The sequence below is a fragment of the Astyanax mexicanus genome, chromosome 1 (assembly GCF_023375975.1).
Source record: "Astyanax mexicanus isolate ESR-SI-001 chromosome 1, AstMex3_surface, whole genome shotgun sequence".
Lineage (NCBI taxonomy): Eukaryota > Metazoa > Chordata > Actinopteri > Characiformes > Acestrorhamphidae > Astyanax > Astyanax mexicanus.
Genome location: NC_064408.1, coordinates 89,715,863 through 89,783,082, shown reverse-complemented (window position 1 = coordinate 89,783,082; position 67,220 = coordinate 89,715,863). Strand labels below are relative to the sequence as shown.

The 67,220-nt window shown below is 38.5% G+C and overlaps 2 protein-coding genes across 3 annotated transcripts; one reads left to right on the top strand and one right to left on the bottom strand.

Annotated features, from left to right (window-relative positions):
• Positions 1-29,468: 29,468 nt before the first annotated feature.
• Positions 29,469-38,901, bottom strand: xkr9 (XK, Kell blood group complex subunit-related family, member 9). 2 transcript variants are annotated; one of them, XM_049485449.1, is made up of 5 exons: positions 38,758-38,901; positions 36,161-36,251; positions 35,554-35,963; positions 33,767-33,966; positions 29,469-32,094 (listed from the first exon to the last, which is right to left on the bottom strand). In XM_049485449.1, exons 3-5 carry the CDS (start codon positions 35,847-35,849, stop codon positions 31,451-31,453), a joined length of 1,140 nt encoding a protein of 379 aa, XP_049341406.1. In that variant the 5' UTR covers positions 35,850-35,963; positions 36,161-36,251; positions 38,758-38,901; the 3' UTR covers positions 29,469-31,450. The 2 variants fall into 2 exon arrangements, with proteins under 2 accessions (XP_049341406.1, XP_007260172.3); XM_007260110.4 differs by lacking the exon at positions 36,161-36,251.
• Positions 38,902-52,355: 13,454 nt separating this feature from the next.
• tram1 (translocation associated membrane protein 1) lies at positions 52,356-65,101 on the top strand. Its single transcript, XM_049485448.1, has 11 exons — positions 52,356-52,607; positions 54,778-54,841; positions 56,364-56,485; positions 56,712-56,828; positions 56,916-56,974; positions 58,380-58,464; positions 58,728-58,798; positions 59,774-59,878; positions 60,740-60,883; positions 62,491-62,636; positions 63,992-65,101. The coding sequence occupies exons 1-11, from the start codon at positions 52,485-52,487 to the stop codon at positions 64,063-64,065; spliced, it is 1,110 nt and encodes a 369-aa protein (XP_049341405.1). The 5' UTR covers positions 52,356-52,484; the 3' UTR covers positions 64,066-65,101.
• Positions 65,102-67,220: the final 2,119 nt, after the last annotated feature.

Here is a 67,220-nt window from a genome sequence, read left to right as displayed (position 1 = left end):
TGCCCCGCCCACCATTGCAACCTCAGACCAATCAAAACTACTGCTAAGTGTCAAGTTGTGTTGTGTTGTAGCAACAATGCAAGACCACTTATTGTGATTGGCTGTAAAAATTTTACGAGCTATGACCCTAAAGTTTTATGTGGCCCGTTTTAGCTTACTCCACCCTGTGTTGAAATCTGAAATCTAGTGCTATGTACAATGTAGACACTGTCATTTTATAATATGTAGTTCACTAAGGGAGAAAGGAGGTGTTTGAGATTCTGACAGAAACATGCATGTGCTGTTATGTGAACGTTTTTATAAAACTCAGCATTAACAAGACAGTTTTACAGGTTTTTTTAGCACTTCCACAAAGCTTCATTTTCAGTTACCAAAAACATTTTTTGTGTGGAGGCCAATACCTAGACATAAGTCCTGTGGGCCAGTTAATATTAAAGCATTTCATTACATTTAAAATAAAAAAAAGTTCCATCTAAATGTAATTACCTTTTTCATCTAATCTGATTGCTGATTTTAAAAAAGTCCAGATTTCACACTTTCATTCCAGATGCCTGTAAGTAGAATACATGTTAAGATGATCTCAATTAGGTTATGGATGTTGTGGGTACAGTTAGTGTAAGAAAAATCCCGTTTCAAAAACACAGTACCAAGTACACAGACCTAGTTTCTATGATCTTAATTTAGTTTTACATCAAGAAAAACACAAAACATTTGAAGTGCAGACCTGAGCTTGTCCATGTAAACATACGGAAATAAAATAATTTAGTTATAATGTAAAATCAAAACACAGTCAAAGTCAAATCTAACACCATAACACCATTCCCAACTGTAAAGGAATCTAGGTGTCTAAGGGTAAATAGAGATAGCTCAGGGCTCAGAGGGAAAGCACAGCAGACAACACAATTAGCAGAGATATGCTCTCTGGTTGGGAGCAGGAGCGGAGGGGACGGTCCGCTGGGTAAATCGGTAAATCACTTGTAGAAAGGTGAAACGTGGCCAGCACGAGTGCGAATAATCCGCTCCAGACGCATGTGTAACGCCAAAGAAGCAGGTGCAAACAATTGAAACAGCTGTCAGTAAGCTACAGTGATCTCTTTTGATATTTTAATTGGTGGACGATCCAGGCACAGTTTTGGCAACATTGTTGCAGGCCCAGGTCATCCTGCCTCCATCTGTCGGAGGGGAGATGATGGGTTTTTCTCTTTTTCTTTTTTTCTCTTCACTCCCTGAAGGCAAAGTACAGCTCTGGGATGTGTGTCCAGCTCTGCGTTCTCTCCTGATTGCTGCCACTCTTGTCTCTTTACTCTACATTTGGAAATCCTCAAAAGACATCAAACGCTGCTCATGTTCACACACTTTCAGTCTGTTTCACTCTCTGTTTCAATTTTTTCCTTTTTCTTTCTGTATCACCTTCCTCAGTTTCTTTACCACTCTGTCTGTCTCCACTGGTCTATATTTCTGTCTCATTAACCCTTTAAACTGCAGGTTTATTATGCAGAATTATTGGTCTGTTTCTACTGTTAATTACTCGGTATCCACTATGAATTATTTAGGCTCTAATATGATCAACTTCCATACTGACTTTTTCATGCATCTACTGTAAATTATTCAGTATCTCCTCTGATTTATTTAATAGACACATTATTGTATTTAGCTTCTACAATTTATTATTTAGCATCTACTATGATTTAATCAATATCCATTTAAATGTATTCCACATCTACTATAAATTATTCAATATTCACTATACATTACTCAGCATGATGTTTTCAGCATCTACTATGAATTATTCAGTTTTATTTAACATTCATGTTATATGATTCATCTACTTTAAATTACTCTACTACTACTACAACTTATTCAGCTTTTACTGTGATTTATTAAACATGCACATTCATTTAATTAGCATCTACTATGAATTATTCAGCTTTTATTATGATTCATTTATTCAGCATCCACTGTAAATGATTCAACAACCACTATGAATTACTCAGCATCTACTATGAATTATTCAGCTTTTACTACAAATTATTTCGTTTTTTACCATAATTTATTCAACACCCATCATGAATTCTTTAGCATCTATTGTAATTTATCCGGCATTAACTTTCAAAATTATTTAGCATCAACTATGAGTTATTTAACATCTGAATGAATGAATTATTATGCATTTACTGTAAATTATTTAGCATCCACAACGAAATATTACCAACTTATCTACTATGAATAGTTTAGTTTTGCTTGTGAAACATTCTTTACCTGCTATGATTTATTTAGTATGTATTCTGAATAAATTAAAGCTATTATAAAACATAGTTAGTGTACTAAGAGTGTGGATTTGAGGTGTTGCCCGACATTCAGACTCTTTTAGTTTAAGATGTTACATTAGCAGCATATTTTCCATAAATTAGGCCACTCCTAATCTCTGTACACATTCAAAGCTTGTAGTTGCATTAGGAGGTCCCAAAGTGCTTGACCAACACGAAAACAGCCACTGGAACATCATTATTCAGCAGTGGAGACAGTGACAACTCTAATAATGGAGTTTCTATATGAAGCCGAGGTGTCGCCCGTGCCTCCTGCTAACCTTTTGTTGATTTATGTGGGCCAGTGAGCCGGGGCTATTTGAGGGCCGGGTGAGGAATGAAAGTGTTAACGCTGAGGGCCGGCGAGGGGAGAGTTATGAGTTTTCTCAGCTGAGAGTGGTGCTTGGGTTTCTGGCTGTTGTTTTGATCTGGCAGCACAGAGCTAGAGGCTGCAGGCCCGCGGGTTTGAACCCACAGCTGAACCACTGACCTCAGCCATCCATCAGGAACTGGACGCCCTGACAGGGGAGCCAGTCACAGACAGTCAGGGGTGGGGCTTGGGTTTTGAGTGACAGATAAGGGCCTTTAAGTGCCTAGTCTGAGAGGTTTGCACCAAACTGTCTATCTATTATAAAAGCTAGTGCTGCATGGCTATCGGTTTCAGCAGCGTTCACTTAGGAGCTTGAATTTTGTTAATAGATTACAGAGAGCCATACAGTGTTAGAAACCACATGAGCAGGTCTTTTTAAGGATTGAGGATAGTCGGCTAAAGTTAGCTTCTTTTTTGCATCCTATTTTTTCAATTTTTCTATTGCAGTTTAAACAGGGCAGTAGTTATGCTGTGTGATGGGTTGAACTCAAAATTGTTTAAAAAAAAAAGTCTGAATTTTTGAGTTACAAGTATGAAAATTTAACTGGAACCCCCCTGCAAGCCGGATTGCATGCTCTGAATGTCAGAAGAGCATCAGAACCCAAGATGGCTGCTTTAAACATCAACAGTTGTAAAATAAGACATGCTATAATACAGTTTATTTTTGTTTTTCTATCAATTTATCTATAATTAAATTAGCTATACACAAAGTAATTTCCAGCTTTCGTCTGTGAACGTGATTTTTGGATGCACATGTTGAACATGATGTTTGGATGCACAAAATAATGATTTATATGTTATTAACTGGCATTACTAACAATGCTAACCTGGGGCAGTGCTAACAATGGTAAACTGGTGCATTGCAAAGTTTTTTGTTTAGTTTTGTTTAGTTTCATCATAAAACCATAAAATAAATAACTGTCAAATGAATTGTGAACTCCAACATATTTAACTGTGTTTTTGGAAATGTTTTGAAATAATGCACAATTATCTGAATAATAATCTAAACTGTCTATTTGGGTGTGATGTGGATCCAAAATCCAACTTCTAAATTAAATGGAATATAGTCTTACATTCTGGGATTTAAGTAAGGAACGTGCCTGCTGCACCAATTAAGGTGGACCGGATATTTTGAATAAGCGCAAAGCTAGCACAATGCTAGCACAATGCTAACTCAGTAGATATAGTTTTAATTCCCTGTTGCTAGGTTAGTATTTTATCTTGCCTGTAAAAATAAATGAACATGAATGGAGCATATGTTGGCACTTACATTTGGGGATAAGCGATATCTTGTGTGCCTTTTTTTAACCAAATGCTTCCTTTCAGCATTCTTTTGAGTAAAAAAAAAATGCAGCGTGCCCGCGCTTTATCCGGAGTTAGCTTAGCTTAGGGAATAAATGAATGGTATTTAATGCCATACATTAGCGTCCCTTAATAGCTGAACTCCTCAGCTGTTCCATAGGCCTCAATGTCAGATGGAACAGGCGCTGAGACGCCGGCTGAATTCCCCTTCGCTATCGCCACAAAGCAAACGTGGCACTCGGCCAGTGAGAGTTATCTGGGGCTTCGCTAGCTCATGCTCCGCTGAACCCCGACGCTCGAAAGCGAATCGGACAAACAAATATTCTTTTGTACGCTCACAATCTGGTGCAGCCTGGAATTCCATTAGCTGGACAGGAGGAGTTTTTTTCTTGAAGGTAGGAGGACAGTGTGCTACAGAAACGATTATAGGGGTGACCGTGTTCGTCTGTTTGACACCCCAGAAAAGAGGGGTCACAACTCCACACGGTGGGGAGACGTGAAGTTCCAGAAGTGCTTTAATAAGGCACGGCAGAACAGGCCGAGAGAGAGAAGCAGAGGGAGAGAGAGAGGCAAATCCATGAGCAAGCGAAACCACTGTTTTTAAATAGCAGGTATCTGGTGTCGGCCTGCCGAGGCCCGCTGCATCGATATGTTACTTTGCCCTTGTCTGCTCCTGATATCTTTATCTTGTCAGGACCTCTCCTGCATTTTCCACCTCAGTAGTTTCCGTCTGGGTCCAGTTGGTGCGGTTGGTGTGCAGAAACGCGCGGCGAGGCGCACCGCATGATGCTAAAGCTATGGGGCTGGTTTATACTCAGTATAATGTAATGATACAAAAATGCACAGATAAAAATGGCCTCCATTTTTTTATTATTATAAAAAAATTTGTTGAAATGTGCTGACTGGGACTGCAAAAATGAATCGATTCAATCTATTAAAATCAATTATTTAATAGTTGGCTACTAATTAAAAATCGATTAGTCGGGTCTAAATTCTTATACACATGAGTACAGTTGCTACCCCATAATGTGTGGCAGTAACCCAACCAAAGCCATTACAGTAAAGCACTGTGGCACAGCAGCACAACATTACTAAATGAACACCTGGAGAGCAAGCATGCTGGAGCCACGGGTGAAAGAGATTCACTGTAAGTTTGCAGTAAGTAATTCTATTTTTCTCTCACTCAGTGTTACTAGAGCCTGCTAGAGTAGTTGAACAAGATGCATCTCATGTTTAGTAAATTTATATCTCACTCACGTTTAGCGAACAAGTCAGACCTAAAATGTCTTCCTTAAATGTGGCAGCTCGACCAGAAGTTTCAAAACAAGACATTAGTGACAAGTTCTTCAACTTTTTTACGGTATTTTCAAGTTGCATAATTCAGAATCACAACCAAGTGTATATTTACATTACATACAATGTTGACGTGTTATAATGATAATATAATGAGTGTAAATAATGATAATAATAAAATTCATGTACCTGATGGGTTAAATCCTTATGCAAACACTAATCATTTTAAAAATGGTAGGTAGTGTGTCCCTTAAACAATTACAACATTAGTTCTCTAAAATCCTTCATACCTAAACAATATCTGGTTAAATATATGTTTATGTTTATTGCATTCCTTTTTTCTCAGCAAATGGCAGCATTACCCAATATCAATTTATTTATTTAATTTGGCATTGTCTGAAGTTTAGATCAGTAGTTATTAACTTAAAAAAAAGGATACTACACTTTCACTTACACCTCATATAAAAACAGCCTAGTGTTGGTGACTGTGTTGAGAAGATCTGCACACCACAGCAAGCATCTGTTCTCACTGATGGTATCCAGAATATGCTGGTAACAGACATGAAAACCTTGTGTATAATGACCTGTTGATTTATTAATGTTTATTTATAAAATGGTAGAAATCATCAGATTAATTGATTATTTAAATAATCATTAGTTGCAGCCCTAGTAAACATATTATTTAAAAAAGCACTAAAACACACTAAAATCATAAAAGAGGTTCCTTCGACAGTACTGCAGCAAGGCCACTAATCTTGACTAAAAAAATATATGAATTCCCAATTAGCATTATTATACACCTTTTTTAACTGAATGGTGATTTCCAAATTGTGTTAAACATTCAGAGATTTCCCTTGATTTCACATCAGTGTTTGTTTCTATAGTCTGCAAACCATCAGTGTGCACATTTTAATAGCTTAAAACACATTTGTCCTGTCCTCACTGCCACAATTACTCTACATGTATCTGCATTTACATCAACCACTGGTCCAACTGCTTCTCACCACAGCATAATAAATGTTTAAACTCAATGTCCTATCATGCAAAAAATATATATATATGGCCTTAACATGATTCTGTGTCTGGTTAAATTGTACTTTGTGTACTTTGTATACAATGAAAACATATTACATTATATTATTTTATTAGCAATAATTTAATCAGCACATTTTTAAAACTAATTTTATATAATCAAAAAAACATTTAGTTTTTAGAAAATCTGTTTTGTTTTGAGGGTTTGGGTATGAATTTTAATTATTCTGTTTATGTAGTTATTTAAGGGTTCTAATATAAAGGCAGTGATACTATATTAAACCATACAGATAGAGACATCTCACTGAACCAACTGAATGCTTCTGTGATTCTGTGTAAATAACGGCTAAATTGTTCAAAAGTAAGACTTCTTGGCAGTCTTTTGCATAAAATAATAATATTATGAAGTGTTGTGATTACACAGCAGTATATTGTTAAAATAATATAATATTCAGCCCCTCTGTAACACACACTCATCAATGCCCACTTCTTCTCAGAGAGTCATTACATCATTACACGCACTTCAGGCCAAAGTGTCATTTAGTGCAGTTTCTGTTTTAGTAGAACATGTTTTTGTAAGACTTTCTCTCTATGTGTTTTCTGACTCACCTAACTCACCTACCATGCCTCCTCCCACACTCCACACTCACTGCAAAACATACAGCCTCATTAAGCTACTTTACACTTCGTTTTCCTACACAGGCAAATTACGTGCATGTGTGTGGCCATTGTTGTTTTTGATGATGACTGAATAAAAACTGAAAGAAACGTAACACCTAAAACGATGTTTAGTCAGTATTATGGTAAAGTTTATGGAGTAAACGTTGGAGAGATGAAGTAGTTTGTGCAGCTTCAGACTGGAGGATGCACAGTACACACAATTTCACACACAAACAAAACACACACACTTATATACTATACAATAAATACTACATACTACAATAATACTACATAAAACTCAGCAATACTGTGTGTTCATTGGTCTCTTTGAGCTGTTCTTTTTCTACTGCAGAATGAGTTACCATATAGATCTTTCTCAGACAAAAAAAAAAATATATATGTATATATATATATATATATATATATATATATATATATATATATATATATATATATATATATATATATATATATATATTGCGTGCACACGTTTTACAATGATTAATGCCTCTTTAATATGCTTAACCTTGACTGGACGCTTTTGGTAGCCATCAATAAATATTTGATCACTCTTCATAGCATAATTGCTAGTTCAATGAAATTAAATTACTTTTGAGTGTAGTCCACATATTTTAGATAAGTTTGAGGTCAGGACTTTGAGAAGGTGATTTTAAAAGCTAAATGTTAGCCTGCTTTATCCATGCATTCAATTTTAATTTTTAAGAGTTCTCACACTCTGTTTTTAAGAGGAATTTCTACACAGGCACCTAAAATACTATATTAGGAATATTACAATATACACTTAACAGTTTGAACAGAGACTGTCACAAAGCATTTTATAACTTGATCCTACAGCTAATGCTAAACATATCTAAAGCTCATTCTAAGCTTAACCTGCTACAACTAAATCTAAACTTTATATAGCCTGAGATTAACCAATGTTAGCCTGCTTTATTCATGCATCTACCTTTTATTCTTTGGTTCTTTGGTTCTGGCAGTCTGTTATCAGGAGGAATTTCTAAACATGCACCTAAAATACTATTTCAGCATGAATACAATGTGAACTAAGTAAGGGACGACCCTCGTGCATATTCACAAATGATTTACACAATCCAAAAAAGCCAAACAGTTTGAATTGAGAATGTCACAAAGCAACCAGAGTTGTTTTATTATTTGAACTTACACCTAATCCTCATTATAACTAAACCCTCAACCTAAACCTAAACTTAACCTAATACACCTAAACCTAAACTTTACAGTACCTTAACATAAACCTAAACATAACCCACACCTCAACCTAACTGTAACATGCCTTCCCTGGCTTCCTGTAGCTGCTCCCGCATTAGATTCAAAACCCTGATGCTGGCCGACAAAGCCTAGAATGAACCAGCCCCTTTATACTTGATGGCAATGGTCAATGCCAGATCTCTACCAAGACTTATCTCAGTCAAATGCAGATTAAAGATCTATTTATTCACAATCTACTGAATTAGCACTTTTTTCTAGGTATCCATACAGACTTTTATTTAGCCTGTAAACTTTTCAGCCTGTACAAGCTAGCTAAGTATATATGAACATCAAAGCACTTATGTAAGTCCCTCTGGATAAGCAGGTCTGCTAAATACCTTTTTATTGAGTTTTAAATTATTTGGCATTTTAAGGACAAAGTACTGAAAAGGCAAGCAAGCAAAAAATTAAAGAATAAAATTTGTCAACTAAACCAAAAACAAGTGCCAAATATCTACACCTCCCAATAACTTCTAATCTTATAATCTTCCCATTGGTGTAGGAACCAGGGGGGGGGCATAAATAGGTACCCTATTTGCACTATAAGGCACACTTAAAAACCTTCAATTTTCCATAAAATGGTCAGTGTGCCTTATAATCCAGTGCGCCTTATATATGAATTTTACCAGTCAGTTTGTAAGGAGCAGTAAAGTAACTCTGCTAAAGTACAGCATTATACAGGAGTTTCAGTTTAGTTCTCCAGCACCTAGGCTGGAGCAGTATTAGCAGTAATAGCAGTATTAGCGCTCACAGCGCTAAGCACTAGCTCTTTCGCCATTCAGAGGTGAGTATTATTGGTCAACAGCCTGCTGCTAACCCCGGCTAGCACTGCTGGTGCAGCATTAGCATTAGCTGCTAACAGCGCTAAGCACTAGCTCTTTTGCCGTTCAGAGGTCAGTATTAGGTCTGTGCATTTACCGTGTTAAAACAAGCTACGCATCTTTAGTGGAAATCAGGAAATCTATGCTTACTGTAAATAAACGGAAGCACTTTACTATGAGTAATGAGTAAAGGAGAAAAGTTTGTGTAGATTAACATCCAGTGCTCAATTGACTTTAAAATGTTAAGATGTATATTAAGAACAAAACCCAAATTATTTTTAAATGTACGTTAAGAATCTTTATCACTCTGGAATTGCAGGGGTGTGCTTAATACCCTGAATGTAAATTTAACCTGCACCTCAATTAGGTTTGTGTAGTATCCACTTTTTAAGATTTAAGACCTTGCCACAGCTTCGCAGGAAGTGCAGACTGACGCCTCTTCATCATTTAGACAGTATTAATTTATACTGAGAAATTGCTGTTGGACAGACAGAATAGTATTTTGTTCTGTGGTGTTGGGTTATGTAGCTTGGGTTATGTAGCTCACCCACTAAGCCAACTTTGCTTAGCTAGCTAGCTATCTCAGTTAACATAGCTAAGCTAGTTAGCTAACTAGCTCTCCTACACATCCGCCTAACTGACTGACTTCTGCCACGTTTTAACTCTGGCCAACTTGGCTTAGAAAATATAGCGTTAGCTAGCTAGCTACCTAGGTTAGCTACTTTAAAGTAGCTGAGAGAATAAACACCACACCATAAGGCTGTATTCCTGATAACTAAGGCTAAAATTACTCTTGTTCAGAAGATAAAGATTCCTACCTGAGAGAACACAATGGAGTGAATGGTTTTAGGAGTTAGTTTTGAGTAATTTTGAGGCTGCTACACTCAAGTTTAGTGATTTCCTGCCTTTTACATTAAATTAGCATGTTGCTAAAGTCACCACTACCTGGTTCTCAGTTTTTTCCCAGCTGTTTTCAGAGTGTGACATCACTAATCAGTGAGTTCCCACAGCGCCACCACCCTGTGGCCATTGTAAATACACTCAAATGAATGCGCTATTTTGTTTGTGTTCTAGATACTAGATAGACCCAGAACAGAAATGTAATGCAGAAGACAGGTTGTGATTTTTGAAATATGGGCTATACCTAAAATACTGTGCTCTCTGCCCTTATTAACCCTCCTATTATCTTTGGGGTCAATTCGACCCCATTCAGTGTTTAAAGTCTCTGAAAAAATGGTTGACATTAGTTTTTCATTTTATATTTATTGTCTTTTCTTAATTTGATAAAGACAATACATAAAAAAAAATGTTTTAAATGTTTCAGTTTCAATTATCTGTTTTATTAGGGCTGTTTTATATGCATAATAATATTTTACACATATTTGTGTGGTAATAATATTGAGGTCACTATAACATTCAGTTGTATATTTTTTCTCTAAATGTCCCTTCACTTTAGGCCCTAACCTGACAACACAATACTTATACTTCTTAAATAATAGTAATATAACATTATAATACTGCCAAAGCCGCTTATAATACATCAAATAAGCATAAAGCAACTGGTGAATAAACTTGGCTAATATGTTTATTTAAATTTAATTATAACAATTAAATCGCTGTGATTAAATTGATCCAGAGAATAAAGGGTGTTAGTAAATTTGAGGATAGTAGGAGAGTTAAAAATATAATAAATAATAAATAAATAATCCTAATGTTTCTATTTTCCCAGCTTAATCACTTAATTTCTTCCTTTTTATTTGACAAGCTGCGTGACAGGGTGGACAGTAACAGGGAAAATTGGCTTTTGATTAAAACCTGGTTGATCTAGAGTTGCAAATATTTTGTATTGTTCATGGTGACATTGTTCTGTTTCATAGATACATTTAGATATTCTAAAATGATTGTAATCACTGAAATTTAACCTTAACAGTGTTGACTGCTTAAGATTTACGTACATTGGTTTGTTTGAAATGTTCTTTTTCTGCTGCAGAATGAATTACAGCATTGATCTTTCATAGACAAAAAACAAGAGTTTTGTGCACTGGTGTAATTTTTTTTTCTGAAATTAACACAGAGTCAAAAACTATATAAACAGGGTTGGAAATGTACATATTGCACATACTTTGGTAAATTACTCTTTAGCAAGTTGAATGCTTTAGGAAGCCAGCAATAAGGATATGACCTCTCTTTATGGCAGAATTATCATTAATGAATTTATAGGGTCAATGTTCCAATAAAAATATCAATAATGCATGTCATCAAACATATTTTTATTAAAATGTAAGCCCTCTAACTTGTGATAATGTGATGATTTATGCAAACTAAAATTCTCTCATGTTTTACACTTACATTAATATTTTGTCCTACTCCTAATCTAAACCAGTTTTCTCTCAGCTGTGGGTGACAGTTTGGATCTTCTTGCAGTTCTTGGAAAAGTGGATACACCTCCCAATAACCTGTAGCTTTGCTGCATAGGTATGGTATCAATTTGATAGGAGATTTTCAGTGTAAATTTATCTGCTCTCATATGTAGGTCTCATACCTCATACCAAAATTAAGCATATCCATTCAGTAATCCCTGACTGGGGTTATTACTGGTAATGTTACTCTTCATTTACTATTTATATTTTAAATATTAAAGTGATTTTATTATCTAGAGCTGATTTATTCTCTACTCTATGTATTTACTATTCTCCTTTTGATTTGTGGTTCCTCTAAAAGTGTCTTATTTTCAGTCAGAGAAGATTTTTTTCCCAATGTCACTTCTGAAGAGGCTCTGACTCCAGTCTCTACAGCTGCTATACAAATATATGTGAATGAAACCGAACTAAATTAAATTCACAGCACCTATTTTTTTTACACATTTAAAAATAACTTTTTTGCCAATTCTTCAAAAAATCTTCTGATTTAAGTTGTTTATCATATAAATTAAAAACCTGCTGTAGGCTTTTTATAGAAACTTTACTTAATAAGTAAAGTATATTATTGTATAGAAATCTTACTAAAGAGTGTGTACAGTAAAACATTATTTACATTATTACAGCTGTTCTTTACATTGTGTCTTCACATTCATTTAATATTGAACGGTTTTAAAATGATTTGGAATAAAATCTTTTAACACTGCCATTTACTAAAAGTTTAAAACGTTTTTTTTTTTTATCCTTCTCTAAAGTTGCTATTTCGGAGAAACAAGCTTGTGTTCTGTTAATGGCTAATATTTCTATGCACAATGAAGTTATTTACAAAAAAACTGGGTACATATTATAGCTTGTAATTTATGTTAAAGTCAGTAAATAAAAAATATATATTTAAAATGTATAAAAATTATTATGCATTTTATTTTTTATGGTCATCTTACATGCATAGATGCATCTCCGAGTGCTTCACAGATGTATAAAACACAAAAGAAAATAAATAAGCTCACAAAATTACAAAAAGTACTAGATCACTAGAAACTCATTATTACTCATTATAGGCAATATATGTTTTCATTTAATATATATATATATGCAGACAATAATTGTTCATTTAAATACAGACATATAAATTGAGCTTATAATAAAATATAATAGAATGCAGTACAATTACCACCATCAATAACTGCACTCTTGGTAAAATTCAATCTGCTGTATGACAAATATTTTAAAATATGATTTATACATGACTTGAATTTCAGATTATTTCAAATCATATTTGATGTTATTATTTGTTAATTATTCAGACCTTTACATTTCATATTCATTTAAAGGAGCTCAGTATTAAAGTATTTAGTCTGACGAAGTTCATAGGAGGATGTTTAGGTGTGTTTGTGTGTGTGTGTGTGTGTGTCTGTGATAAAGCTGCAGTGAGTGAAACCCGGTGTGGTGGTTAAACACTGACACCTGCAGGCAGAATCCTACCATTACAAACAATAAGCTAAACAGATATAAACACACCATATAGCAGTGGAGATATTATACCATATATAAATAAATTGAAGTGGTTCAAAAGTAAGACATTACATAGCTGTTGATTAAATACATTAAAGAAATCTTACAAATATACTTTTAAAAAATATATTTTAATGATTAAGTTATTAGTTAACAATCTCCAGCTAGTCTGTATAAATGAAAATCAATACAAGCTATTTATAATTTACAAACCCTTCTTTTGGAATATAAGCTTTGTTGGCCCAGTGTTACTGCAGTATTTACACAGTAATGCATGTCTGCATTGCTTTCATAATGACTAGAAAAAGACATTTAACAAAGAAAATCATCATCTAAACTCTAGAGAAAATACAAATACAGCCAGAGTGTGGTTAATACAGTTCCTACTCTGTCAACAGACTTATGGAAACTGTTGAAAACTGAAGAGGTCTGCTATAAGACAAGGCCTGACAGACTCAAATCCACAGTCAGAAAATGAGTCTCTGGAAGTTAATAGCTTGTGTGATAGGCGGCTCACGTGACAAAACTTTGTAGCTTAGCAGGTGTAGTGGAAGTGGGCTGTGCGGTACTGTCAGTGGCTACTGAAAAAAGGCAGAGGCGTTCTAAGACTTTTGACCAATAGTGTGTGTAAATATATATTCAAGTGTATTCAAAAACATCTTGGCTGATTGACCAAATCTGGGTTCAGTGATCAATCATGTTCATAAGATTTTTCCATTAACTAATGTGAACTGAAACAATGATTCAATTTCACTTTATATTTTATTTTATTTATTTATTTATTTATTTTTTTTACAAACGGGATCATATAGAGTCCTAATGTATATCAAAGTGATTAATCAGGGTCAGAATCGGGAGCATGCTGGGTCTCCAGCACTGTAAACTGTTTAGTCATGTGTTTGTGCTGCTGTCTTATTTATTTAAACATTTATTAAACACATACTGGTTTTTATAATGTTTGCAGCACATGGCCTGTGAGCTGAAGCACTGAAGCCCAAAGGTGCTGCACATAAAAAGCTGAAGTCAGCGCTGTGCGCTGTATAAACACCTGTAAAGACTGTAGGGTTTGTATACAGGTGCTGTGGGACAGCAGTAGTGACCCTGCAGGCTGGAACCAGTCCAGGTTCTGCAGGCCCTGGGGTGTGAATATGTGTGTGATATGCGGGAACAGGGCCTCCGTCAGGCTGTGAGGAGACCCAGGGGGTATTAGTGATGATGCAGATTCACAGAGAGTATATAAATGATAAATTATCACCATTAGTGCCACACAGCTCACAGTGAGAGAATACAGATCCTTAGAGAAAAGCTCAGAGCTCTGTAACACAAGCAGTAGTAGTGACAAGAGTAATGTGCTAAATGTGTTAACTGCTAACAGAAAAGTGTCTGATAAAGGATTGTTTTCTCAGTGATATCTGTATAGATACAGAAAAAAACAACTTTTCCATTGTTTGGGACTTTACTGGTAGAACTAAAGGCCAAACATATTAGATGAACCACCAATGCAATTAGGGTTGCAACGGTATGAGATTTTCACGGTATGATAACCGTCTCGGAAAATACCGCGGTATCACGGTTATCACGGTATCACAGTTTGTTACATATATTATTAAACTGACCCTTAAAGAAATTACAACAAAGGTTTTTTTGTTCAATTAACTATTTATTGTAGAAACCTGGAACAACTATATAGATAATGTCTCCTTAAAAAAAATAAACTGTACACCATCAGGTGAAGGAAACCAGGTTTTTCCACTACTCTTAAGGTCATTAAGGGTGTATATAATTATATATATATATATATATATATATATATATATATATATATATATATATATATATATATATACACACACACACACGTGTCACACATTACATGTCCTCTAAGAAGTAAAGATCCTGTGTTTAAACTATTCAGTACAATTATTTAAGTTTAAATTATTTAATATCTGATAAACTGAGCCTGGGTCAGTGTCTGATCAACAACTGTTGTAAATGTCCGTTTTACTGCCAAGTTGGTATATAACCAGATAGAGGGGATTTATTTCTGAGTCTGGTTTTAACACATGAAAAACAGGCACGTCAGAATTTGAATATGAACGCATGTAAATGAATGGCGTCTTTCACATCCAGTCCGGCCAGTACCTTTACACGGACACGTGAATCCGTCGTAGCACGCACTTCACGCCTGTACCTGCGTGCCCAAATTTCAGATAACTCAGCGCTTTTGCGGGCGCTTACCGCATGGGTTGTGCACGACTACAAAGAGATTTTATTTATGTTCAGATTAAAATTATAAACTAAACACATACTTTGCGCTGCACGGCGGGGTGGTGTTCTTGGAGATGGGAGACGGGTTTGACGTATGTCCACCTTTAGCTGTGACTTTACGGCCACATTGATTACAAATCGGATAACCATCCTCGGGTGCGTTCGGCGGGTCTCTGAAATAGTCCCACACTGCTGATTTTAGTTTAGCCTTTTTTTAGGCGGACGGAGATTTGTTTAGTCTGATGCACTTTCTGCCGTTCTCACCGCTGTGTGCTGAGCAGCTGAAGCGGAGCAGAGTTGCGCACGCGCGGGTGAGTTTCTCCGCTGGCTTGCGTTTTACCGGTAATAAGCAAACACACACGGTATGATAACCGTGCATTTTAATACCACGGTATACCGTGAAACCGGTTACCGCTGCAACCCTAAATGCAATTAGTAATGATTTAAAGAACCAATAATGTACTGTTTCAGTTTGCAATGTTAACAGTGGTTGGGACCATAGTCCTTATAGGCAAGTCTGTTCACTCCACAGAAGTGTTTGCCACGTCTCCACTCTCTATAAATGGGGAGAAACCATATTTCAACCAGTGGCTGGTCTCCTCATTAATAACATCTCTGATGGGACTGACAAAATACCGCTCTAGTGTTTCTGAAGGTTTTAAATAGGTTACGAGTGTGAGCAGATTTTATTCAGTTGTTCTAAATGGAGAACAGCAGTGGCAGCTGTGCAGAATATGAGGTAAAATACATGTAAATGTCTGTTACAAGCTTCAGATCAAGCTTTGACTGTTTTGTTTTACTAAAGCATAGCCAAAACATGGTAAAATGCATTGCTGTTAACTTAGCACTAACATACTGCTAGAATCCCATAAGACGGATAGTGGAAATAAACGTTATTTTCCTCTTTTTTAGAAGAAGTTTTGATAATTGTGACAAGAATTAAAAGTCCAGGCTCTAATAATTTATTTATCTATCTATCTATCTGTCTCTCTGTCTGTCTGTCTGTCCGTTACAGATTTCTTTACTTTTTGCTTGGTGTAATTGATGGAATCATAAATTCTGCTATCAGAAAATCCTGAAGGAGAATGTTTGTGACCTCAATCATCCATTCATCTATCCATCTATCCATCCAGTCCAGCCCCTCTCTCTCTCTGTTATTTAGTTTGGCGGTGGACGATGTCCTGTTCTGCTGCTGGACAGAAAACATGTTATTATTCAGATCGCCCACATCGAATCACACGCTAATTAGGAGCTATGAGGGTTTCTGAGGTTCTGATGATGTCATGCTGTGAGTCAGTATCACAATCACATGAAATCCTATATATAATGGATGAAAACTTTTTTTTTTCATGCACAGTTAACAATCCTGATTTAAGAAGAAAACTGCATTTTTTACTTTAGTCCATGTCTGTAGATAACAGAGTTTTATACAGTGTCCAAAAACCTAACAGCAAGCTGGTTTCAGGATATGTAAAACGATAGCTCCAGTGCTAATTGGTTGCGTATAAGATTCCATTATCTACATTACCTACATTAGTCTTGTAGCTTAAATCTAACTAAGCACAGAATCAAACTATATTTTAGTAAAGGAGGAGGATCTGGGTAAATTCATGTGTTGTTGATGTAGCTGTGTAAAGCTGAATGTTGTTGGATGAGAATTTTTGAGGCTCCACATCTTGAATGCGTTATATTTCTGAGTGGCATTGCCTCACATACATCCCCGAGAGGCCGGTGCCCAGCCTTCAGAAACATATCGGCCGTCACACATCATAATAAGTCCCATATTAGCCTCAGCAGTAATCTGAGATCGCCTCTAAAAGAAAAATCACACAGTGCTCCGACACTCTGTCACACTGTCCTATAAACCATGCCAAACTCTCAGATTCAGATGGATGTGGAATGTAATTGGAAATGTAATTATTAATTATGTAATTTTGTAAGTATAAAATATTCTGTATCAACTACAGAAGTGTCTAATATGAATTATTCAAGATTTACTATGAATAATTTATTATCTACTATGAATTATTTATTATCAACTATGAATTATGTATTATCTACTGTAAATTATTCAGTATCTACTATGAATTATTTATCATCTACTATTAATGATTTATTATCTACTGTAAATTATTCCGTATCTACTATGGATTATTTATTATCTACTATGCATTTTTTACTATCCCTTATGAATTATTTAGTATCTTCTATGAATTATTTGTTATCTACTATTTATTTATTATCTACTATGCATTTGTAATTATCCCAAATGAATGATTCAGTATCTTCTATGAATTATTCAGTATCTACTATAAATTATTTATTATCTACTATGCATTTATTTTCATTATCCCTTGTGAATTATTCAGTATCTTCTAATAGTTATTCAGTATCTGCTATGAGTTATTCATAATGTATTATTAATTATTTACTACCTACTATGAATTACTAATAAATAATCTAACTGTTTAGGACCCTTATTGAGTTATTTTACCTGCATATTTTAACTTTACCTGCATGTTTAGCTGCTATAGTTGAAGGACATTGTGATGAGCACTGTGACGTTGTTGTAGTTGCCAGTGTTTCTTTTGGCTCATGTTAAAGTTTATATTGGCTCAAAAATAAAATGCACAAGTCCACAAAACCCACTTTGAGAACCATGACTGAAGGAGATCGATGTGTGTTTAAGGTGAAATTCTGAGGGTTCTGTCACAGATCGACACCACTGTCATTCACAGTGTGAGATGTACCACAGTACAGTAACACACACACACACACTGCGTCCAGCTCGGCCGTCTAAAGGCCGTGTTCTGTCTCTCTCGCCTGTGCAGATGGGCTAATATGTGATCAAAGCAGCTTTAATGTTTTACTGCGTGTCTTGGGTTTCGGCTGCAGGATCGAGTTTAAAACTGCTGCTGGTTTTTACAGTTTGTACAGTAGGCCGGACGGATCATAGTCCATAATCAGATTAGCGCTGGTTTAATGTAGAACAAATTTCACACGAGCCAGCATCAAAGCCCTGTCACACACACACAGCTTTATCATTACTCAGTGTTTACGCTCATTCTAGACCATCAGAGACACACTCGCTGAACTATAAAGCTAATGTAGCTCAGACGTAACTGAAGCTCTTAGTCACCAATTAGCATGGTGCTAACTGCATGCCTAAGTCATCACACACTCCTCTCAATCTGTCTGAAGTTGTTGGGTAATCTCTAATAGACTGGTTTATGTGCTTTATGTCCATTTATGCCTCATTGGTGTCTATAAACATGGGCTGAACTTCAGATACAACTCATGCCTCCAGATGCAGCTACTGTCCTCAGCTATGGGACTTACTCCACTTCTTTACTAGCTTATACTTTTAGTTTTACACTTTGATACTTTAATTATTTAGTAGCTATTAAAGTTTAGTACCATTTATTACTTTTTATGTTTTTTTTTATTTGTGCTAGTAATTAACATTTCATTTGCATCAAAGATAAATACTTTGATAAATACTATTCCTTTAGTAATAAACATTTGTACTTTTGTATTTTATTTCATAAATTTTAATGCTTCTTAATACTTTAAGAACTTAACTACTACTTTATTTCTTTATTGATTTTAATCTTTTTAATTATTACTATTTCACATTTCACCTAAAGTTCACAGTTTTAGCTTTTAACTACAGTACTTTCTGTCCCAAGAAAAATGTTATATTGTTTATATTGTTTTCCATTCTAGCTTAAGTGGTCCTTTTAATCTTTGAGTACTGAAGTTTACTATTTTAGTTTTAGAAATAAATATTGTTAATAATTTCTGTTCTAGCTTAAATGTTTCTTTTTATTTGTCAGTACCAAAGTTAAACTCTTTATTGCTTGTACCACCAATAATACTTTATTTCATAGTACTGAATATATTTGCATTTTATTACATGTATTTTAATATTTTATTCCAATTATTATTCCAAACTTATTTACAATTTCCATTCCACCGAAAATACTTTTTGTTGATTTTGTTGTTTAGTACTTTACAATGTTCACAAACATTTTGTCCTGTGTAGCTAAGTAGAAAAAGAACTAAAGTAGTGTTTTATGTTAAAGTTTAAATGTTCCTTTTAGTTGCTGTAATACAGCATTTAATATTTTATTTTTCAGTACCAAATATCAGTACTTTATTTGTTTAATATTAAACTTTAGTACTATTTTCCATCCAACCTTCGTTCCAAATGGAACTAAAGTTTATTATTTTATGCCATTAAAATTAAACATTAGTTTAATTAATTAAACTTTTTGCCTAAATGTGCCTTTTATTGTTTGGTATTAAAAAAAAATATATGAAAATTGTGTGTTGGGCAGTTTTGTCCTATAATACAAAAATGTGGTAGTTTAATCCTTCGGTACTAAGTTTTTCTACAATTATATTCCTTAAATTGTGGCTTTATTCTTTTAGTATTAAAGTTATTTAAAGACTTTATTCTTTAAGAACTTAACTGTTGTCATATATTTTGTTCCTTTTAAATGACTGCACACCTGAATCATCACAAGTTTCCCTTAAGCCATGTCTCAGGTGCCAGAATGAAATTTAGGGTGGAATAAAAAACTAGAATAAGACTTCTGTATCGTCTCTCTCAGACTGTGTGAAACTATTAACTAATCTCTAATAGAGTTGTGTATATGGATTCTATCACTGTATGATTCAGTGTTATCTTTAAACATGAACAGAAGCTCAGTGCAGAGCTGAGCGCAGTAGCATTCAGACGCGGCGCCAGGATGGCGGTTCTGAATGATTCGTTCTTGTGCCAAACCTTGAGTTTCACTCCCTGGGGGCAGGGGTTACAACCAGGGCTTGATCTGAAGGGGGATTGGGTGTAGGGGGGATGCCACCCAACTACCCACTCCTCTTCCCTGGTCATAAAAAAAGACATAAATCACCCCCTACACGGAAAATGCCTTCCATTCCATATCCATATTCCTTTTTCATAAAGTCACTGTGTCAGTGCTCAGCACGGCACTGACTATACAATAGTGCACACTTTTTATGTGTCTTCAGTAAGAGACAATTAAAGTCCTTATGTTCATGAGCTCATGCATATAAATGACCAACACTCTCTGTAAATCAAAGTGGACTGAAAATCTCAGAATGAGTCTTGGGTTCTAATAAAAAAATCCATCCACTTTGAAAAAAATAATAAAAATTGACAGTAAAAGCATCTAGATATACAGAGAGTCCCAGTGCTTTAAATAAACTGCATGTTTCCTTTGATTTGATTACTTTATTTCTAAGGAAATAGTACCAGAGCAGCAGAATCATCTCTCCTCAGTCTACATTTGATTGGCTAAGCTGCTGAAAGCTACTAGTGTAAAATACTGGATGCTGAATTGAGTGTTAATGCTCAGAAACATATAAACTCACTAAGCACAAAAGTAACACACACCGCATTGCTGTAAAACTCAGCATGCAGACAGAAATTATTACAGGTGTGATACTGGGTCTCACCACAAGAGGGCATAAAAGAGTCTCTAGTGCTCTAGTTTTGGGTAGTATACTTCTAGGTGAGAGATTGTTGACTGCTAGAAATGCCTCAGTTATGTTTTTCAAGATATTTCAAGATATACACTTGAGAGGGGTTTCCTCATGGACTGAGAGAAGCAGGATGATTGTTCTGATAAATTGCCTTCTAGACTCAGTGTGTAATCTGGGTCTGTAAAGTAGTAACAGTACAGTACAGTTTCTTTCAGTCAAACGTCAAACGAGCGCTGCATCTACACAGATTTCTCTGCTAAAAAACATTTATTTGGGTGAATAAAGAACATTTGTTTAATTACAGTAAGCTAAGATTTCCAATATTTTGTCCAAGGGTGAGTTTTCTGTGAAATTTCTTCAGCACTAAGGCTGGGTGCAGCAGCATTAGCGATAGCGGGACTTAAATGCCTCCTATCTTTACACTGAGGTGCCCTGAGTGTTCAGCTATCACAGGGTGTTATCAGCTAGCGATTTGTCCCACATAGCTTGTTTTAACACGGCAAAGAGGCAGACAACAGTCCAATATACTCGCCCCTGAACAGCAAAGGAGCTAGCGCTGCAGTTAGCAACTAATGCTAATGCTGTTGCACCCAGCCTTAGTGCTGGAGAAACTTCAGTGAAAACTCACCCTTATAACACTGGACTTCAGCGGAGTGGCTTTACTGCTCCTTAATACCTGACCGGTAAAATTCCTACATAAGATGCACCAGATTATAAGGCACACTGACAATTTTGGGGAAAATTAAAGGCTTTTAAGTGCGCCTTATAGTACGGTAAATACGGTATATAGGTTTATCGTCCTTAACCCGGCCACCTGCATAAGCCTTAGTTCTGAGGAAAAGGCAGAGAACTCTCTTCATTGTTTTGAAATTGGACTGTTGTAGCAATTTTTTACAAGCTTGCTGTCATTTAGTACATCTATAGTTAATTTAATGTGGAATAATGAAGGTAGAAGCTTACTGTGCTTTGCTGAGGTATGTTTTGATGCTTTAGGTGTGCCATGTAGCCTGTGATTATCTCCAGTGCTAATTGGTAGGGTGTAGGCTTCTTGTTAGCCTTGTTGCTTCTTGTAACTGCAGTTTATCTCTACAATCTGGTTTAAAGTTGGGAATCTGGAGGGCTTTCAAAGAACTATTGCTTAACCTTCATAAAGTAAACGGCTGAGATCCGTAGATGAAGAAAAATATGCCTGGCTTTCGACTCAGAAAGAGAAAAACATCCAGCCTGGTTTCTCAGTTCATCATCCAGCCAACCTGTAACCAGCCTGGCGGTGACAGTCAGTATTCATCACGCTGGTTAAAGAGGTGATTAATCTCAGAACCCCACTGTAAACTCCAAACAAAAAGCTCTGACGACTTCCATGACCACAGGTCTTTAGGAAACAGGCAAATGACATCAGAGAGAAAACACAGAAACAACCTGAATATCCAGCTTAATCAACCTGCTTCCTTTTTTCTCTCTTACACTGTGTGTGTTTCTCTCTCTCTCCTGTTTCTTCTCTTTCTCGCAAATTTTCTACACTGATCTCTCTCCTTCTTTACCTCTTTCTATTGTGTTCCCACATCTCACCATCTTGTTTCTCTCACTTTCTCCTGTATCTCCTTTTTTATGTACATTATTTTGCATTCTTTCTCTCTCCACCTCACAATGCACTCTCCCTGATTCCACCTGATAAAAGCTAGGGATGGGAAGCACACGATAACAATGATATCACGATACTGTAATTCGGCAATACTCAATATACAGCAGCATCTGTGATACTGAAGAAGATAAAATACTTCTAAATAAGAAAATACCAGGAAATTTGTGTTTATTGGTGTCACTTTCACAGAATTTAGCAACCAATATATTGATCCAATTCACAGGGAGTAAGTCTTAGGAAGTTTAGAGCACCTATGTTTCAATGAAAATATAAGTATTTGATGCCATGTATAAACAATGTATCATCACGAAAAGCGATATAAATATTTTGTCCCACCCCTATCAATAACTCTGCAAGTACAGTAAATGAGGACAGTTATTTTCTCTGTATAGCTGCTTTGTTGTAAAAAACACTATATAAATTAAATTTAAATACAATTGAATTAAGTAGCATTTTTGTTGAATAAGGAGTTTGTGTCTGTCTTAAAGTTTAAACACTACCATCAAAAACTGAGAGCTATCCAAAAAACAGCTACTTTCATGCTTTCTAGTGGTGTCTATGCTTGTAAATATCTGTTTAAAACACGTTAGATTATTTGTTAATTTATAAAGTGCGTTTATACTCAGATACATCCTTAGTATGTACTGTAGTGATGTTGACTGTAGGGCTGGGTTATGTCAGGAGTATTTAAACTCAATAGTAATAGTTTTACAGTTTGCACAGTAGACACTATGTTTGATATTTTGGCTAAATTATAGCATCAGTGGCTATCATTTAAAGTGAGAATAGAAGTGCCTGATTAAGTGAGCTTTGATTCAGCATCCCATCTGATGTACAAAATCTTGATTACTTGCCTAAAAATAAAAAAAGAAGAAGAAAAGAAAACATGCAAACATACAGGTTTCACAAGCAAAATGATCTACTCACTAAACTAAATTGTCATACAGTACAGGGCAAAACATTTAAAACACATTCTCTTTTTCAATGCGTTTTCTTTATTTTCATGACTATTTACATTGTAGATTCTCACTGAAGGCATCAAAACTATGAATGAACACAAATGGAGTTATGTACTTAACAAAAAAAGGTGAAATAAGAAAAAATATATATTCTATATATCTAAATATATAGAATATAGAATTATATATCTAAAAAATATATATTCTAGTTTCTTCAAAATAGTCACCCTTTGCTCTGATTACTGCTTTGCACACTCTTGGCATTCTCTCAATGAGCTTCAAGAGGTAGGGTCACCTGAAATGGTTTTTCAACAGTCTTGAAGGAGTTCCCAGAGGTGTTTAGCACTTGTTGCCCCTTTGCCTTCACTCCGGCTCACCCCAAACCATCTGGATGGGGTTCAGGTCCGGTCACCGTGGAGGCCAGGTCATTGTTTATTAAGTACATAAAATTCCACATGTGTTCATTCATAGTTTTGATGCCTTCAGTGTGAATCTACAATATAAATAGTCATGAAAATAAAGAAAACGCATTGAATGAGAAGGTGTGTCCAAACTTTTGGCCTGTACTGTACATTTAATGTAATCTGTTCTACAAAATCTGTGTGGGATTGCATTTCACACACAGTGTAAGTGATGCTCACAGCATGTTGGTCAGATTGTACAAAGTGAACACATAAACACATATTTTTGAAGGTTTGAAGGTTTAAAACAATAAAATTTATGTTCTTCTAAGTCATGAAAATCTTGCAAACGGTAAACTAGATCTGGTGTGAAGCCTCAACGCTAAAGTCTGAAATTAATCCAATTTCACAAAGTTAAAAGAACAGATGAAAAAGGGAGTTAGAGATAAGTCATGAAGGAGAACAAAGCAGTAGAATACTGTATACCCACAAGATGTTAAAATCATAAAATCACACACGAGCCATTTTTCATAAGCTCTATTTTTAGTAATAAAATGTGGTGTGATTGTTGTCAGAATCATAGACAATCACATCCTGACCTCAACAATGCTCTTGTCACTAAACGCAATCAGAGACATCCCACCAATCATTTACAATATATAGTAGGCTAGGGTATCAGTTCAGTTTAGGTCTGCAGCTCCGTGACCCTCACAGCAATACAAGATATCTGGCAAGTCTGATATCTAGTTCTAGGCTATTAACTTTAAGCTATATCATTCTTTCAGTTTCTGTGAAACTGCGTCTGTCAGCGTCCTCCTCTAATGTGTACATGGCTGTTTGAGTTGGGCAGGTGCTTTTCATTTGACACTTAAACTTAAATTCACTTCCTGATAGGTGTGGGTTTTATGTGTGTTTAAGGTGTTACACGGTCCATATCTGCTCAGGTATGATAAAATTGTTGAGTGACACACTGCATGCCTAAATTCTGCTGCCTCTGTCTTTTCTTAGTACTGTATAGTCCTCGCCTGCATCTTCTGTTTCCCTGAGGTAGGTGTTTCTAATGAAGTGCCCAGTGAGTGGAGAATACATATACATTACATAAAATAACTTCTTATTACAGCAACAGTAAGATTCAAAGATGAATATGTAACTAATGTAGTTTATTATTTTCTCCTTTATTAAGGGCCCAGTGCATATATAAAGTTAAAAGGAAAACAATATAAAAAAATATCAGTTCATCATTAATGAGGAACACATGGTGGAAATGAACGCAAAAAAAATCCTATTGATTTACTAAATTAGGAGAACTGCCCCCAGTCCTTATGCTGGTCATTGCACTGTTGCGTGTCTCTCTCTCTCTCATACCACATAAGATTTTGACCTGAGCAGCACTCTGTGGCCTCATTCTTCACATTAACTATAATTTCTCTTCATCTTTCCTGTAAAAGTTTATTGTTTTCAGAAATCCACATTGTTCTCATATGAGATTTATTAGACCAAGATTTAACATCCAAACAAGCCTGAAATAATACATTACTAGCTCAAATTGGCCTTCTGACCAAAGCTAAAGCTGTGTGGTCATTAATGAACACAGTAGTCATAACCTAATCACGCCTGAACTGTAGCCCTGCTAAAATAAACCTGCACAGAAATTTGTACATTAGTATTTTTGATTTGACAGTTGCACTGCCACAGGCACCATCTGCATTTAGACTACAATTACAGGCTTTTTCCCAACATATTGAGCTTCATAATTCACAGCTTTGTAGTTTTGGACATTTGTAGAAAAGGCCTGAAAACTCAAGCCAGCATTTGAGTCACACAGATGCACGTACACTGTAATAAAGTCTTTTACTAAAGGCAACAGTTTGCATTGATCTTTTTGTGTCTATCCCTTGTAATTTATTCACATGGAAATACTGAATGAAGTAAATTCAATGTAGCAGTGTAGTTTTCCATCCGGTCTGTCTTGGCCTTCCTCCGGCTGATAAAAACGTCCGATCTGTCCTCCATCCTGCGTCGTCACATTCTGCTCCTGCATTTATTTGCCTTTTTCTCCAGATCCAGCCCTGCTTTATAACCCTGCAGATTAAAGCGTGCCAGCTGGATCTGCAGACATAAGAAAACACAGTGTGTGATTACGCACTGCCCGCCGCATGTGGACTTTATTTAGAGAACTCCTGGAGGAACACTATGCCACTCGCTGATCAGAAACAAAGTTTTAATTAAAATTTACTCCTTTGCCAATCTGTCACTGCCGGTGTTCATTTTTTAGCGCTTGTTTCGTGATTAGAGGAGCTTTTCCCACCGAACGCTCGCTTCGCCCTCCCCGTCCTGCAGAATTCTCCAGCTATGAGGCAAAGCCCCCCGGCCGTCAGAGCTGAAGTGGTTGGGACGTTTACAGATTACTCTCGTCGCTAATGTATCTGTGTTCGAGTCGGACCATAATAATGAAAGACACGCTGCCTCACAAACACACATTAATCAGGCTTTATGCAGACTTTGAAGCTGTAATAGGAAACAGCCACGTGTGCGCCTGTACTCACTGTGTTTATTGTGTCTGGACAAATTGTGGCAAGACTTTTCGCTCCTTTGCCCCGGTGCTGACCGCCTTTTACAGGAAACACTGATGGAAATGGCTGAGATAAGGCTTGGGGGGGGGGGGGGGGCGGGGGGGGTGTTGGTGGGGGTTATGTGGGTTTTTGAGGAAACTGTTGTAGTTCTTCATTGCAGACAAAACAAAATGTAGAGCTGTTAGTAACTGACATGCTGTCACTGAGTCATCCTGCATTCCAGCTCCAAGATAACAAATGACTCTTACAGACATTCAGCACCTATTGTTAAGTCATGGCAGTGGTGTATTATAAATATATATATATATATATTTATTTATTTATCTGGACCATATACAGTTACACACTGAATTAAAATCACATTCCTTCTAGATTATGGTACAACATGGCACTGAGTACTGAATTTGTGACTAGTGCAAAGGTATGGTATACTTAAACATGTAGTATACATAAAACCAGCAGTTACTAGTGATGGCAAAATCTACCAACCACAGTGACATCTGGTTGGTAATCAGGCACTTTTACTCGTTTACCTGTTTTAAGTTTAAAATGATCCCAAAGATCAGACCTAGGTCTTTTTTGAGATCTTTTAATTTCACAAATGCTAAAGGTTTGACAAATTATGATTAATAAATAATAGAGCAATGCAGGGTGTGTGAGATTTTTCTCCACAAAAAGGCTTTGCATATTTTAAAATGTGTCAGTGTTGTCATGTGTCACAGTTTTAAAATCAGAGAACAGATTTTTCAACTCTCATTTAGAAACCTTTGGGGATAAAAAAACTGATCTCAGTTCAGCTGCTTGCAGTTTGGCGCAAACCAAAATGTGTAAAAACATTTGCAATGCTTAGAAACTGTCTGACATAACAATACCTGTTTTGTGACAGTCATTAGAGCTTTTACCGATTTGATACGGAGTGTATCAAAACACTGTAATTCAACTACGGTAAATCAATTCAGTTCAAACATGAGTTTGACATCACTAGCAGTTACTGAGGTAGAAAAACAATTAGTTAATACAGTATTTAACAGCAAACATTACCAGCTGGCCACCATGTTGGTAATAACGACAGATGACAACAATTTTACATCAGTATAATGTCTAATACTGTTACATGCCTGCAGGGTTGTCTGAGAAAATGTACAGGGTGGTAGAGCTACTGTATGTAAGAGTTACCCCATTTACACCTGGGAACTTTGCAACTCTTCAGCTTAAGGTCTATATCTAGATAAGGCCAAGCCACATACTGTAAAAATGGTTCTTATTATCTATTATCTATTACTAAAGGCTTTTTTGGCACAGGGTGGTCTTAAAGGAGGTGTTGAAGATGTTCGTAAAAACATCAGCCAGCTGGCCGTAATGTCCCTGACCAGTCAAGGACCAGCTAACAGAGATCGATAAAAGAAAATTTAGCAATGTTTTGAAAAGGTTCCAGGAAGTTTAGCCTGTAACATTACAGACATGTTGTTCTAGAAGTTTTCTGAAAACATATGTCGTAATAATGGTTTGCATCAAAAAGTTATAACTTTTCCCAGCGTTATAAAAATGTTAAAAGTAATATTCCCAAATTAAACTGCTTAGGCCTGTTTGGATACTTTTTGCTCTTAACTGCTTTTAATATATAACAGCATTAACTAGATAAAAAATATTTTAAAAAATATGTTCTACTTTTTGATGTATGTAAAGGATGTATACTTCTAGTATGTTCTTTATGTATTTATTTAGATTTAGATGTCTCTCACATCAGTTACTATAACAGCATCAACCACCCATCCTCACAAGACAGTTTAAACACAATACTAAAATCAAAGAATGGTGCTTAAGGTATAAAAAACAAAGCTCTTCAGTGCTAGAGTATCAGATTGGATTGCATTATAAAATGCCATGAGAAAAAAAAAACATTGGAGCTCATTAACCTGACGACTTGTGTAAAGAGAGCAGCATAATACTTCAAGTGCACGTCATCTACTGCCAGTAAAAATCCTTTTAATGCTGCATTAATGTTGTGTTTGTACAGTGAAATCACTAACATTATAAAGAAATTGGAGTGTTTTATTTTCTCTACTTAATGAAGATGTACAGCATCAGTCCTCCCTGCAGGTGCTCTGTGAACTCCCTGCTTTTACGATTATAAAATCGCAGCCCAGTACAGAACCAAAAACAGTGATTGTGTCTTCAATATCTGTGCTTTACATACAGCATAACTGAACCATACATTATAAATCAAAACGGAATGATAAGTGATTTAGTTTATTAATCCATCTAGATAATATCAAACAGATTAAACAGCTGATTATTTGGGTTTATTCTAATGTTATATAGAGTTTATTACAGGTAAACACTCTCACTGATCACTGACTTTATGTTTATTTGGGTTTATTCTAATGTTATATAGAGTTTATAACAGGTAAACACTCTCACTGATCACTGATTTTATGTTTATTTGGGTTTATTCTAATGTTATATAGAGTTTATTACAGGTAAACACTCTCACTGATCACTGACTTTACGTTTATTTGGGTTTATTCTAATGTTATATAGAGTTTATTACAGGTAAACACTCTCACTGATCACTGACTTTATGTTTATTTGGGTTTATTCTAATGTTATATAGAGTTTATTACAGGTAAACACTCTCACTGATCACTGACTTTATGTTTATTTGAGTTTATTCTAATGTTTTATAGAGTTTATTACAGGTAAACACTCTCACTGATCACTGACTTTACGTTTATTTAGGTTTATTCTAATGTTATATAGAGTTTATTACAGGTAAACACTCTCACTGATCACTGACTTTATGTTTATTTGAGTTTATTCTAATGTTATATAAATTGATCACTGCCACAATCTCATAAATTCACTACATACTTTTAAACAACAGCACCCCCTGCTGGATTCTCTGGTTATAAGTCTGTGTTCAGATCAGGTGTGGTAAACAAGGTCAAAACAGCAGCATCGTTAACATTACTAAAATAAACACATATTGAGCCATTCTAGCTTTTATTATTAGCAATGTTAAAACATCCGGAATGCTCAAAATTTACTAATAAACTAATAGAACGGATGTTTAATTTTATGGAAATAAAGAATCTAAGCAATGCTAAATCAAGTAAATGCAATTAATTTAATTCATCTTTATTTATACAGCTTATTGATTCTGCCAAAAAAAGTTACAAAATATCACTACAAATATGAACACACACAAACACTGACACAAACACTGTTAATAAATAAACACACACTAAAATAAAACCTTTGATGAAGTATGTAAACATTGCTACTGTCCATATATGAAAACCAAACTGTAAAACGGCCCATTTATGGTGATGAAGAAATAAAAAAATGACTGGTACATGAATTATAAACAGGAAAAATGTTTTCCTAAATGCACGTAGATGTATGCTCCTCCAGCGTTTTTTTTTTTTTTTTTTAACAAGAGTAATATTGAGCCATTGCTGTAGAAACAGCTTTTACTCTTCGGGAAAGGCTTTACAGTAGATGTTGGAACATTGATGTGAGGAGGATTTGATTGCATTCAGCTTTGATAGAAAGAGCATCAGTAAGGTCCTTCTCTTTCAGTGGTTTTAAAATGAGCTTTGTCGCTTCAATAAATGCCATTTTAATTCTTCACAGCCCTCAAGCAAGAAGTTTTATACAGCTTCGGTCCACTGGTGGGCCCAAGAGGGGCACATATTTGAAAAGTGTTGCTGATGTGACCTGTAGAGTTGCAAAAAAAATACTAAGTGCCCAATTTTATGCCTTTCTTGGGGGGGGGGAAATAAATAAAGTGCTATAATAAATTATGATTATGGGCCCTCTTGATCAAGATATTTTGATTATTATTTTGATTATCTAAAGGTGCTCTTCCCAGCAGGGAAACTGGATGCTGTGCTGAATAGGGTTCTCCTGCAGATGAGAAAACATGATGAATTGATGGTGCTGCTCTAACAGAGAAGTATCCCCTTATTGCAGAAAATATCTTGCGGTACCATTATGGAATCCATCTCAATAGAATAAACTGTATTTGAATGTATAAGACAAAGTAAATTATAGTTAATGATATCTTCAACTTGCATCTGTTCTATACAGTTTTGTTTTCAGCTTTAGCCACACCCCCTCTAGACCATACAAGCCCCAAATCATAAAGTAGATACCCTTGTTGTTTTCTCTTTGACCTTTAAACAGGAACCCAGCTAACAGAGAACATTATAAGAATGCTTGGCAATGTTTCTAAATGTTTCCAGGAAGGTAACAATACGGAAATGGTGCTCTAGGAATGCTCTGATAATGTGTTACATAATAATGAATTGCATCACAATGTTATTAAAACGTTTCTCACGTAGTGTTTTAGCTAGAAGAATATTAACACCATAGAAACTTAGTAACACCATAGAAACATAGTAACATTCCCTAAACTAAAAATCAAAACATTGACATAAATGACATTGCACAGATGTTACCAGAACATGGAAAAAAATGTTCTAAGAACATGCAGAATACCTGACAGTTTGAACATTTTATGAAACCTCAGAAAGTGTTCTACAAACTATTTTTTTTTGCTGGGAATCCACAACTGCTCTAGTCGATGCTTCACATCAGGCATGATAAGTGAGGTCAAAGTAGCTTAACAAGTAGCTTTACAAAAGACTTTACAAGTGCTGCCTGGACACTTTTGGAAACTTAATTCTATATGGGCTTTTTGTATTGGGGGGCTCAGAGTCATTCAGCTGTCTTAGGAGCTGCCACTATGATCCAAGATAAATTCTGGATCATGCTGTTTGCCATCAGCAGCCAGAGTCTGAGAGAGCACATTTGGCCTTACTCTCACTGAGTGTGTAGATGGTGGGTAGCATGAGTTAGCAGGTTCACCCAACCACACTTTCTACCCAGTAAAGCTGCATCAGCGGCCGTTAGAAAAGAGGCATGGCTGGCTTCATATGTACTGGAGGATACCCTCCTAGTGTTGTGAGCATTTCTAGTGATAGGAGTCCTAATGGGTGGGTGAGGTAATTGGTCTTCCAAATTGGTAAGAAATAAATTATTTAAAAAAATAGCATTTTCAGCAAATCTTTCTGTACAGATCAGCTTGGAAACCATTACAAGCTTAAAAACTGGTTCTGACGTCTTTGTGCTCCCATGGGTGCCTCGGGCCTCCGTTCGTGTGCAGATCCATCCACCTCATCAGCCACCCTGTTGAGTTGTGGGTGTAAGGCTGTGTAGTACCAAACTAGAAACAACAGCCCTATCATGTTAGCCACCAGGATGAACACCAGGGTGGGTAAGAAAAATTCTGCCCCCAGAATCTGGGGTTTGAAGAGAAACAGCAGGAGGGGAGCTGAGAGGTTCTGCAGAGAGCTGAAAATGTAATACAGTGTCATCAGGATTTTAGTGTTCCCCCCTTTCACATTAAAGAAGGTAAAAATGAGGATGAACCCAACAGTGGCTCTGTAGAAGTACTCCAGACACGTCGACGAGCAGAAGGTGGTCTTTACCGCATGGGCCCAGACAGTGCCCACAAGCCAGATGAGAACTAAAGCCAGGATATTGTAGATGTTGTACAGGATGAGCAGCGTCAGGCTCAGGATCCTTGCTGATATGGTTAACACTTTGTAGAGCAGGTAAACCACGGTGGGGAGTCCGGTGGGAATCTCCATGGTGTCAGGTAAGGATCTGCGTAAACAGCGCCAGTAATCCACTGTGGACCAGGCGATGTTAAAGAAGGAGATGACCATGCTGATGTCTGAAAAACAAAATCAGAATAATTGGGTCATGCAACAAGACAGCTTACGCAAACATGATTGGTTTATCCTTGTTTTAGGGTGAAGTTATAAAAAGAAAATCTACAATTTTCAAAATGGTCTAAATAAACAAATGCTGTGGTAGTGTATGGAACCGTGTAGATAGATTGATAGATTTGGTCTCATCTGACCACAACAACTTCTTCCATATGTTTGCTGTTCTCCTACAAGGCTTGTGCCAAACTGCAAACAGCACTTCTTATGTCTTTCTTTCAACAGTGGTTTTCTTTCACTCTTTCATAAAGGCCAGATTTTAGGGGTACATGGCTTATAGCCTACAGCCCATATTCCTCCTCCTGAGTTGTGGATTTCTGCAGCTCCTCCAGAGTGACCATGGGCCTCTTGGCCTTGTTTCTCTGATCAGTGATCTCCTTGCTCCTTGCTCTCTTGTCAGTTTGGTAGAACCAAAAAATGTCACTTATAACAAAAATAACAAAACAAACAAAGAACCAAACGCCAGACACACACTAAGTAGCTGCCATCTTGGAAAGGGGGGGGGGGGGCTAACCCTGCTTAAACTTCTCCACAACTTTATCTCCGACCTGTCTGGTGGGTTCCTTGGTCTTCAAGATGCTTCATGATGTTTGTTCACTAATGTTCTCTAACAAACCTTTACAGGAGAGGTCTATTAATACTGAGACCAAATTACACACATCCGGACTTGGGTCAACTAATAAAGTGACTTCTGGAGGAAAATGATTGCACTGAATTTTATTTAGAGGTTTCAGAGTAAAGGGGGCTGAATACTTTTGTACAAAGATTTTTGTTTGATTAAACTTTTGAAAACCCATGTATCATTTTCCTTCCACTTTACAATTATGTTCTACATTTATATTGGTCTTTCACTGAAAACTGAAAAAATACATTTAAATTTGTGGTTTTAAGGTGACAAAATGTGACAATATTAAATTTTGCAAGCCAAGGCAGGTATAAACACAAATTAATAACATACTAATATTTTGTACTAAGAAAAAGTGATGAAGTTATTCCTCCAACATACATCATTGCAAATTCTCCTTACACTGTTGCTGCTGTATTGCCTTGTAATCCACCACATTTTTTTTGTTTTGTTGCAGATGTGTTTAGCACCTGCCTGTACATTTTGCATTGCATGCGGGATAATAGTGCCCATTGCAACCACACTATGTATTATACTATGTATATCTGAGTATAATCAACTTTGATACTTTTGGCTATATAATGTAGTTCATACTTAAAAACTAGTTGGGATGCTGCCTGGTTTCACTTTCCCACATAAAAAGAAACACCCACATTTGTATTTTATTTCCTGTAAACAACAGTTTCTCATTAGAATTGTCCTGATCATGCAGACAGGTAAAATCTAAATGTGCTTCGATCATTAAAACCACATGTTAATGACAGATATGATCAAATATACACTGTTGCCGACACAGGCATGGAGTCTAAAAGCTTGTAAGCTACAATAAATCATAGATTTACACTAAACCTCCACTCTGAATGTGTTCATCTCACTGAACTATGCCAATTCGGAAATATCTGTGGGATTTCCCCCCTTTTTCTACTATTCGCGTTGAACCTGTTTCATGTTAATGCAGTTACACATGCCTGAACTGGCCTGTGATGAGAACTCACATTGTATGTGTGAAGCTTGTTGGTGCTGGAGGACGATATAGAGCTGCAGGAGGAGCTGAGGAACGCTCTCCAGATACGTCTCAAACATTCGCAGCATGCTCAGATCTGCCGCCTGACCGAAGAGATTCCGAGACCTTGGGTTCTGCACAGTGTTCGGAGCCCAAACGGGTTTAAAACTGTCTATCAGCAGCTGGAAGTGCCTGTAGAGTTCATCACAGGATCATCAGTTCACAGATATGGAACAATTACATCAAGTCAGAGATATGCTTTCAGTTATCTGTTTCTCTAACGTCCACTCTAAAGTTCAACTGATTGCTTTAGGCGGCTTCAGTGGTGTGGAGATAGCTTACGCTGAATTTTAATTCCCAATTTTTGAGTAAGACATACAGAGATCCCTGTATGGAAGTTCTGATACCAGCAAATCTCAGAAATAAAGATGATGTGTGTATGTGTGAGAGAGAGAGAGAGAGAGAGAGAGAGAGAGAGAGATTGGGCAAGGAAGGAAGACATACATGGCAAGACAGTGAAAAACAGGAGATTCTAATTGGCCTCTCTTCATGCTTAGTTTACCAGTCAGGTTTTTGTGTGTATATTTATTTATTTATATATTGATAGATTTTTATTTCTTTTTTTTTCTTTAGGCCTGGGCATATGGGTGTTAAAGGTGAAGGTCGGGGGTCAAGGCCTTATGGTGCATTTACACTGCTCCGTCACATCAACACACATGATTGCACTGCCCCCCCTCCAACTGGTCGCATGTGGGCGTTACAAAGGCGTTCGGTGCGTTGTCCAATAAAATCGTTTTAATAAGTGGGAAATGCTTTTATACAAGCTATTATTATTTCCTAAAAACTAATAAATATAAATGTGTATTTATAAATATAAATGTTTGATCGAGCTTCATAACACTGTCTAGTGAGCGGTATATAGGCTAACAAAAGCAAACATTTCCAATTATATTATATATTTATATATTAAAAACCCACCAGAGACCCCAACAATCTCTGCAGCCTTCCTCCACGCTGTATTACTCTGATCGGAGTCCCTGTAAATCCACAGGGATTGGTTATAAAGGACAGGAAAGCCTGAAACTTCTCGTCCAGTCTTCTCTGGAAAGCTTGAAAACGGAACTAAAATGTTTTTATACACTGCGCTGAGGACACAAATCAGGCAAATGCTCTCTGATTGGATAGATGCATTGCATTGGACGGATTCATTTGCATAAAGTTTACCGCGGCTCAACATTTCATGGCATCGCATCCCCCGGACTCGACGGATCGCAATCACGATAAGTCGCACGACTGTGTCTGATGGAAGCTCCACTTTCCATTAAAAATGACTGGGATAAGTCGCTGGGCATTGACTTGATGGAGCAGTGTAAATGCAGTGTTAATGCTACCTAATGCTAATATTTGGAGCAAAACTGTTCTCTTATCCTGCTAATTGAACCTTCACACTCTGCTCTTACTGGTGCAATGTGCAATTAATGAAGATTGGCCACCAGGCTGGTTAAATTTAGCCATGAAACCTCCCACACTAAAGTGACAGGTGTTTCAGTTTCATTGTCCAACCCCTGTATATTGCTACACAGTGTTTGAATGAAATTTAAACAGCTATGCTGCGAACACAAAAATATACAGAGGTCAAGGCTTTGCTGAACATGAAGCTGAATGTTGAAGATCTCAGCTGTCCAGACAACATTACAGCAGCCCTCAGTGTTGTAACAAAATGAAATATGAGTGCTATAACATTCCAGACTGAAGTGAGTGATGTGTTATAAACGTTACCGTGTAAAGCAGCCCATCTGTAGCAGATGCACCACGACCAGATGAGCCTTGGACAGCGCCGGCGTGTCCATCTGCTCACTTTCAGCATCATCTTCAAACCAGGCGTAGCTGAACACATGTGTGCACAGAGACCCAACAATGATGAAGGTCACTGTCAGTGCAAACCAGACTTCTTGTCCCTGTGTAAAATACTGCACGCTCACTAATATGTCCGACCCAATGTCTGCCACGGAACACAGCAGTCCAATCACAGTGCAGATCCACCGGAATTTGGTAAATTGTCCATTGATTTCCATGATGTTGTTAGATGATCAGAGAAGGTCTGCATTTGTGTTTCTTGTCATTTTATGGTGCTTTGTTTTTGTAGTGTGTTTTGATTGGAGGTCCATTTGCAGCTTTTCAGACAAAACCTGCACATAAACAAAGTCAAGGAAGATGCTTTAGTTGCTTTATAATGATCATATACACAGTTATAATAAAATAGTATGACCACCTTCTTGTTTCAACATTCCTTTTCTATTTTATCAGCTCTGTTGATACAGCAGTGCTGCTGGAGTTTTTAAACACTATTTCCAATCTATTAGACATTAATAACTAGGTGCTCTACCTTGTAGATGTAAAGTCAGAAACAGAAGCTAATCTGTTGCTGCACAGTTTGTGCTGGTCATCCACTAGTCCAGAGATCTTCAATCCTGGTCCTGAAAATTAGAGGGTTCATTGACTTAACACACCCAACACAACTTTGAATGGCCTTGTTATCCTCTTAACAGGCCAGCATTTTTGTCTATTGTAGGCCTGATATTACACGCCTACATCTTGAGGTTTTCTATTTAAGTATTAGATAAACAGGTTTCACGTTTCATAGGAAACATTACTGAAAAGGAACTATTTTAATATATATCTGAGGTTGTAAATAATACTAAAATATATATATACAATAAAATGAAAAAGTCATACTTTGTGTGCTTTCCTAAAATGTTAAGGATTTTTTTAAAAGTTCATGTCTTCTGAACATTTTGTTCTGTTCTGTTTACCAGTTTCTGTTTCTTTTTTAAAATTTAACAATTTAGGCTTGAGACTTTTTACTGATCTAAACTTATTAAGTGGAATAGACCACTTAATTCTCCTAGTGTCTCGTAGGAGTCTCCAGAATATATAACTTATTTCACTGAAGAGAAAAAGGGTTTTAAATCACTTACACTTGTAACCCATATATGGCCACGGTCTGTTAAGAGGTTAATGTGTTTTTAGAGAAGAGAAATTCATACATTTACTCTATTCCTTTTAGCCCCTCATTAGTGGTCATAGGATGCTGCCAGCAGGACATGTGATATCTCTAGTTTCTATTCTCAGTCCAGCAGTGACCCTGAGGTGTTAAAAAACTCCAGCAGCACTGCTGTGTCTAATCCATTTGTAACAACAATGTACATACTAACACAATACCACTATGCCAGTGTCAAAACATAGCTGAGAATGACACACAACCTAAATAATAGCTGATATGAGATGGTTCTTTGGGTGTCCTGACTTAAAGGAACTGGGTGAAATGAGAATAATAAAGTATGCAGAGACACAGAAGGACTAAGTATCTTTGTAACTTCAGCAGTAACAGGCTGCTTGTTTACATCACATCAAAAAGCAATTAATTCATTCAAGCCCAGGAAATGCTATATAAGGTGATGCATGTTGACTAATTGTGAATATGTGGAGTGCAGTGATGTGATGTTATATTACCGCACACCTTCGCAATCTCTGACTGTGTGTATCTATTAGTCTAGTGGACTTTACACTTACAGCAGCTGGAGCTTCTAATCACTGATTAAAACCAGTCTGTACCACAGGTCAGTGTATGTGCTGTACTGTGCAAATCAATAATGACACAATGTGCCAATAAGTACCAAAGGTAGAGATGCAATTTTTTTTGTTTTTTGCATGTTTACCACATGTTTAAAGTCATACTATACTGTATTGTACCTTAGATAGATGTAGATTAACAGTAAAGATGAATACACATGCATTATTATACTACTCACAACATCTGCACTTTATTTAGAAAGGTTTTATATAGTGATTAAAAGAGGTTCTGTGTGGACGCCTTTAATAAATACAGTACTGTGCAAAAGTTTTACGCACCAAAACAAATTACACTGATTTATTTAGTGTTTTTACCTGACAAAAGCACCACATATGATTTGAACATATGCAAATAAAATGTAACAAGGAATTCTCATTTTTAACTAAGTATTTTATATCCTGTGAGCGAATCTGAAGAACAATATCTAGTTCCAGATTTCTCCTGGATTCCCTCAGCCAGCATGTGTATATGTTCAGTTCCATCAGCAGCTCACCTGATTTACCAAATTTACCAAATCAGTTGTTGATATGATGAGAACTAGAAATAACTCTATTAAACTCAGATGAGAAGAGATTAGGAGCTGTTTTAAGGAAAACGGTGCTGTAAAAGCGCTGCTTTTTGTAAATTTGCTGTTTGTATTTTTGTAATGCTGTTGTTTTACTGAGCTAATAAACACTTACTTCACTGATAAGAAGCTTTTTTTAATGAAATTCTCACAGGTTTCTAAAACATTTGCACAATACAGTAGGTTTATAAAAACAAGATTTTTGTCTTGTAATTTAAGAGACAAGCAACCAGAGAAATCCAGTTAGACAATCAAAATACTAATTGATTTGTCATAGTTTTAATAGAACTGTTATGCTTATTTTAAAAAAAAAACTTGTATCTTTTCCTTTCTACTTTAGGGAGTTGTTTAATTCTGAGAAGGGGCTTCCAAATTAGGGTTAAAAACACTTCTTTAACTTATAGGAGTAGTAATGTTTATGCTATTTTTGTTTTATTAAATAGTTCTGTAACAGTTTTTTCTTGTTACAGCCATTTTGAGTGATTCTTAAAACCATTTAAAAAAAGGTTAAATAAAACTTTTGATAAAAGAAAAGTTAATAAAACATATTAAATAAGAGGTTTATCCTTTAATCCATTAATATCCATTTATGCTTGAATGTGTTCAGAACTAAAAACATTTAAGTATTCAAACAGTTATAGAACTGCTAAAGAGCCCATGAAGTGCCTTGTGATCCACATGCCACTATTTACTCACTCATTCACTCATTTTAGCTTCATTAGAGTGAAGTTGGTGTAAATATTTAAGTTTTTTATTGAAAAAGGACATGTGAAACTGTACTCACCCAGAGCCTGTTGTCAGTTAGTCCTTTCAAAAGCTCCTCTTACAACTTTCAGTTCTTCTCGTGTGTGTATTCTCTTAAATCAGCTGAGAGCGCCACTCCTTTCCTCTCCTTTCAATAGTCAGTGTCAGTATGATGTAACACACACACAGACATGCACACACACACCCTAACACTGCTGCATGTCGTTATGCCTCACTCTTTTCTGTGTGGTTCCTGTACAGATTTATATCAGAAACACCATCTAGATTTAAAATCAATTCACTCAATAAGGCATCAGGTTTTCGGTTCAAAAGCGATCCATCAAAAATAATGTTCATGGAACACACACATAGTTAAATCTGCTTTACTTTAAAGAAAAATGGAGCTGTTTTTTTCTTTTAGATAATTATCTTCAAGGTGTCTCTTCTATGCAACTATACAGAGACTCATTCAAGCATTCTAATTATCAAAGGCAAAACCAAAGTGGTTCTCAAAGTGCAGTTCGGAGCCGGGCCAGTCTTCCCTGGGGCCCTATGCAAGATTCTGATAAGGGGCCCTTCTTCCTAAACTCTTTGAGCTATACTGTGAGTTATGTAGTTAAAATGGAAAATATAGTATAATCACCTATCACATCCATATACTGTCTCTAGACAGTTCTTCACAAAGTTACTGCTTTAAAGTCCCAGATTTTAATATCATGAGATTCATGCCAATATGATCTTGTTTAATCAATCAGCTGTAGGATTTAATGTGGAACTTGAATTTCAATTTCTTAAAAAAATAAACCAGGTTACAGCCTCCTTAAATGGTGCCGTAGTTAAGTCCAGGCGCCTGTACTATAGCGGCAGCTTTAAGTTGGAACTAGCATGATTGCGTGCATATATGGCAGCTTTTAAAGTGATACTGGCGTGATGCAATTTAGCATTGAAGTAGCTAGTTGTAGCTGTTCAACATTACAATGTGGAATGGAATAATAAAGAACTGAATTTGGTGTATAATAAAGAGTGTATTTGGTGTACTCGGGGAGTTTAAACTAGTATTAGACAATGTAAAAAAAATCCGATTTATGTTCAATTTGCACTTTGCTGCTTCATAGTTTGGTTCATGTAGCTTATGGTTACTGTTGGAAAGCTAAATCCCTGTGGCTCTGTATCCTAAACTATTAACAATCCAACAAGAAGAAAGATCAGTTTTCTGACTGCTGTTTCTGCAGGTCACTCATGCAGGTCACTCATGGAGTCTTTTCAGGCTTTTCATATCCTAAAGGATAACTTTGCTTCATCTTCTAATTGATACAGTCTGGTAAATCCATACCAGCAAAATTAATTCAGTAACACAATTTGCTTTTGTGTAAAGCAGATCAGTTTTTCAACCTAAACCCATCAAATCTGCATGTTAATAAATATGACCAGTGGCAAGAGGCTGCTGTATTGAAAAACGGACACATTTATTCTACACTTCGATGCATAAAACCGCAAATATCAGCTAAGTTGTTTATTCGCTGAAGTGTTTATTCTGCTTTTGTTGGAGTAACTGTCTAGGGAAGGCTTTCTACTAGATGTTAAGGCATTGCTGTGAAGATTTGATTGCATCTAGCGGCAAAAGTGTTAGTGGGGTCAAGGTGTTGGTGCATCACCACCACACCTCATCCCTACCTCCTAAACTCATCCCAAAAGTACCAGATGGAGCACCATCGTTCCAGGGATCACAGTTCCACTGCTCCACAGCTCAGTGGCCCATGCCTGCATAAGGCATTGTGTCAATAGGTTCACGTTGATCATATAGTGTAAAAGGGGGCGGGTGGGTTTGGGACTCTTAGTTACAGTAACAGTGTGTTAAACTAAACCCACAGTGTGGAGGCTGTACTTTAGCCTGGCTAGCTCTCACTGTGAGAAGTTCTGCTTCAAAACAGAGCTCTATCTCCACCACCAAGAAAGACCTTTACTCAATCTTTAAACCCACTGACTAAGAAGAAAAAAACAGAAACAGTCTTTAACCCCTTAACGCCTGAATTAATGTAGCTGTATATGAAAAAATGTTTCATGTGTGTTTTACCTTTAAGTAGATAGTAAATATTGTTGAGATTATTAATTTCACTTTTGCTGTCAGGGTTGACCCAGGCAGAGAGACGAGGAGGCGGACGTATACACAGGTAGGGCGAAATTTATTAAATAAATATAAATAAACAAGTAAACAAAGAACAGCGAAACAAACCAAAACAAACTAGGGAGACTAGAGAACATAAATAAAACAAACAAGAGATAATAAGAATAACTAAACTAGACAGGGCAAGGGAGTAGACAAGAAAACTAAACAGGGAACTAGAAAATAAACAGAGATAAACACAGAACAAGGGACTCGGGCTAAGGCTAAGAAAACACTGAGAACAGAGAAACGCATAGGGACAGACAACGGGAGACAGTGCAAAGACCGACAGAGGACAAGTAACAGAGGAAGTCTATATAACTAAACAGGAAACACACTGGGAGTGGAAACACCTGGGGAAGGGGTGGAGCTACAAATGAGACATGAGGTAATGGAAAATCACAGGCAGAACACAGGGGCACGGGTCACGTGGGACAACACAGGCACGAGGACAGACAGGAAACAGGGCCAGGCGTGACAGAAACCTCCCCCTAAACGCGCAGCTCCCGAGGCGCGTAAAAACAAACCCCGGGGGCTGGCGGCAGGGAGAGGCCGGGGAAAACAGGAGACCGAACGGGAGACTGGACAGGGAACTGGACAGGAGATGGAGACAGGACAGGGGACAGAGACTGGACAGGGAACGGACACTGGACGGGGAACTGGACAGGTGACGGAGACTGGACGGGGAACTGGACAGGTGACGGAGACTGGACTGGGAACTGGACAGGTGACAGAGACTGGACAGGTGACGGAGACTGGACGGGGAACTGGACAGGTGACGGAGACTGGACGGGGAACTGGACAGGTGACGGAGACTGGACATGAGACAGAGACTGGACGGGACCAGACATGGGAACAGGGACTAGAACATTGACGGGGACGGAAACAAACACAGTAACAGGGACAGGAACAGAGAAACCACCGGGGACAGTAACTGGAACGATCACAGATACGGGGACCAGGACAGGGAGAGACAGGGGTACAAAAGACATAGGTGGGTGCCCAGGACTGGTAAAAGTCTGTGGGGACAGCCTGGGCACACAACTAGGGGCAAAGTCAGGAGGCCTAGGAGCAGGCCTGGAAATACGGGGCCTGGGCCCAAACATAGTTCTGGGAGCTGCAGGTGCTTGAGCTGGAGCTGGAGCAGCTGGGACTGCTGGTGCTGGAGCTGGAGCAGCTGGGACTGCTGGTGTTGGAGCTGGAGCAGCTGGGACTGCTGGTGCTGGAGCTGGAGCAGCTGGGACTGCTGGTGCTGGAGCTGGAGCAGCTGGGACTGCTGGTGCTGGAGCTGGAGCAGCTGGGACTGCTAGTGCTTGAGCTGGAGCAGCTGGGACTGCTGGTGCTTGCGCTGGAGCAGCTGGGACTGCTGGTGCTTGGGAGAGGGGCCCGGCCGCCGCTGAAATCTCGGAGAGCGGCGCGGCCGCCGCTGAAATCCCGGAGAGCAGCGCTGCCGCCGCTGCAGTCTGTGAGCGCGGCGCGGCCGCCGCTGAAATCGCGGAGAGCGGCGCTGCCGCCGCTGCAGTCTGGGAGAGAGGCGTGGCCGCCGCTAAAGTCTCGGAGAGCGGCGCGGCCGCCGCTTGTATCATGGGGTGCAGCGTTTCAGACGCGTGCTTCACGGGGCGTGGCATGAAAAGGTCCGACACTGCAGTACTGGAGCCCGAAGCTGCGGGTGAAGTAAAAACCCGGACTGGATTCCTACTCTCTCGTGCAGAGTCAGGTGTGAGTAGCGCGGGGAGCGCTGGTTTGGGCGGTGAAAGCTGGCGCGGGGAAAGTCTTTGACCGCGGCTGGCTCGCCGCGCAGGGGGTCTCGGAGCGCGGTTCTGCTGCTACCGCGGGAATCACGGGCTGCGGTTCGGCTGCCACCGCGAAAGACACAGGGCGCGGATCGGCAGCTACCGCGGGAGGAAGTAGCAGCAGGCGGGCTGGTGCAGGAGGATAGTCCTCTTCCTCCTCGCTGGACGCAGGTGTGAGGAGATCGGAGTAGTCCCAGAGAAAGGACTCCTCACAGCCTGCATCCAAGTCACCCCCGTCCTCCTCGGGGCGAGGACCGAGGCCGACAGCACACACCCCCAGCGCCCCCCCAAAATTTTCCCCGCTCCGGAGGGAGTCCTCCCGCGCCTTGCGGGCTTTTCGGGCCTGTTTCCTCCGAGACTTTTTTCCCTTGTGGGTCTCGGTGGGCGCCTCTGAAGCTGGGCTGACGGGCTCCAACCCAAGGAAAGGCGCTGGAAGCGGGTCATCTCCCCGGATTTGCTCGGCGAGGAGCCGGAGATATTCAAGGTCCGCCTTTCGAGCTGCATGCCACTGTGCTACGTCCATGATGGTCGGTCTTTTTGTCAGGGTTGACCCAGGCAGAGAGACGAGGAGGCGGACGTATACACAGGTAGGGCGAAATTTATTAAATAAATATAAATAAACAAGTAAACAAAGAACAGCGAAACAAACCAAAACAAACTAGGGAGACTAGAGAACATAAATAAAACAAACAAGAGATAATAAGAATAACTAAACTAGACAGGGCAAGGGAGTAGACAAGAAAACTAAACAGGGAACTAGAAAATAAACAGAGATAAACACAGAACAAGGGACTCGGGCTAAGGCTAAGAAAACACTGAGAACAGAGAAACGCATAGGGACAGACAACGGGAGACAGTGCAAAGACCGACAGAGGACAAGTAACAGAGGAAGTCTATATAACTAAACAGGAAACACACTGGGAGTGGAAACACCTGGGGAAGGGGTGGAGCTACAAATGAGACATGAGGTAATGGAAAATCACAGGCAGAACACAGGGGCACGGGTCACGTGGGACAACACAGGCACGAGGACAGACAGGAAACAGGGCCAGGCGTGACATTTGCACAAAAATAAATATAAATTTTGGTATGTTGCAAATTTGCAACAACAGGCAATATGGTCTATTTGGGGTAAATTTGGTATGTTGCAAATTTGCTACAGCAGACATAATGGTCCATACTAAGATAACAATAACAGAGTAATATAACAGTGAAAAATCAATGTTTTATTTATGCACCCAACAGCAGGCATTCAATAATAAATAACACCAATTACTGTCACCAACACAATATACACAAATATTACAGGAAACATTTCATTAATTTGAATTCTAGATTCATTTGAATTGTAAATTGTCAAAGGTTCCTAGGTCCGTGGCGAATATGCACTAACAGGCATTGGGGGAATGCAGGCGCTATCTTGGCAGGTTGATTGAATCAAACGGTTAGTCGCATATTTGCAACAACAGGCGTTAAGGGGTTAAGAGGGTTCTGGAAAAATATCACTCCCTGGCTCACTTCTTGAGTAATTCGTGGATGGCACTGATATGTAAAAAATTAGAAGATGAACAGAGGTATGCTGTTCTCTGCCTGTTCCCTGCTGGGTGAAGAACTTCTACAGTAGGAATGCTGCTCATGTTTTAAATTCCTGTCTGTAATAGTTGTGATCTGTGTGTGCTTTAGGTCCAAATCTATGGGCGTTTGCTTTAGTTACACAGCAAATGAATGCAGCAGGACCTGTTCAATGCTGGCACATTTAATTAAACGTCTGAAATCTGTACGTCCAAAGTTCACAGGAATGCTCTGACAGCTCAGGACTTCCTTATCAACATTCCCTGAGCTTTAACTGTCCCTACACACAGCCACTCAGAATCAGAGATAAACAGAGAAACTGCAGACATTATCTACTGCCCTTACTACCCTTACTGCACCTAATCACTGCTTTCAGCATTCACACACTCTAACTTCACCAGGCTGCGTGTGATTACTGTGTTATAACTACTAATTCAGTGTGTGAGATGAACACATTCACTGTGAGGTTTGGTGTGAAACTACGGTTCTTTGTATAGAAAATTACAGACTCATGTTTCACAGACTCAGATTTCTGTACAGTAGGAATTAGAATAGGAACCAGGGGCCTCATGTACTAAGACTTGCGTGGATTCCTACTAAAATGTTCCGTACGCTCAGACCTGAAAAGTTCCGTACGCACAAAAAAATACGGATTTATCAAACCGTGCGTAGGCAGAATTCCAAGTACTTTCTCTTAGTACATCGCAATCAACTTGAAATCAAGCGTAAGTGCACGAAAACATCACACCTGCCATGTCTCCTCCCTCAATTACGCAGAGTATAATGTTATAACAATACTAATTATTACTAATATTATATAAGCGCAGCGTAATAACTAATAATTTCCCATGTTTTAAATTGTATTATTCTAAGATGGATAATAAATGGTTTCATTTAAATGAGTTGCTTACCAAGAAGCCACACGTCACACACTCAGCTTGTTTTCTTATCCTCTTATGCTCTTGGAAATCTAAAACAGCTTATAAGCCAGTCATCATCATGGGCCAAAAACATATTGGTCACGAAAAATGCGCTCTCAGTGAATTTGGCCATTAGCAATATTTTCCAATACTGCCAACGTTGCCATCTCCAACAACTCCAGCGCAAACTTTTATGCATGTTTATATGATGTAGGCTAAGTGGAAACACGTTAAACGATTATTTCTGTAAGCCAATGAAATTGTCTGATTAATTTACTTTATTTTACCCAATAATGGCTTACTACAACTATCTTATTAGTTGTAATTACAATGCATCGCCTCTAAGTGTCACCGAATGACAAAAACACAATACATACCTACAAAAAAAGGCATATGCCTGAAACGAAAGTGGGGGAAGCACTTTCTCACGTTTAAGTCGAATTTAGTACATCTGACCGTGAGCGTGAAATATGGCGTAAGCAATGTTTTTGTGCGTAGGCACCTTTAGTACATGAGGTCCCAGGTGTCACCATGAAACATTACAATTTATTTTTACACATTAAAATGTTATTCTGTTTACTATCTAAAGCTGCTTAGGTAGAATACTAATAAAGGAAAAATTGTAACAAATCTGAAAAAAATAAATTTACGATGGGAACTATTTTTGCCACACAAATACTCATGTGCCATTCATATATAATCAAAACCTGCTTAATTCAGAGATAAAAACGACTCAAAAATGTTTTTCTAGTATAGAGTATTTCACAAGAATTGCTGGTTTTGGATAGCAAATCAACTAATTTCATTTCATTTTCTCTACAGTAAACCACAGTGTCAGGGCCAGACAGGAATGAGACTGGTGCAGATACAATAAAATAACTTTTATTAAAGTTATAGAGTAGACAGGGGTAGTCAACAGAAACAGGGTCAGTACCAAAAATGCACAGTGTAGAGAAACCATACCATAACCGGCGGACAGTCCAGAGTTCATACACGGGTAGGCAGTATCACAGGGTAGGCAAAAATCCAGAGTACAATAAACAGTCCAGGTCATACACGGTAATCCAACACAAGGGAGCAGGCAAAAATCAAAGTCGGTAGAAAACAAAAACAAGATCATACACGGAGAAAAGCAAGGGCAAGAGAAACGCTTTGTATTGTAGGATTTACCAAACAGATACTCGGCGAGGTGTGAGCGTGAGCATGGTCCTTAAATACACTGAGTAATCAGTACTCGGGACTTCCTGGTGGCGTCATGTGACGTGTCATGTGATCGGGAGTGTGTGTTGTGTCATGGAGTGGTGCGTTCTGGGTATTGTAGTTGTTACTGTGAGAATCGCAGATAGAGCTGGATGTGGGAGACACAGACGTGCTTTCAGCACCAGACATGACAGTACCCTCCCCCTGAGGAACCGGAGCGGAGGCAGAACGGGGCCGACCCCGGCGACGACCACCCGGCGGACAGGGAGTACCGGCGGGAGGTGCAGGTGTCGGAGCGGAGGTGCCAGACAGACGGGGCTCACCAGAGCGAGAAACCCGACGAGTTGGAGCAGAGGAGGTCGGAGGACGCTTGGGACGTCCACGGGGCCTAGGAGCAGGCTTACCAGGAAAACGAGCATGAAACTCCACGAGCAAGGCAGGGTCCAGCACGTCTTTGGCAGCCACCCAACAACGCTCCTCCGGACCATACCCCTCCCAATCGATAAGGTATTGGAGCACACCCCCACGTCTGCGTGAATCCAGCACCTCCCGGACAGCATACGTGGACGACCCCTCCCCCTCCACAGCCGCGGGTGGAACATCAGCCGGTGCAGCGTCAGCGAGCGGACCCAGGACCATAGGCTTGAGGAGAGATACATGAAAAGAATTATTAATACGATACTGAGGGGGTAACTCCACCTTGTAAGTAACTTCATTAATACGTGACAAAATCTTAAGAGGACCAATAAACTTAGGCAGGAGTTTTCTACAACTACCCTCAAACCTAAAGTCCCGGGTAGAAAGCCACACCCGATCTCCTGGTTGGTAGTCAGGGCTGTCACCACGGTGCTTGTCAGCACGCTCCTTGTACACACGCAGTACCTCAGAGACTTTACGATGCGTGTCTTCCCACACCTGCTCACTGCGCTTCATCCATTCATCCACAGCCGGCACATCAGTGGACACCGCTGTCCAGGGAGCTAGGGGAGGCTGAAAACCCAGAACACACTGAAAGGGGGTGAGGCCAGAGGTAGTATTAACTAAGGAGTTTTGTGCAATTTCAGCCCAAACGAGGTATTGTGACCAATCAGTGGGATGTTTGAAGCAGTATGTGCGGAGGAATTTCCCGAGTTCCTGATTAACCCTCTCACATTGACCATTACATGTAGGGTGGAAACCAGAAGTGAGACTGACATGTACACCGAGATGTTCAAAAAATGCCTTCCACACACGAGAGGTAAATTGAGGACCACGGTCAGACAAAATATCTTCGGGGATACCAAAGTGTCTAAATACATGCATATAAATAGCTTGAGCAGTTTGGAAGGCAGTAGGCAGAGCTGGGAATGGAATAAATTTAACCCCTCTAGAGAAACGATCAACAACAGTGAGAACTGTAGTATAACCCTCAGATACAGGCAGATCAGTGACAAAATCAACAGCAATATGCGACCAAGGTCTCTCAGGTACAGGGAGAGGTAGTAGCTTACCGGCTGGAAGGGTTTTAGGCGTTTTACATTGCGCACAAACAGAGCAGGAGGTAACGAATGAGTGAACATCAGCACGCATAGAATTCCACCAGTAACGGGCAGAGAGTAATTGTAACGTGCGTGTGACACCAGGATGACCAGAGGTTAAAGCGGAATGAGCCCAGGTGATGAGCCTGTCTCGAAACTGGACGGGTACGAACGTTTTACCCTGAGGACAGTCCTCAGAATCGGGCTGATTAGCGTTACTTTGGCGAATCTGATCGTCTAACTCCCATTGAATGGCTGCGATCTGAACAGAGGGAGGAAGAATGCGTTCAGCCTCCTGGGGCTGGGATGCGCTGTCCACAGTGCTGTAAACCCTGGACAGCGCATCAGCTTTAGTATTACGGTTTCCCGGACGGAACGAGATTGAGAAGTTAAATCGAGAGAAAAAAAGAGACCAACGTGCTTGTCTCGGATTAAGTCGTTTAGCCGTGCGGAGGTATTCCAAATTCTTGTGATCAGTATACACAGTAAACGGATGAACGGACCCCTCCAGCCAGTGACGCCATTCTTCTAGAGCTAATTTCACAGCAAGAAGTTCCCTATCCCCTATCCCATAGTTACGCTCCGCAGGGGACAGCTTGCGTGAGAAGAAGGCTACAGGAAACAATTTGGGTGGCGACCCACTACGCTGAGAGAGAACCGCACCAACACCCGATTCGGAAGCGTCCACTTCCACTACGAAGGGAAACTCGGGATTAGGGTGCCTAAGTACAGGGGCTGAAATGAACGCAGCTTTCAGCTCACAGAAAGCGCGATCCGCTTCGGTTGACCATTTCAGGATTTTAGCAGCCCCCTTAGTGAGGGCAGTAAGGGGCGCAGCAATGGAGCTAAAGTTACGGATGAACCGCCTATAAAAATTAGCGAAGCCAAGGAATCGCTGGAGTTCTTTAATGGTCTGGGGCACAGGCCAACTAGTAACGGCAGTTACTTTGTCATCGTCCATAAGGACACCGGAGGAACTGATAACGTAGCCGAGAAATGTGACCCTTTGAGTATGGAACTCACATTTCTCGGCTTTGGCAAACAGACTATGTTCTCTCAGGCGTTGGAGAACTTGACGGACATGCTGAATGTGTGTGGGGAGATCTGGTGAATAGATAAGGATATCGTCTATAAAAAGGACAACAGAATGATTAATGAGGTCGCGAAATATGTCATTCATAAACGACTGGAATATAGCTGGGGCGTTAGCAAGACCGTAGCTCATGACCAGGTATTCATAGTGGCCGTTGGTGGTGGAAAACGCCGTTTTCCATTCGTCACCTTCCCTGATGCGAATGAGATTATAAGCGCTACGGAGATCGAGCTTGGTGAAGTACACGGCATTACGTAACTGTTCAAGAGCTGCTGGGATTAAGCGGGTAAGTGAACTTTTTAGTAATGTCGTTTAATCCTCTGTAATCTATGCAGGGTCTCAAACCCCCATCCTTCTTCTTCACGAAGAAGAAACCGGAGCCAACAGGGGATTTGGATGGGCGAATGAAACCCTGCGCAAGAGCTTCACTAACATACTCCTCCATAGCCTTCTCCTCATCACGAGACAATGGGTACACACGAGCTTTGGGCAGTACAGAACCCTCTAGTAAATCAATAGAGCAATCATAGGGGCGATGCGGAGGTAACTCGGTAGCTTTAGCTTTACTAAACACATCAGAAAAGTCATAGTACTCGGAGGGAATAGCAGGGGTATCTACAGAATTAGGGCTTTCAACAGAGGTAGATTGTAAAGAGAGTGAATTTAAAGATAAACAGTTCTCACGGCAGAAAGGAGACCAGGCAGTGATGTCTCCCAGGCTCCATGAAATGACGGGGTCGTGTGTCTTTAGCCATGGCGCTCCCAAAACCAGGGGATGTTCTGTGCATGGGAGCACATAGAGAGAGAGCTGTTCCACATGTAGAGCGCTGGCTTGAAGGGTGAGAGGAAGAGTCTGCAGGGTCACAGGTTTGGAGCGTACAGTCTTTCCATCGATGGCATGGATGGAGATCGACTTGGGGAGAACTTTCGTGGGTATGGCGTGCTCCTCCACCAGGTCCAGGCTGATAAAGTTCCCCTCCGACCCAGAATCTACAAGCGCTGAGACACAAAACACATCCGTTGGAGTGGTAATAATAACAGGCAACATGAAACATTTTTCTTTAAGTTCAGAAACAGGGGTACATACCACGTTAGCGCGTGGAGTACTCTCCACGCGCTGTCCCAGAGCAGACGCTTGAGCAGAATTGGGCCGGAGTTCACAGTTAGCCCTCAGATGACCTGAACCACCACAATAGAGGCACAGGTGAAGGAGCATGCGACGCTGCCTCTCAGCGACGGGTAATCTGGATCGTGTGATTTCCATGGGTTCAGAGATGGGTGCAGGCGCAAATTCCGGAACTGGATTCCCGGACTGGAGTAGTGCAGGGCGAACCGCAGGAGTGTGGCTAACAGCTTTGGGCTTACGGGAAAGGAGTTGATCCAGACGGATAGACAGAGCGATCAGCTGATCCAGGGTGAGTGAGTCGTCCTTGCATGCAAGTTCTCTTTGAATCTCAGGGTTAAGTCCGTGTCGAAACATGGAGATGAGAGCAGGGTCGTTCCAACCGCTGCTAGCAGCCAACGTACGGAACTCCAGAGCAAAGGCTGCCACAGATAGTTTACCCTGCTTCAAGGTAATCAGAAGCTCTCCACTAGATTGCCCATAGCGTGTATGATCAAAAACGCTGCGAAAAATAGACAAAAAAGTGTCGTAGCTGGATTCAGAAATGTTCTCCCAAATAGCTGTAGCCCAGTCCAAAGCCTTGCCAGACAACCGAGAAATTATAAACCCGATTTTAGCTTTATCAGAAGCAGGAGGTGAGTTGCTAAAAAACACGGAGCACTGGAGCAGAAACCCATTACACTTCTCAGTGTTACCGTCATAGACTTCGGGTTTACACACAGCGAAAAAGGGAGTAGTAGTTTCGTTAGGGCTGGCTACAGGACTAACCACTGGGCTAGGGTTCTGGGTGGATAAACCCCGGAGATGACTTATAATCTCGGCTAGCTGCTGCTGTTGGTTAACCTGGTGGCGTGCTAGCTCGTCAACAGCTTGGGTCACACCAGCGAGCGTTTGCTGGTGCTGACCTAAAAGCCGACCCTGGTTAGCCAAACCAGACTTAATAGACTCTGTATCCGCAGTCTCTGTCATTATGGCCGAGTATCTTGTCAGGGCCAGACAGGAATGAGACTGGTGCAGATACAATAAAATAACTTTTATTAAAGTTATAGAGTAGACAGGGGTAGTCAACAGAAACAGGGTCAGTACCAAAAATGCACAGTGTAGAGAAACCATACCATAACCGGCGGACAGTCCAGAGTTCATACACGGGTAGGCAGTATCACAGGGTAGGCAAAAATCCAGAGTACAATAAACAGTCCAGGTCATACACGGTAATCCAACACAAGGGAGCAGGCAAAAATCAAAGTCGGTAGAAAACAAAAACAAGATCATACACGGAGAAAAGCAAGGGCAAGAGAAACGCTTTGTATTGTAGGATTTACCAAACAGATACTCGGCGAGGTGTGAGCGTGAGCATGGTCCTTAAATACACTGAGTAATCAGTACTCGGGACTTCCTGGTGGCGTCATGTGACGTGTCATGTGATCGGGAGTGTGTGTTGTGTCATGGAGTGGTGCGTTCTGGGTATTGTAGTTGTTACTGTGAGAATCGCAGATAGAGCTGGATGTGGGAGACACAGACGTGCTTTCAGCACCAGACATGACACACAGTTTCACACCAAACCTCTAAAACAACATTAGTTCCTCTAAAACATTAACTGATGTGGAAAATGGAAAGTGAAGTTCCCTAATATTTATTCCTTCTTCTTATATTTTTAAAGGGCCAATATCGTAATTTTCTCTGTTCTTAAGAAAGCTAATTTCTCTGTTTTGATTGGCTGCCGGCCAAATATGGTGCCTTGTTGTTCTGGAAGACAGAAAACCATGTATAGTTGACAATCACTTAATAAGGGCTTATAGCATTTACAACATACATACATACATACATCAATAAATACAATAAATTCATGAGGAATTCACAATACCAGTACCATAATTTTTTTACACCACACATACTACTAAACATATGATACTAAGTTCATTCGTTTAAACCTCACTTGTGTATAATCTGTGCAAACTGCCTGCGACATTAAAACTCTGTGTACATGTCGTTTAAAAACTCCAGGACCCTTTATTGCAGAGACTTTCTTCAAAATGCTTTTTACAGTAGAGATACGACGCTTCTCACGGTTGCAAATCCAATCATATATATATATTTTTTTTACAGTTTATCAGTGGTAATGTTTAATTTTTTAAACACTCAGTGAACAGTACAGTACAGGGTTTTACACATCACACGTAGAGCAGGGCGGGCAGCAGCAGCAGCAACAACAGCCTCCGGGCCGGCAGGGGGCGGCGGGCTCGGCGGGGCTGTAGTGTGAATGAAGCTGTGATCAGCGCAGAGCTGTGGGCTGTGAGTTGAGCGGAGATCAGTCAGTCGGTCCTCTTCACTTTTACAGCTCCGAGTCCAGAAGTTTGGAGGTGCTTTCAGCGGGAATCCAGCAGGATGGGGATCAGGAAGAAGAGCAACAAGAACCCGCCGGTTCTGAGCCACGAGTTCGTGATACAGAACCACGCAGACATAGTGTCCTGTGTGGCCATGCTGTTCCTGCTGGGGCTGATGTTCGAGGTGGGATTTGGTCTGATTTTCTGTTTTATTTTGGGATCATTTCAGGGCCAGGGGGTTTATTGAGGTGTGAAGTGTCTGTTCGATGTGTTTTGGTGGGTCTGAGCTCCAGTTAATGAGTTATGGCTTTTAAATCACAGTTGGCAAGAGATGTTGTTAGTATTTACTCATTTTTACTCCTTTGGTTTCTTATTTTATTCTACTTGGCTTTTAGTCTCATATACGGATAGTATAAACCTAATTGTTTGTGTTTGTTTCTTATTCAGCAGCTTCTTGTCGAATTTCCCGTTCCACCTTAAATGGTGCAGCAGTTACAGTGTGCGGGTGAAGCGGAGGCTTCAACGTTAGCTAATGTAAGTGCTGCACTATTTAAGGTGGAACGGGAAAATCGACAATAAGCTGAGAATAACTGTAGCTATATTCGTTTTTTACATCTAAAGAGATCTAAAATAAGCTCATAAGTCATGTTTTGCGCGTGTTATGGTAAAAACAACCAGTGTTACAGCGGTTTCAGACTAGGCACCTCACAGTAAAGAGAAACAGCTGTTAAGATGCGCGGTATTACCGACATTAGAGCTAAAAACGGGCTCTGTCCGATTGTACCCCTCTTTGGTGGGGTTAAGGGAGCCAATTATTAATATTAGTGACCTCAGTGAGTTTATTCAGCAGTATTTCTCTGACTGAGAGTCTGTGCAGCTTTAGTGTTACGTGGCATTCAGTGGACGCACACACAAAGTCTCACGTGCACACACGCACGCACTCACAACAGAGACCGGTCTAATCACACACCTGCTCATTTAAAGACAACTAAATTATCCAAATCTGTGTCTAAATCCTGTGCCCGGTCAGTTCTACATTTAAAGTTTAGCCTCTTTCTTTCTAAAAAGTAGCGCCAGGCTATAGCAGACGCGGTGCATCATGGGAGTTGTAGTTTTTCTGTAGGCGTAGCGAGAAGAACGGATGTCGTGGCATTACTAACTTACAGATATATAATTAGGTTTGCAGAGTGAACTGTAATGATAGCTTTATTTATTTACCTGCTTTTACCCGTTACAACTAAATAACTAAATGAATAACTGTTGTTGCTTTTGTGTGTTTTTTTCTTTATTAACATCATTTATAACATTAACATAAATAATTCACTTTCCACTCACAGACAAGCACTTAAGGTGCTGCAGCAAAAAAATATTTTAATGCCTGAAATGCTAATATGACATTTTATTCTTACTCTGAAATTGCAAATATACATAAATGGCATTATTCTCTCATGAAATCAGTTTGCCGTTTATATGCATGTTCTAAATGTTCTTTACTATTATTGTATTGTGGTAGTTATTTTGTTACATTACATTAGAGCTGGACAATATAACTTATTTGTTTTATGTAATTATTTTTTTATTGTTTAATGATAAATGTTCTAAGGACATCGACAATAAGCATATCAATAATATCAGTCTGTGATTAACACAGACCCAGCTGTACATTTCATTATAGAAAGTGTAGGGGAAAAAAGCATTAAATTGGAAGTTGTGCAGCAAAAATGAAAGAGCATATTAATAGCAGGGTAGCAAAATCCGCTGCTGCTGATGCATTTTGTCTGCGTGTCAAAATACGATAAATCCTGTGTATCATGTAAAAGTCTTTAAATATTGTGATATATTTTTTTATCATATCACTGAACTCTGTCAGTGAATGATTACATACACCAAGGGTGGTGACTTTTGAACTGATCATATCGAGCAATATCAAATTTGTATTGTGTCGCCCGAAATAAAAAAATATATATTATGACATAGATTTTGCCGTATTGTCCAGTTTTACAATACATTATTTCTTTTGTTTCATTACTTTTGGTATGTTACTATTGTTTAAAAAACAGGCAGAGGTTTACAGATTTATTTTTGTTTTTGCTAAATGTTTAAAACGTTTATACTGAATAAACTTTTAATAATGTTTTCTTGCAGTAGTATACTCATGAAAAAATCAAATATGTTCATATCGCCAGGAATCTCAACATCACAAAAATAGCCATTCATAAATGTTCAAGGGATTATGACCGCTATTAGTTGCATTAGGCTTTCTGTTGTGAGAGGAAGTCAATATTAACATGAGTGACATGTGCAGGCACTACTATAGTATAAATGATATTGACTGTGCTGCTTTTTTGTTACAGATCACATCAAAAATTGCAGTGTTGTTCATAACGGTCCAGTACAACGTCACAGTAACAGCTAACGGTAAGTGTAAGAATATTCTGATCACTTAGCAGTCACATTGCAGATGTTTGCTTTTTAATGGAGTAAATGTATCTTTACATTACATTACATTACATTTGGCAGACGCTTTTGTCCAAAGCGACTTACAATATTGAAGTGCAAATAATAGAAGAGGTTAAGTACATAAATAATAGGAGTTAAAAATAAAGGATCTATAGATAGGGCCTTAAGGAGGTCAGAGGGAAATAATGGGATAGAGGAGTAGAGAAGAGGAAGAAGGAGATGAGGTTAGAATTAGTTAGTTTGTTAGAGGTGTTAGGAGAGTAAGTGCTCTTTGAAGAGCTCTGTCTTCAGGAGTTTCTTAAAGATAGCGAGAGATTCTCCTGATCTGGTAGTGGAAGGTAGTTTGTTCCACCATTGGGGAACTCTGTATGAGAACAGTCTGGATTGCTTTGTGTGAGTGTTTGGCAAAGCGAGGCGACGTTCATTGGAGGAGCGCAGCGGCCTTGAGGTAGCGTAAGCCTTCAGGAGCGAGTGCAGGTAGGAAGGAGCCTGTACTGTCATCACCTTGTAGGCGATTGTAAGCACTTTGTATTTGATGCGAGCAGCAACCGGTAGCCAGTGGAGCTCAATGAGCAGCGGAGTGACATGTGCCCGTTTTGGCTGGTTGAAGACCAGACGTGCTGCTGCATTCTGAATCATCTGTAGTGGTTTTACTACACAGGCCGGGAGGCCAGTTAGTACGGCATTGCAGTAGTCGAGGCGTGAGATTACCACAGCTTGTACCAGGAGTTGGGTGGCCTGTTGCGTCAGAAACGGTCGAATTTTTCCGATGTTGTAAAGCGCAAAGCGGCAGGATCGAGCAACTGAGGCCACATGGTGCGTGAAGAGAAGCTGGTCATCAACCATGACACCCAGGTTCCTAGCAACCTTTGTCGGTGAGAGAGAGAGAGAGTCGATGGTTATGGCAAAGTTGTGTTGAATAGAAGGTTTTGCTGGTATGACCAGAAGTTCAGTCTTTGAGAGGTTTAGTTGGAGGTGATGTTCCTTCATCCATGCGGATATGTCTGAGAGACACTGTGATATTCGTGCAGAGATTGAGTGATCATCTGGTGAGAACGACAGGTATAGCGGAGTGTCATCAGCAAAGCAGTGGTAGGAAAATCTGTTCTGTGTTTCAAATAATATAAAAGTATAAACTGCAAAACTCAAACCAAGCAAGGTCAGCCTGGTCATTTAGATAAGGGATCTACAGAGGCAACCTTCTTAAACCACTCTAAGGGCATTAGGAAACTTTTTTTTTTACTAGCTGAAACACCATTTAGAGTCTGTGTGCAAACATATGGTCCTTTAAAGTCGACCAGTTGCCAGTGAGATGAAAATTCCTCTTCTACTTATTACTTAAAAGCTTTAGGACCCTCTTGATTAGCAACTTGCTGACATGCTTTATAAAGCAGATATATAGGTCTTTCAGAAAGTTACTGCTAATTTATAGTGAAACAATTCTGGAAATCATGTGTGTGTTTGTCTGTCTGTTCAACAGAAGGCCCAGAGGAAACAACTATCAATTACTTTCAGCACGGGCTGAAGGATGTGGCTACCGTCTTCTTCTACATGCTGGTGGCTATTATTATGCACGCCATTATTCAGGAGTACATTCTTGATGTAAGTGTTTAAAGACTATCTGATTGTGTTATTCACAGCACTGAATTAACTTTTACCTCTTTTTAGGTTATTAGGTTTTGTGTCTTGCTTTCATTGCTTTGATTAACCGGGATCTATTTCTTTATACTGCCTGTATTATAACCCATATGAGTACACTGACTAAAGATGAGTGTAGGTGTAGTGATGGTCTTATGTCTTTACTGACCTTTTATGTCTTCCTCTACAGAAAATTAACAGGAAGATGCACTTCTCCAAGACCAAACACAGCAAGTTTAATGAGTCCGGCCAGCTGAGTGCTTTTTACCTCTTCTCATGTGCGTGGGGAGCCAGCATTCTCGTCTCTGTAAGAACAATTCACCACACATCTCTTTTACTCTAAAGACAACACTAGTCTGTGGTGTGCCATTCATTTTTCTGTCATTCACTGTAGGAGCATATCCTGTCCAACCCGGTCAGCCTCTGGGAAGGCTACCCCCACACCCTGATGCCGTAAGTAGCCTTCTCTGTGATTACCACTCTGTGCTACTGTAGAATTCTTTATAATCAGTAAACTTTCACTTCAGGTATCCATGATTTCAATCCCAATATGTCATCAATTTATCAGAGCATACACATCATATTAGATTTGTTTATATGATTATTTGATTAAACTCAATTTAATCAAAGTTTAATCTTCACAATATATAAATGATTCATATTTTGCTATGTGACATTGTTTGTAAACAAAGTCATTTTAGGATCTGTCAGTGTGTGATTGATACATTCACTAACGAATGACTGGAGAACCCTTATGCTTTATAGGGTCAAATAATTACATTGTGTGTTAGTGGGTGTGTGATTAACATAGTGTAGCTGAGTGAGGGAAGGCTGATTTGATCAGTGTGTGACGAGTAGATTAATAGGAGATTGTATTCTTTCAGCAACATTATCATCACTCATCACTGTGTCTTCATCATAATGACAGATAAACTCAACCATAATGAGGAGACCTTTATAAGTTATTATTAAAGTGCACTTAGCAAACTGCAGAGTTCCACCTTAAATGGTACAGCTGTTAAGTGGTCTAGCTGAAATGAGGGAAAAGTGTATAAGAAAGTACTAATATTTGCTCCAGCTCACACAAGCAAAGAGACTGAAAAAGAAGTGACTGACATTAAAAAGCAGTTGTGTGTTTTGGAAATATCTGTTCCACCTTAAGTGGACACATCAGTTTTGCTTTTTAAAACAAACTTTATTAATTATTTTCAAAGTACATTACAAAATTATCACAAATTATACATATTTTTCAATCACAGCAAATCAATTTCCTTACACAAAGTCTGCACCATCAATTTCCAACCATGCATTATTCAAATATTAATTAATTGATTAATTAAACAACACCTAATTAAAAATATATATATATTTTAGTTTTGGAGTCCATTGTCTTTAGCCTCTTGAGTTCGCAAATGATTTGTTTAAAAATCGTATTTGCAGGAATTTTTCTTTGGTTGATTACCATTTTGCATCTGGTTTTCCCAAAGCTTACTGTTTATAATACAGAGAATATGCCATAATACATCTTTAGTTTTATGGTCAAGAGTTTCAAAGTTTCCATATATGATTACGTTGTGGTTTAACTCTATGTTAAAGCCAATGTCTTTCATTTTTGCCAAGACCAAGCATGTAACTGCTGCACCATTTGAGCTGGAAAGGAAAACTTTAATAAAAAGCCCCCTTCAGCTAAATTGAGAAAATTATATTATGATATTTGGCATGTAGCACGCTCCTTGCTAACTAGTGGGGTAGTTTTTTAATAATTGTTAGCAACATTATCTTAAAGCTTTGCTGATTTGACAGAATTTTGCTGTAATACTGATGTCCGGTTCTGTCTTTGATGTGCTGTTTAATTCAGGTTCCAGATGAAGTTCTACTACATCTGTCAGCTGGGCTACTGGCTCCACGCTATTCCTGAACTCTACTTCCAGAAGATCAAGAAGGTGAGTGTGTGAAGTCTTGCAGGACTCGTTTTTCAGTGTGAGCTACAGATTCCATCAATTCTGAAACAACCCCACTTCCCATCATTGTCAGGGGACGGATGTGTCCCTTGGGGGTTCGAAGTGGTTCCTAAACAGTAGCTGAAGGAAATGCTGTGCTGTTACGATAAAAACAGTTCAAAACAGTGTCAGTCATGTTTGTGCACTAACAGTAGGTCTGTGTGTTGTTGTGTACTTACACAGAATGTTTTTTCTTCCCTTCCCAGGAGGACATGCCCCGTCAGCTGGTTTATATCAGCCTGTACCTGGTCCATATTGCGGGAGCTTACATCCTAAAGTATGTACAACATTCGGCAACTTCATTTTCACACTACAATTTATACATTTCCCTGGTAGAGGCTCCTAAACTAAGTGTTTTAGTTGTGTATGCATTTATATTTATTGCAGAAAAGCATGGAAATGAATGTGGTTTCACTCTTTTCTTATTTAAATAGAAATGAAGCCAAAAATGAGGTATTTAACAGTAAAATACCTAATTTGTTATGAAACAAAGTGTTCATCAAATTACAGTACCAGAGCTCAGCTCTGTTTGCTCAGATTGTTTTGCTCTGTTTGTTGCTATGATGAAACAAAGCTATTACACTTCAGTCTAACCCGCACACCAGTTGTAATAACTTTTAATGATACTTGGACCAGAAAACAGAGTCCAGACCAGGAATCAAATGCATCAAGACCACAGCTGAGACAAGCACGTCTAACTGCGCTAGCTTTAGTTGAGAACAATCCTGCCTTTTAAGACATTTTGCTATTTAGCCTCTAAACATTTATTGGGCGAGATTACCGCCTTTGTCAGATTTCAGAAAATAAATAAAGAAAACTCATGACTAAAGTGCTTTTTTTTTTTTTTTTTTTTTTTCCCCCTTCCCCCCCCTCCTCCTGATTTTGCTTTTTCTTATTATGACTGCATGATATTCTCCACCTTGTCGCACAAATGAAAAGGCTATCACAGCATCTGTTCCAGTGCCAGGGATCATCTCAAAATTACTGAAATTGAAATCAAGCTTTAATGTTGTTTTATTATTTAATTGTTATTGTGACATTAGCTGTCTTGTTTGTTTCACTAACAAAAAATGATAGGAGCATCATCTTTTTATCCTGGTCATTTTAAACAACCCCTCACTCTAAAGCTGCTGTGGGACATAATATAATAATTACTTATGCGTTTTTATGAGAAGCTTTGTGTATTAAAAAAAGCTAAGTGATGAATTTTACTTGTGCTATCGTTTATTTACGTGCTTATTGTGTGTTTCAGTCTGAACCGTCTGGGTCTGGTGCTGCTGGTGCTGCATTACTTCGTTGAGCTTCTCTTCCACGTCTCGCGGATCATTTATTTCAGCAACGAGGAGAGACAGACCGGGTGAGTTTACAAACATCTGCACTTTTATAATCACACCAAGCTGCTATTAGTGCACAAATTAAAGCACAGATTAAAGCTTTTTGGCTCCAAATGTGGTTTAATCCTTTATATCCCAAAATAAAAGGTTATGCTCAAAGTTTTTCATACTGAACCAGATTTAAATTCACACAGATAATTTTACTTGCTGTAGAAAACGAGCATTAGTAAAGCAGCTTAAGTAACATGGAAATAATAATGCATCACTAAAGATAAGAATTTAACTCAAAACTACACTCTAACTCCCCCACCTTTATCTTATAAACCAATCTTTGCTCAGACTCTTCTAACACTCTATCTGGTAGACTGAGCTTTACTCAGATGTCTCCTGCTGATACAGTCTTTTCTCACACTCCACCTTCTATGAACTAATTTTAACTCCCTGAAATGAAAATATTGTTAAAAATATTTACTTGTTCAGTCCCATTCAGTTCTGTTTAATTCAATAAAATTGAATTAGGTGATGGGCACATGCTCATTGTTAATGTTAGAGATAATGGAGAGCTATAGCTAATTTGGGCGTCTCAGTAAATGAGAAAGAGAGAGATAAATAGAGAACAGAAAGGAAGAAAAGGAAAAGGGGATTATCAGTCCTTGTATTAAATTAGAGGCGATATTATAAAATGGCTATAATTTCGTGTGTGTGTGTGTGTGTTTGTGTGTGTGTGTGTGTGTGTGTTTGTGTGTGTGTGTGTGTGTTTGTGTGTGTGTTTGTGTGTGTGTTTGTGTGTGTGTGTGTGTTTGTGTGTGTGTTTGTGTGTGTGTTTGTGTGTGTGTTTGTGTGTGTGTTTGTGTGTGTGTTTGTGTGTGTGTATTTGTGTACAGGTTCAGTGTGTGGGCTGTACTCTTCGTGCTGGCTCGGTTGTTGACCCTGTCTCTGTCTGTGCTGACTGTGGGCTTTGGTCTGGCTGGAGCTGAACAACAGGGGCTCAACCTCAGCGAGGGAAACTTCAACGTGCTCTTTGTCAGGTAGAACAGCTCACAACAGAACAGCACAGCACAGTTATACCACTGGAAACTTGGAGATTGACATAGCAAGAAATAGGGCTGATCAATATGGTAAAAATATTTAAAGATATTTATACTGCACACAATATTTATAATAAGTCAGTAATGCATCAGTGGTGACATGCTTAGAATACTATTTAAATACTCTTCCATACAGTGATTTAAATTTTAATTCTACTTCAATTTATACAATTAAACTGGACTATTACCGCTTTTTTTTTTTTGCGATATAGGCTGCAACGTTTTATAAAGCGCATTATTAATGAACGTCTATTTTCGTACATAAGGCACACCGGATTATAAAGCACATTTTAAAGAGAAAATGGTGAAATGGACTTTTGGTATAGTAAAATAAAGTACTTACCTGTGATGAATAGCACTCCTCTGTTCTCCTACAGCATTTTGAGATCCAGAAATTTTAACAGTTTGTCCAAACACCCTTCAGACTGGATGACACGGGGCATAATTTGCCCCAATAAATTGCTTTTTCCACAGTTATCCAGCTCAAAGTAGCTCCAAACCTCCTTGCAAATTATGCCCCGTGTCACCCAGTCTGAAGGGTGTTTGGACAAACTGTTAAAATTTCTGGATCTCGGGACACTGTGGGAGAACAGAGCTGTGCCATTCGTCAAAGGTAAGTACTTTTTTTATGTTTTACTACACCAAAAGTCCATTTTACACTGGAGTTTTTCTTTAGGAGGTGTAGGAGGGTAGATAACTAAGTTAAGTAAAGCTAAGCTAAGTAAACAAAACTGATGTCAAACGAGTGCTGGATGTAAATCTACACAGATTTCTCTCCTTTTTTGGGTAAGTAGAGATCTTCTGCTTATTTACATTAAGCTTAGAATTCCCAATTTGTTCCAGCACTAAGGCTGGAGTATTAGCATTAGCTTCTAACTGCTAGTGCTAATGCCACCCGACAGCGCTACACTGAGGAACTGGAGTGTTCTGGTAAGCCAGGATGATATTAGCTAGCAGTTCATGCCAGGTAGCTTGTTTTAAATGGTAAACACGCAAACTACAGTCTGATATACTCACCTCTGAACTGTGAAAAAGCTAGTGCGGTTAGCAGCTAATGCTAATACTACTTCAGCCCCGGTACTGGAGAACTAAACTGAATCTCTTGTATAACACTGTGCTTTAGCGGAGTGTCTTTACTGCTTCTTACAACCTGACTGGTAAAATTTATTTTTAAGGTGCACTAGATTAAAAAGCGCACTGATGATTTTTGGGAATCTAAAGAATTTTAGGTGCGCCTTTTAGTGCGAAAAATACAGAAATTCTCCTTGCATTTAAATACAGTACAGTTTTTTTAAGCAGTGGTTATTTCTTTAATATACTTAACAAAAAAATATGTTATTAATATGATAGGAACTATTGCAATATGATAAAATATCTTCCTATTGCCACCTCCAGCATGAGATTACGTTTGCATAAACACTTATTTTCATGTTTGTTTTCAGGAAATGCTGCTCAGTAATTCGTCTCACTGTCTTATATTGAAATAATTGCTTTCTGAGATGAGTATATTCACAGTCTGCATGTTGTAATGTGTGTTTGTTGCTCAGGGTGACTGTGCTAGCTGCTATCTGCACCACTCAGGCCTTCATGATGTGGAAATTCATCAACTTTCAGCTACGCCGGTGGAGAGAGCATGCTCAGACCGTTTCCTTAAAGAAGAAGTCTGTCTCTGCAAAGGGGAAGTCTAAGAAAGGTGGGGGTGCATTTGTTTAATGATTACTTTTTTGCCATTGCTTTTCCCAGTCAAATAATACAATGTTTATACCCAGTGTAAAAATCTGTGATCTTGACTTGCTGAAGAGTCATTCCAGTTTAAAGCTTCATAAACATTTATATCTGTAGTGTTCTGTTGTGTTACAGTTCGCTTAATACCACAATGCAATATGATTTGCTAGTCTGTTTAAAAAGCTGTTCTTCCAGGTAAAAACACACCCTGGCCCATCAGTATTACCAGCTTAACTAAACTGGTCTACCACCCTGGTCAGACCAGCTAAACCATCAAACCCATAGGCTTATGAGATCATCTGTTATGCTGGTCAAGAGCTAGGCTGCTCAACCAGCTTGCTAACCAGCACAGCAGATCATTTCATAAGCCTGTAGGTTTAATGGTTTAGCTGGTCTGACCTAGGTGGTAGACCAGTATTATTAAGCTGCTAATATTGATGGACCAGTGTGGTCACCTACTGCTAACCAAACTAAACGTGCTGAAACCATTTAGCTACCACATTAGAGAAGTGTGCTAACTATTTAAGACACTCGAGTCTAATCATATCAATTCAGTGCGCTGTAGCATTAGCTTATTTGTAGCAGTATTAGTATTTTGACTTTTTAAAGACCTCGTAATTCAGAGTGTCAGGTGATGTTCTGGAGTACATACACAGGGCAACAGGGTTCTGAACATATTAATTTACCACAGGATATGATTAATAATTATTTATAATATCGCCAACATTTTTTAATATTGTGAAATATCGTGCCATAAAACCCACCCCTAATATCACATCAGGGTAGTGTTTTTTTTTTTGTTGTTTTTTTTTTTTTGCTGTTTTTAGCAAAATTAAAATTCACACTGTTCTCATTTCCTATTATACAGCTCTGGAAAAAAAGTAAGAGACCATTTAAAATGATGAATTTCTTTGATTTTACCAAATTAAAAAACCTCTGGAGTATAATCAAGAGTAAGATGGATGATAACAAGACATCAAACCAAAATGAACTGCTTGAATTTTTGCACCAGTAGTGGCATGAAGTTATCCAAAAGCAGTGTGTAAGACTGGCGGAGGAGAACATGCCAAGCTGCATGAAAACTGTAATTAAAACCAGGGTTATTCCACCAAATATTGATTTCTGAACTCTTAAAACTTGTTTTCTTTGCATTATTTAAAGTCTGAAGGGCATTTTGTCATTTCTCTATTTCTGCAAATAAATGCTCTAAATGACAATGTTTTATTGTTTTATTGTGATAATACAAGCTACAGTAGTATGTGTCTCCTGCCTCAAATCTGCATTGCATATAGGTATAAAATATCATTGTGCTGTTCTTTGCAGCTAACGGCGTGAATGGATCCCTCAGCACCAATGGAGCAGGTTCCCCGAGAGCGAAGAAGGAGAAATCATCCTAAGTTACCCCTGATATCCATTCCCTGCTTACCCAGCCCATTTATGGATCATTCCCCAGCCCAGTGCTCCTCTCAGCTGCTCCAGGAGAGCCCCTGCACTGCAGGTTTGATTTTTCCTGCTGTAGAAGACCCCCATTCAACTCCTCAGCTAATTCACCGTGGCTTCACAAGGCGAGGCGGGCAGGAAAAAGAGGAAATGTGCATTGCATAGGCTCCGTATGTCTGGAACAGACCCCTGAGCAGCTCTTGTGTATCTTAAGAGATGTACATGACTGGGTAGTTGCTGCCCTGTCCTTTACTGTAGTGCACCAACATCGCTGAAATGTCTACAGCCGCAAGAAGCGTAAGGGAAGAGGGCATGAGCTGTTCGCTTTTTGTTTTGTTTGTTTTCGTTTTTGGATATTTGCTTTTGAGTTTTTATTTTTTTGTTATTTTTTGTTTTGTTATTTTTTTCCCTCCCAGACTGAAAGGGTCCAAGTGCTGCATGCTTCTGTACGCTTGAAGCTTTGTCCTACATTTCCCAACATGCATCACAATTTTGTGGTTCAGCTGTGCCTCAGTCGGGTTCAGCTGGAAAGGTGAATAAACTAAGTGCCTAACTCGACCAAAATCTGTACAGAACATTGATCTTTCTGTGTTTAAAGCAGGTATGGAATAGGAACAAACAATGATACATAAAGATCCAGGTTCTCAAAGCCAACTGTGTGTGCGTGTGTTTTGGTAATTCAGTGTTTAGCAGCAGCAGTTATTTTGCTTAATTTGTGTCCTTATTGTACAAAAGTGGTGTTATAAACATTCGGTTATTATTGGATTATGTTTTGCACTGCAGTGCTTTGCTGCTCTACTGCCTGAACCCTTTTGTCCTAATCGAGAAATTTATGATAAATAATCATTTATATTTCTTTTCTTTTTCTCCCCTGTGGTCTAATCCATCCTGCCACTCATAGCTTGTGTTTTTATAAACCTGGCTCATAATTTTCTTAAGAATTTATTTTGTTCTAAGAAAAACAATAAACGGTGGAAGAAGAGAGAATCAAAATCTGCCTTTTTTTTGTTTGTTTTGTCTTTGGTAAAGTATGTTTCCCTTTCAAGAATGGGTGATATGGAAACTGACTGTCACAATATGATTTATTTTTGCAGTTCAGTATAGGGCTGGACAATATAATAAAAAAAATCTCAATATTATTTAAATATAGGAACAATTCTTTTAGTTCTTGTATAACTCAATTTGTTTTATGTGACAGCACTATTTAAAGTGATGCACAAACTCTTGTTTCCTTTACTTTAAATTTTATGTTTTGTTTTTTACAAATAGAGTAGACCTCTTCAATCTTACATGCAGGATTTATATTAAACAATACAATCCTTGTGTTTTAGTTAAGGGTTTTTAAGTTTCTGACAGAAGCAAAATGTGTATCTTCTGGCAGCTTCTTTATGTAAAAATGTACAATGATGATCTCAATTATTTAAACAGCAATTCAACTTCCCAGCCCTAGTTTAAAACTTAGATAGGCTGGTTCCTTTCATTTACAACTGGAGTCAGCTTTTTATTGAACATTTCACACACTGCACTGCATAAAAACAGGTCAATGATTACTCACATTATACACGGAAAATCAAATACCAGGAATTATGGATTTCTGTGTCATTTTCACAGAATTTGACAACAAATTTTCTTCAATATTCTTCCATGTGGAGTAATGAAGCAGTAACTTTAAGTCTAATGGCGGGCGAGGGCCTATGTGTCAGTAAAAATATTGATATTTGATGCCATTTATCAGTAATATATAAGTGAAAACAATATGCTATATATTTAATACTGATTTTTTTTCTTACCCCTAGTTGTTTTGTAGGCCTGGGCAATGTGGTAAAAATTTGTACACAATATTTATCGATACACATGATCATGGTCAAAATGTATGAGAAGTGTCCAATCCTTAAAAAAACATCTTTGTTCAGATTGTCCTGTTGTTTATCCAATTAAACTGGACTAATTACACTCTTTTTAATTTAATGTACAGTAGGGTCAAACATCTTTTAGCACTGGTGATGCCCTCAGTATGCTTTAAAAATAATATTGTTTATAAACAAATAAGATAATAATTAAAAGTGCAATAACTTGTTTTATAGTCCAAATCTATTCTGTAATAATCAAAATAATTAAAAAATAGCATTTTTCTCTCTGTGTTGTTATTCATAACCACTAAATCAATCAAACTGTCTTTTGCTCTGCCTAATAGCTTAGTAAACATGTAATTATGGTGTGTTAAACATGGACCTATTGGCACCATGTCTAATACTAGGCTTGGGCTAGAGTATAAAGGCCTCCAGCATTAAGCTGTGGAGCAAAGGAACTCTGTGTTCTCTAAAAAAAGATGGTGCTCCATCCTATACCTTTTGTGATGAGTTGAGGATTGTGAACAGTGTATGCAATCAAAATCTCTCATGAATGCTCCAAAATGTAGTTGAAAGTGTTCTCTGAACAATGAAAATATAAATTGACAAGTGTCCCAGTATTTTTGTCTATGTGATGTACGGCAAAAAAAAATGTTTCCTGATTTGGTCGTGAAGTAATTGCTTTGACCATGTGGTGGCGCTGTCGACCAAGATTTAAGCAAGAGATCAATAAACTGCATTTCCTTATATTTTGCAAGAGTTAAAATACATTATTGTCATAGGGTTAGTAGAAATGCACTTGTATGATCATTCTTAGCTGATGTTCATATCTGCAGATGAAGATACATAAACATTTTAAAAATGTTTGGAACAGCTTTACAGAGAAATAGAACATCCATTAATGGATTTAATTAATTAAATAAATGCAGATATTTTAGAGCAGGTTAATAAATACATTATCACTCAATTCAAATCAAATTGTATATCGCTTTTTACAACTGATGTTGTCACATCACCTTTTTTGACTAAACTGCTCATGTCCGGTTGAACTACACTGTACTAATAGTGGAAACCCTTTTTAGGGCTATATAGAACATTTTCTAGAAAGATGTCTTTAAAAAAAGATTATTTCCATTATACTTTGGAACTTTTTAAATAGTCAAAGAACCATTAAAGTGTTTAAATTTTAGATTTTTTGTGGTTTTGTCTCGATCATGGATGAAGATCATTAAAGCGTTTAAATGGTTGTTTGAGTGTTAATG

Bases quoted from the DNA above. Each gene is read 5' to 3' on its own strand.
- tram1 (XM_049485448.1), top strand. From the start codon at position 52,485: ATGGGGATCAGGAAGAAGAGCAACAAGAACCCGCCGGTTCTGAGCCAC. The intron at 54,842-56,363 runs GTAAGTGTAAGA...TCTGTTCAACAG, and splicing joins CGTCACAGTAACAGCTAACG to AAGGCCCAGAGGAAACAACT. The intron at 60,884-62,490 runs GTAGAACAGCTC...TTTGTTGCTCAG, and splicing joins TTCAACGTGCTCTTTGTCAG to GGTGACTGTGCTAGCTGCTA.
- xkr9 (XM_049485449.1), bottom strand. From the start codon at position 35,849: ATGGAAATCAATGGACAATTTACCAAATTCCGGTGGATCTGCACTGTG. The intron at 33,967-35,553 runs GTAACGTTTATA...TGAACTCTACAG, and splicing joins CAGATGGGCTGCTTTACACG to GCACTTCCAGCTGCTGATAG. The intron at 32,095-33,766 runs GTGAGTTCTCAT...TTTGTTTTTCAG, and splicing joins ACAAGCTTCACACATACAAT to ACATCAGCATGGTCATCTCC.